Here is a 70639-nt window from a genome sequence, read left to right on the forward strand (position 1 = left end):
ATGATGCCTGCTAAGTACAAGTGGATTATACTCACTTCTATTTTTCTGTATTTTTTCTGTGCAAATTATGGTATGAGTGCTCTGCATGGTCCTTGATCGTGCATACTTGGAGTTACTTCAAAGTCGTAGTGAGCTTCCCAGACCAAGCTATCTCCAGACTTCATCTATCTTTATTATATCTTTATTTACTACGAAAGACCATGTTGTAGTCACCAGTTATTTCTTCTAGCATTAAAATCACTTTGTACTCGTAATACTAAGTCTTGAGAATGTTCTTTGTATTCCTCAGTTCCTCTGAATTTCTTGTAAACGTTTTTTTCCTTATTTCAAATATTATGTATTGTTTTGTTGGGTTGACTGTTATTGTTTAAGTTATTTTAAGTAAATGTATCAGACTTACCTACCATGCTTGGGATGCAATAGGTGCCATCATGGTATTTCGAATTTGGGCTACGACAATAAATGATGTACTTTTGTTAAATTAGTACCAAATTTATGATATTGGATAATATTGAAATTTGTACGTTACTACTATTATCATTTAAGTTCTTTAAGAATTGTATGCCGTTGTTAATTGATGTATTAAAGATAGTAGTGCTCCCATTGCTCTCATATTCTAAAGGGCAGTTTGGTACTAGTAGTGATACGTGATTCTAGTGGGAACTAGATAGGGGATTTTATCAAAGTTTCCATCATTTTACCAATACCCATATGGAACTTTTGGCACTTCTTAGGGGTCTCACCTTAGTCTATGACAAACACTTTTCCCCTATTGAAATTACCACAGATTCCCAACTAATTATCTTGATGTTACAACATGGTCACTTACTATATAACCCAATTCTTGATGCTTGTAGATCCCTGATACGAAGGATGGGTGCTCCTCCAGTTTGACATAGCTACATGGAGCAGAATAGGGTGGCGGATGCGTTGGCCAAGGCAGGAGTAAATAGTAACCACTTTGCTGATTATGTATTTTTTTATGCCCCCTTCTTTTGTAGCCCGTGAAGTTTGGGTTGATAAGATAGACACTTGCTATCGTAGGGTTGTTTTGTTACCAGTACCTTCCTCTGGGCATAGCCCATCTATTTTTGTACTTGAGCCAGACTAGGCTCATGAACTTATGTAATTATCTCTTTTAATGCATATCTTGTTGATAAAAAAAAGCATATTGGAAAATATAATGCATGCATTAGTTAATACGTACTACTAGTACCTTGTTTGGTTAGTCTATTTGCCTATGTATAACTAATGCTTGCATTAGCTATACACTCTATTGTATATTGAAGTGTGTATTAGTAATACACTCTATTTCCTATGTATTAGTGATACAAAGACTTTTAGCACACACATTAACTTATTAAATGACCTTAATACCTCTCAATTTTCCTCTAAAAATATTTCACAATTTCTTTTCCCGCCATTTTAATATTCAACAGTGAATCTTCTCTAAACATTTCACAATTTCGTTTCCCGCCATTTTAATTTACAACAATGAATAGTTGATTTAAATAACCGCAATATATTTTTGCTTTGCTTCGAGGGTCTTTAAAAAGATTAAATTTTTTTTTAGACTATTTCTTAATTTTACATCTTGTATTTTATTTTTTTATTTCGACTATGTTAATCCGTCGGCGTAATATTTCATGCGCAAAGACGAAGGTTTTATAATTAATCCTAAATCTCTATATACTAGTTCAACAATACTAATTATGTTTGAGATGACAAAAAAAACTTTGTTGCAAAAAAATGTTCAAAGTCAAAGAAGGATATTTTTGTAAACAAACATTTTTTTTTATGAAAATTATGTAGTAACTAGTAAGATATATTATTTCTTATACATCAAACCAAACAATGTATAAGAAACAATACATGCATAATTAATATAATCATAGCTAATACAAACATTACTAATGCAGGCATTACTAATACACTATATTCTGCATTGTTCTTATACACTATACCAAATAACCCCTAAGTCTTCATAAGAGTTTACGACCTTATTTGTTTGCACTTAATAGAGGTCTGAATCTTTTCATTAAGATTTTGGTTCTTAATAGGTCTGAATAGGTCTTAATCATTCATATATGAAACTAAGTCTTAATCATTAAGAGGTATTCTTGTGTTGGAAATATTCACCACCACTCTATCCATAATCATCAGTCACCACCACTAACTACTCTGTCACCACCACCATTTTCAACCACCACCTTGCCACCAACTACCACCACCAACCACCTCTACCATCATAATCACCATTCACAATTATAATTGCTACTAACCACTATTTTTAGCAGTTACCATATCTGCCACCTCTATTATTTATTTTAATTATATCCATCACTATCACCATCGTCAATGCCAACACCACCAAAACCACAGCCATCATCAACCACTATCGGCCAATCCCATCTACTAACTAACTCATCTTTTACAACTATCTCCACCACCAACTATCACTAACACATCATTTGTATCACACATTCTTTGATCACCACTACCATTATCATCGGTGTCGTCACATTTAACATCGCTTCAGCTACTATCATTGCTATAATTATCACTACCACCACCACTACCAATCGTCACCATCATAACACTCACTATAATACCAAACATCTCTATCATCACAACTATTACCACCAACATTACTAATCACTAACATCAATCATTACCACCACTACCACCATTACAAACCATCTCTATTATCACTAACAAATATAAATATTTTTTCAATCAAATAATAATTTTATTGTATTAAATCAAATATTTTTCTAATATATAATTATTTTTTATTTAAATTATATTTTTTATTATATATACAAATAAATAAATTTTGCATATTCAGATACTGAAAAATAAATAGTTTTAATCATTGAGATTTCAGATCTGAAGACAACATCTTAATTATTCAGATATACATTTAGATTCAGACGTCTGAATCTTAATAAAAACAAATGCAGCCTTAATCTTTATAATGTTTTTTTTTTTAGACAGCTTTTATAAAAAAATTTAAAAAGTCAAAATAATTGTAAGCTCAATTTATGCAAACTTAGGCCTCATTTGTTTGTACTTAATAAATGTCTGAATTTGAATGCAGACTTCAGATCATTAAATATATTTATTTTTTTATTAAAATTTTAATTCTAAATGAGTTTGAATAGGTCTTTTATCATTAAAATGAGCCTTACAGGTTGTGGAAAAAGAGAGAGAAAACGTACGATTTGGTGAGCAAACAGGGAAGCAGTTGCCGCATTTAAACGCAGCTAACATCTATAACCCCGACAAACTACAGTTACCACGTTTTGCTTATTGGCATCCATCACTCTCTCGGGTTACTCCTGTCACTCTCCAACTTGTTTTTTCCAAAATTTCGAAAATCCCCAAATATCTCTAGTGAAAATCATTTCCAGATTCAACCTCCGGCACCGGAAAACCGCTTCTCCGGCCGATTTCAAGATCGCGTCGGAATGAGTACCGGAGGAGAGCTTCTTCAAATCGAGCCTGTTGAGCTTCAGTTTCCCTGTAACTTTCTCTACTTTTTTTCTACTTTCTTCACTTCTCAGATCCGTTTTGCATTTCCTCTAAAAAAAAAAAAAAGAAAAAGCCGATCTGGTCTACTAAAGCTTCCGCTGTAAGTGAGATTCGGGAAGGGCCGACCACAAAGATCTATTATATGCGATTTTACCTTGCATTTCTACAAGAGGCTGTTTGCTCAACTTTGTCACCTCCGTGGTACACTTCCTCTGTTTTTAATTGATTTGTTTTTTGTTGTGTGCTGTTGGATAGTTGAATTGAAGAAGCAGATCTCATGCTCCATGCAGTTGACGAACAAGTCGGATGATTATGTTGCTTTCAAGGTAATTTAATAATTTTGAAGGTGTAGTTTGCTTTTTTCTCCGGAATTGTGAAGGCTGGAATTTTCTTTTTTAGGTGAAGACAACGAATCCAAAGAAGTATTGTGTAAGGCCCAACACTGGAATTGTCATGCCTCACTCTGCCAGCGATGTCACAGGTAGAGCACCATGCTTATTAGGGGCGTTTGGCCATGATTTTTTTTCCTACTTTTTTCCAGAATTGAAGAAAAACACTTTTGGCTATAAAATTCCGGAATTTGGAAAAGGCTTTAAAGTTGTTTTTACTTTTTGCACTCTAAATTACTCCAAAAAAGTTCAAAAAGAACTCCAATTTGTATTCGTCCCAACACAAGTCCAATTTTCAGATATCATTTTTCACTTTGAAAACCAAAACTACATTTTTCAAATATTCACAATTTTTCGTGTCCAAATGCGCCCGTACATACAATGTCGCAAATTAAGTTCATTAAACTATTCAACTTTTAAATTTGATGTGATGTTTTCTTTATCAAGCTTAGGTTTTAGCAATTATTTGTATAGTTTTCCCTCTATTATTTCTCTTTATATACAATGTCGTGAATTTAAGTTTATTGAACTATTCAACTTTTTTAATTGATTTGATGTTCTCTATCAAGCCTAGGTTTTAGCAATTATTTGAATGTTTTCCCTCTATTACAACAGCAACAAACCCAGTGTATTCCCATTGGGGTCTGGGGAGGGTAAATGCATGTGATCAATGTTTTCCCTCTATTATTACTAATAATTTAACATGTAAGTGAAGTTACTATAACTTCTTGTCATGTAATGGAGAAAGTAATTTCTTTTATCCTTTATGGTTCAGTTACAATGCAAGCGCAGAAAGAGGCTCCACCGGACATGCAATGCAAGGATAAATTCCTGCTTCAAAGTGTTGTTACAAGCCCAGGAGCTACTGCAAAGGACATTACTCCCGAGATGGTAAAAAATTAAGTTGTTGTAAGAATAATTAGTGGCCGTCTTCCATAACTAGCTTGGTTTATTATATGCACTTTTTGGTTTTAGTTCTATAAGGAGTCAGGGAATTATGTGGAGGACTGCAAGTTGAAAGTGGTTTATGTTCCACCTCAACTGCCTTCGCCTGTGAGGGAGGGATCTGAGGAAGGTTCCTCTCCTAGGGCTTCAGTATCCGAAAATGGAGTTGGGAAAACATCCGAGTTTAATAATGTGAGTTTTTAGATGCTTTGTCGTGGTGTGATTAAATGTATAATCTCTCCTTCGGGAAGCAGAACTGAAGTGAATGCAAAATTCCTGGTTACTTTGGCTACAGATTTCAAGGGCATATAACGAGCAACAAGACAGCTCGTCGGAGGTAATCTTCATGTTTAAGTACTTGTTTTGTAGTGTTAGTATCAATATTGTTACCATGTATGGACTTCAGTCTGAATGAGAAGTTCTGGCATAAAATACCATAGGATTTCAAATGTATTGGTCTTTCCATTTTTCCTTATTACTTATTGCTCCTGCATTCTTTAACATTGTTTGTTGGTTTAGTTATGTGAGGCATTGCTGTTTCTATTTCACTTTGTGCACTCATTGTGAAATTGTTGTTCATCTTAATGACTTGATTATCTTAGTTCTTCTGATGATGCCAATATTTGATCATGACCAATGCACTTTGTTCTATATGTTTCTTTGGCCTTTCGGTATTGTTGTTTAACCAAAAGGATGGTCCAAGCCTGGTCACTGAGCTACATTCTTGCCCGTTGCTCTCTCTTTCCATTTTGGCTAGTAGGATAATCTTTGTTGATTATGTTTAATTTGTCTTAGTTCGTCATTATGGTCAACTTTGTATAAGCATTTTTCTAATTCTTGATCTATTTAGAGGGACATCGTACTTCCCCTGGCATCCGCGAGAAATATCCCATTTTTAGTAGTTTGGTATAGGCCAGCACCCAAGGGTGTGGCCTAGTGGTTAATGAAGTGGGTTGAAAGCCTGAGGTCTCATGTTCAAATCCTAGCAAAGACAAAAAACACTAGATGATTCTTCTCATCTGTCTTAGCCTTGGTGGATAGAGTTACCTGAGTGGGAGGTGGCAGGTATCCCGTGGATATAGTTGAGGTGCGCAAAAGCTGACTTGGACACCATAGTTATTAAAAGAAGGTAGTTTGGTATAGGTCGTAGGCAAACCTCTCTGAGCCATATATGAAATTAATTCCTAGTCGAGGTGCGTGCAAGCTGGTCCAAACACACCAGGGTCATAAAAATAAAAAAGAAATTAATTCCTGGAGTAAATTACACTTGAGATTTCATGTCTTATTTTCGATATAGTCCGATGATTTGAGTTGCTAAGATGAACAACATGAACAACAAATACAACTATCATGAAATTAGGAAGGATGTGAGAAGTCCTAAGACTAATATTACTTGGAAACTAGAGGAAATGAGTTGCTTTATGAGTTAATGGATTGGTAAATGGAGAAAATTATGCTTATTACTGTACTCTTTTATTGAAGGTATAAATGAACCCTCGTCAGGTTGTCCATTTTGCTTATGCAATTGTTGAATTGAGGATCAAACAACATAATGAGTTTATGAATGGGGGATCTTCATGATTCCCGTATTCATGCTTTTGAGAATTATTAGCATCCATTGCTTTGCATTTCCCATTATTTTTGGACAAATTAAATTGACTTAAAAGCTTGACTGGTGAAAAAAAGAACCAGACCGACATGTATGTATACATACAGTAAAACACGACAGTTTTTTAGACATAATTTGGGTGGGGTGTGGGATTTTCACTGGATTTGGTGAACCTAACTTGCGTGCTTATAGCCAATAAGTATAGGTTGAGAGGTTATTTGGTTTGTTTGAGGGTTTGTGTTTATATATATATATATATATATATATTTATATTCAAGTAAAGTACTTGAATACTTTGCCGTTACACGAGATAACTTGCGAGAAAATGTTAAGTGCTTATAAAGAATTTAATTATTCTAGCTTTAGTTTAATAGCTTTTGTTAATTGTCAAGATATATACTTATAAATGTTTGATATACTTTTATTGGTTGTTCTAAGTGACTGTATCCATATTCCTATCTGTATCCCTAAATGCTGAGATTTAGGTGATGACAATCCAATTTCTCGATCCATATCCATGTGGGGTTCCACCCAAGTATCCGAGCAACATAGTATTTTTGTCTAGGTCTACTCACGATTTCTACTTAGAATGTAGTTTAAATTTGACTTATATAGAGGGTTTTTTTATGCTTAGTTTAAATTCTCGATCCTAATGTGTATGGTCACTTTTATCGGATGTTGAAATACTTGACTTTCCCTTTCCTTTCATGTTCACAAACCAAACCAAGGTTTATTAAGTTCACGTCTTTTCTGATCTGAGATGGTGTTTTATGGACATCTTTTTTTTGATAAATGAAGCAAATTATTGTTTAAGTTTCATATTAAATATTGTATTCTATGTTGAGTTTTACGAGTCCTTTATCTATTCTTTTAATTATTAAATTTTGGTAATCATATATTTGTGTAGGATTGTTGTTAGATTAATGAAAGGGTAATGATTACTACTGTGAGAAATAATGGAGAAAAATATTACTCCCTCCGTCCCATTTTATGTGTCATCATTTCCTTTTTTGTCTGTCCCAAAAAGAATGTCACCTTTCCTTATTTGGTAACTATTTAAAGACACAATTACACTTTTACCCTTATTGGTCCCACATATAAGGGCCCACTTAGTTAAAAATAATAATAGTACATTGTTTTAATGAAGGACAATTTGGTAAAAAGCATCAAGTCTTTACTTATTTCTTAAACTCCGTGCCCGGTCAAATGGGTACACATAAAATGGGACGAAGGGAGTATTATTGAATTGTTTAATTACATTATTACATTGAGGCCCTATTTATAGACACTACATTTCAATCCTTTTTCAAGTAGGATTCTATACGCTATTCTTATTCCTACTCATATTCTAACACTCCCCCTCAAGTTGGTGCATACAAGTCATATGTATCTAGCTTGTTACACATGTCATTAAGACGAGAATCGGTGAAGGACTTAGTGAAGATATCCGCAAGTTAATCACTTAACTTTACAAATTTGTAACAGTATCTCCTGAGAATATCTTTTCGAATATCTTTTCTCCGACAAAGTAACAATCAATCTTTATGTGATTAGTCCTCTCATGAAACATTGGATTTGATGCGATATGAAGGACTGCTTGATTATCACACACAAGTTCCACCTTATTAGTTTCTTCAAATTTCAGTTCTCTTAGTAACTGTTTGATCCAAACTAGCCCACAAGTTGCTACAACCATTGCTCGATATTCTGCTTTCGCACTAGATCGAGCAACCACACCCGGTTTCTTACTCTTCTAGGACACCAAATTACCTCCTACTAAAACATAATATCCGAATGTTGAACGTCTATCAAAGGGTGATCCTGTCCAATTAGCATCTGTATGTCCAATGATATGCTCATGACCTTGATCCCCGAAGAGTAGTTCTTTACCTGGGGATGACTTTATTTATTGCAAAATACGAAAAACTGCATCCCAATAACTATCACGGGGGAAGTCATAAACTGACTTACAACACTCACAGGAAAGGATATGTCAGGTCTAGTCACTGTGAGATAATTCAACTTTTTAACCAACTTTCTATACCTTCTAGGATCACTGAGTGGCTCCCTCTATTGTGGCAGAAATTTAGTATTCGAAATTCATAGGAGTGTCAATGGGTCTACACCCATCATTCCTGTCTCCTCAAAAATGTCTAAGGCATACTTGCGTTGAGAAATAACAATACCTGATCTGGACTGAGCAACCTCAATACCTAGAAAATATTTTGGTCTACTAGACTCCCCCCGCGCAACAAAACCAGCTGGTTGCTCCATATAGACTTCCTCAAGATCACTGTGTAGAAAAGCATTCTTAATGTCCAATTGATAAAGAGGCCAATGACGAACGACAACCATAGATAGAAAAAGACCAACATGCTAATTTAGCCATGAGAGAGTGTCACTATAATCAAGCCCAAATATCTATGTATATTCTTTGGTAACAAGACAATCCTTAAGCCGATCAACCTGACTATCTGAACCAACTTTGACTATATAAACCCAATGGCAACCAATAGTAGATTTACCTGCAGGAAGGAAACAAGCTCCCAAGTACCATTTATATGTAAAACAGACATCTCATCAATCATAGCCTGCTTCCATCCTGAATGGGAAAGTGCTTACACCTGTAGTCTTAGAAGTGGAGATAGAGGACAAAGATGATACAAAAGCATAATGGGGTGATGATATACGATGATCACTCAAGAAAGTATAATATGGGATAACATTAAGAAAGTATAATATGGGATAGCATTACGAGTGGATCTTATATCTTTTTGAAGTGCAACTGGTTGGCTAGGTGGAGGCAAGTCCGCAGTAGGGGTAGCTTCAGGCACATGACATGAATCAGCTGGGATTAATGTTGGATGGGGGCTGCGATGATAAGTCAAAAGTGGTGGCACTGTAGCTAGAGAAGTAAAAGTAATCGTAGATTTCTCAAAGGTTGGTGTGAGTAAGACTAGATTTATGGGTAAGATCTTGGAGACATCAAGATGATTAGAAAATGAATAGTAAGTTTGAGATTCAAAGAATGTGACATTGGCGAACTTAAGGTAGCGACCCAGATTAGGTGAATAACATCGATACCCTTTTTGAATTTGAGAGTAACCAATAAACACACATTTGAGAGCACAAGGGGCTAGTTAATAACAAAACATATGCTCCTAAAAACTCGAGGAGGGATAGAGTAGAGACGTGACTGAGGAAACAGTATGGAATGGGGAACCTGATTCTGCATCGAAGATGATGATATTCTATTAATGAGATCGCAAGAAGCGAGGACTGTATCGCCCCACAAACGCAGCGGAACATGATATTCAATGAGAAGTGCGACCAGTCTCAATGAGGTGCCTATTTTTCCTTTCTACTCTACCGTTTTGCTTGAGGGGTGTATGGGCATGATGTTAGTTGAATAATTCTTTGGTGAGTCATAAACTCCGAAAACTTATAGGAAAAGTATTCTAAGGCATTATCACTTTGAAAAGTATGAATAGAAATACCAAATTGATTTTGTATTTCAGCACAAAAACTTTTAAATGTAGAAAATAACTTAGAACGAACTTTCATTAAGAAATTCCAAATGCATCTTAAAAAATCATCAGTCACGAAATCATAAGGGTGAATCGACTCTACTAGGATCCCAAATATTAGAATGAACTAATGAGAAAATAGACTCTGAATGACTCAATAATGACTCAATACTATGTGAAATTGCAGCACGGGCTATGTTGCTCGGTCTCGGTGGTTATGCCGTCGAACCCATCTGGACGCGACATTGGTGCGGACGCCAATGTAGGATTCGTCTTCGATTTGGTCAAATGAATTCGAAGACGTTGACCAACATCAAGAAGAAAGTTGGCTTCATTGTCGAAAGGGAGAAATCAACGATTGTAATTGTTGTCGTTGTCCTCAGAATGGAGAAAATTGAGGGCCGTTATTGTTGTTGTCGAAGGAAGGGTTGTCATCATCGGAATTTCAATGTTTCCTTGGGGAAGAAAGCTTCGATGGGGAAGAAAACTTTGATGGGAAAAAAGAGAAAATGGTAAAATGCTCAGATCTATCGATTGTCGGTGTTGACTGTTGAGTGGTTGTATTTTTGAATAATTATATTTTTTAAAAATAAATTATACCAAAAAAGTAACCTAGTTCTTCTAGATCTATCGACTGTTTGATTGCCCAAATACTAATCCTAATTGATAAGAATTTACTTTTTTCCATATAAAAGAATACTACTACTAATTTAAAAAGTAAGTAAACAAAATTACCTTAAAAGTGGGAAAAGTAAAGAATATTTTTTTAAGAATAAAGTTTCCTTAGACACATAGGAAAAGGTTAATTGGAATAGTTGTTTAAATATAGGAAACGTCCAAAATTGTCTTTATAACTCTATATTTATAATATTTGTTTTTTTTAGCCGAATTCCCACACACGTATCAATAATTGGATTCGCACCACCAAATTTAAAATTTAATTTTGCGAATCCTCACCCTTCTCGGATACCCGCACCGGAGAACATGCAACTTATAGCACGGGTGTGTTTCGTATGTTGACACGACTCACAATCTCATGTAGATAAACTAGATAAACTAGGCTGGATAAACTCGGATGGCCCAAACATTTATGAATAAAGTATGGAGAGTCTGGAGCATGCTGTGAAGGAATTTGAAGAGTTAAGATGGTAAAGGCCTTGTGATTCATGTCTTGTGCCAATCGTTTGTCCCGTACTGCGGTCTTGCATTGTAAAAGAATCATAAAAAAAGTTGTACTACAATGAAGGGCATGTGTTAAACGACTAACAGATGCAAGATTAAACTGACAATCAGGGTCATAAAGAACAATCTAAAGTGACAAAGAGATTGTGAATAAACAATCTCAGACAAAAGTGATTTGTTATCAGAAATATGATCAAAAGCGCCTGAGTCCACAACCGATGATCCAAAGGTAGGAGATTGTGCAGTTGAGACTATTGGTAGAGATATATGCTTACTTGATATTAAAGATACTCTTTATATTCCTTGTCAGATAAATATCCCCATTGATCGCCTGTGGTGTTAGGTTAAGCAACATGAACATTTTTAGGTGGTCGATCATGCAAAGAATATCATATTTCAGGAGTATGTCCAAGCATATTACAATTACCATATTTAGGCCGAGAATAGCATATGTAACGAGTATGTCCAAGCCTTTTACAATAACTACACCTAGGTCGAGATCTTTCAAATCAACCTTTCCCTCATCGATTCTTCATGGGCTGTGACGTTTGATTTTCTGATCTCCTCATTAAGGGTTGAGATTTCATCATAGGACTTAATTAAGAAACAGATCTGTATGAACCAAATCAGGAAAAATATAGATGTGTATGTTTGATTTAACTGGAAACTGCATCGGGAAAAAGATAATCTCTCGGATATTAGATCTGATGCGCAGAAGTTGCTCGGAATCAGAAAATAATCGTATGAGCAGCCTCAGAATGAAGAGGTGAGGCTACTGGAAAAAAGAAACTATCGAAAAAGTTGTCGGAAAATGCTGCGCGCCGGCGCGTGGACTGACGCGTTCGCCGGAGAATACCTTCTGGTGTTGCGTGAGGGCGCTTGTGACACTTATGCTCGGCGAGTCTTACGGGGATTGCTCGTCGGGAAGTTCCAAACCAGATGGTGGTGTTGGTTTGTTTGAAATACACCAACAACAATGGCTTTTGTCATCGGAAAATGACACAGTGGCGCTAGAATGATATTTTTCTCACGAATGCCCTGATACCATGTGAGAAATAATAGGGAAAATATTATTCTTGAGTTGTGTAATTACATTTTTACATTGAGGCCCTGTTTATAGACACTAACATTCTAATCCTTTTTCAAGTAGGATTCTATATGCTATTCCTCCTATTCCTACTCATAGTCTAACAATCACATACGACGGAAAGAATTTCTCACTTGAGGATGTTTCTTTAGATTATTGTTCATCCATCTGGCAATTCTTCCTAATGATTTAGGTGTTTTTCCAGGAAAATTTCACTTTTTTCGGGGGTTGAACTCCGGAAAACACGTTTGACGCCTTGAAATTCTAGAAAATTTTGTTTTCACATTATTCACTGTTTCCAAAAAGTTTCAAAAATTCCAAAAACAATTAAAAGGTGTTTTCACTCCAAATTTCTCACAAAAATTCAAAAACAACTCTAATTTTATTAATGGCCGAACACAACGCTAATTTCCATATATCATTTTTCACTTTGAAAATAGAACTACTTTTTTTTCTTTTAATTTTCGCAACGAAACATGGCCAAACACCCATTTAACTTCTGGGAAATTTTCTTAAAAGATTGAACGAATTGAATTTGTAGTTCAGATAAATATAGTCGGTATTCTTTTTTTTTTTTTTTGGTTCTAAAGGTACAACAACAACTGCAACGTACCTAGTATAATCCCACAATACCACAAGTAGATTTTGGGGAGGGTAGAGTGTATGCAAGGCCTGTACCTCCTAGATATTAAGAGTAGACACTCTGCTCAAGTAACACACTTTAGTAGTTTGGCGATGCCATGGCAGGAAGTTTTGAATCATGAACACTGCTAGTTTCCATTATATAGGAATAGATTCGGTTTTGTATGTGCGGCTATTAGTTTTGTCTGTTTTTTCAAGGTTTTATTTGCCCGACTGGCTTGATCGTTCAGACAGAATGCTAATGGGAAAATCCATCTGACTTCACATATGCTGTGCCTGTTGCATTTCATAGAAGATTATGACTTCGATTTTAGTCTTCATTTGACGACACTTGGGGGTCGTTTGGTATGAGGGATGAGGGACAAAATGCAGGATTATTTTATCCCTCGTTTGGTTAGAGGTAATAGTTAGTCTCAGAATTACTTATCCCACCATTTATTCTATATTGATTGCATAAGTTATCCCATATATACAGTGGGATAACTAATCCATTGGATATCCCAATCCATGGGATAACTTTGTCTATCCCATCCCCATACCAAACAACCCTTACACTGGTCAGGGCATAATTGCCAAAAATACTGGAACATTGTTATCAGACAATTAAACAGTCTTTACCTCCTAACATTTCAGCCTTTGGAATCCCATTTAAATATGTATAATATGGTCATTGCAAATCTGGAATGTTGTTATTGTTGTTGGTCATTCCAAATCTGGATTATCAAAGTGATATTTAATTGAAATCTTGTTCAGTTATAATTAATGTCATTAGTTCAAATCTTTCATATCAAAGGGGCATTACAATGAGGTGGAGCCATAGAAGAACTTTAGTTAGAGGAAGGATGATAAACCTTTTGAGGTGGATTAGCTGCTATCAACTGCTCCATGAAAAGAGCCAATAGAGTATCTTTCTTGATTCTCAAATCTCATATAAATATTCTAATAGCTGATTAATGAACCTTCCATAATGAAGACTATCCTCGGCTATGAATTGTTGTAGGCTCATAGCTTCTTCCTACTATTTTCATTTCCGCTTGTTCATTTTACCCAATCAGTGAAATGGTTCTCCTGGCAAAGCGTGTTGATTTTAGACATGTCAAAGTAGTAATTAATATTGTGCGTGTGCAAGTTCCCCAGTGAGTTCACGCCCAGCTTCCGATTTGTCCCATGACTTTTTCCTTTGCCACTACTGGTGCATTTCTTTTTTATTTTATCTAAAATTGTTGTTATAAATTATATACTCCCACTTCTCTAAATTGTCTGTCCTACTTTCCATTTTAGCTTGTCCCGAAAAGTGTTCTCTGTCTCGAGAAGAAAGCTTTTCCTCTCAACTGTTTATGCATTTTAAGTATCTTTTCCTACTTAGTTTCTTTGAGATTCTACTAAATAACCAATTGACCGACTTTTATAGACAAAGAGGTCAAATTCTAAAAAGGTAACTCTATTTCCACCTTTGTATCCATTTTTATTAATTGAATAAAACTTCAGCCTTTTGTCTTAATAACTGTCTCAGATAAATGAAGACACTTAAACTGGGAGGGTAGAAGTAAGTCGTCGTTATAAGAAATAGACTACTTATAAAAGAAGAGAATTGAAAGGAGCAAACGTGGAGCAGAATGACACAGATGATTCAAATAGCCGAAGCGAAGTAGTTTAGGATTGAAACGTGATCTATAAGAAAAAGGAGAGAGAGAGAGATGTTCAAAGAAATAGATCCAGAAGAGAAAAGCCAATACAAACTATTCCCTCCAATCTCTTGTATTTGACGGCGTTGGATTTGAGGTGGCTCTATCCTAATGCTCATAAAGCAGATAGTGGTGAACATTTCTCCAACTCATTCTTCCTCCAAATATACCAAGACAATTGCAAAATGGAGCCTTTCATGTTGAAAGTTCTATGAAGCCCTTGTAGATCAAACTCTGTGATGCTTATGCATTAGTTGGCACTGCATTCCCTATTTATTCGTACTTATTAGAAAATCCCCATGGAATGAATTAGGAGTTAGGACATGATATTTTCATTCATGTTGCTTTGATCAATTCTTATACTTAAGAGCAATATATTAATAGTGCATTGTTTATTTGCTTCTATCATGAACTTGATTCAAATTAACATAGACTATTGACTCCATGTTTCATTGTTTTGTACAAAAGTCTGGCAAGTGTGTATCTACTGAGAATAAACTTACGCCATTTTTACACCAAGTTTGGATGATTTATGATTCCTTCAATTTTTTTTTCCGACTATATGTTACCCTTTGTTTTTGGGGTAAACTTTTGATTTTTAGCCATTTACTTAGAGCTTTCATGATCAATACCAATTGAGACATGGCTTATTATTATTTTTTGATAGGATAAGGTAAAATTCAATAATCGAGTACCAAGGACATACTCTAAAAAGTACAAAGATACAAACAAGAAAACGAACATATCTGTCAGAGTTACATAGATAGAATCCATACAACTGAGATACTGAGCCATGTCTTCTACCATACTATTGGACACCGAAAATATAAAATTTGTATACATCCGTTTTTGACAAAAAAGATGCTGTCCTTCAAAACATCTTTTATTTCTTTCCAGCCAAATGGTCCACAGGATGCACAAAGGGATGGTCTTCCAGATCTGCTTGCTTCCATCCTCTTCCTTCCTAACTTTTGAAACTGCTAACTACTCCAAACTCTTTATTGAGGGTCACCTACCGAACACCAAAAGACTCAGAGAAAGTGCCAATATTTCCCATGTCTGGGTGCGATGTTTAGTGGACTCCACAGAATTCTCACAATTAAAACATCTACTACACATGGCATAACCCTTTCTCTGTAAATTTTCCTGTGTTAAACAGACATTTTAAGGCAGCAGTCCAGCCAAAACACGCTACATTTGGGGGAGCTTTTGTCTTCCACAACGTTTTCCAAGATCACTCTGTATCCCAGTCAGCTTCATGTTTTTGAAGAAGACTATAGCAACTCTTCACTGAAAACTTACAATCTTTGTCTGCCAACCATATTTAAAATCCTCTCTTAACATCTATCATTACAGTTCCAACAAAATCCTCTCTTAACATCCATCATTACAGTTCCAACAATTGAAGAACTGACTGATATCCTCTTGTTCCGAATTGTTAAACTTTCTTTTGAAATCAATCTGCCAGATAGCTTCAGGAAAAGAATCAGCTAACAAGCTATGTTTGTTTATTGTCAAACTGTACAGCACAAGGAACGTATCTTTTAGAGTTCCAATCAGTCCAGAATCTGATTCTAGCACTGCACCAAGGTAAGGCCTAGTGGTCAACTATGTTGCTCGGATTCGACGGTTTTGCCGCCGAACCAGTCTCGACACAAGACTGAGGCGCGTGCGGGTGCTTCCGCCATCTCCGATTCGGTCAAACAATTTCAGAGACGTTGACCAAATTAAAGAAGAAATTTGACGGGAAACATCGAATAATTAACTGGCGACTTGCCTGAAAAATTTCCGACCAACGACCACCGGAACAAAGACGGCGCTGTCGATGTGCCACCGCCGTCGCCGAGAAACCGTCATCGTCGTCCCACCTCAATCGTTGTTGTCAATAATCCATTTCTTCCCACCTTAGTCGTCGGCGGCGTTGGCATGATTGTTCAGTTACGGCGTTGTATTTGTTTGTATTGTTATATATATATTAATATTAACAACGTATTGTTTTTTAATAAAAACAATCTGTGTATGCTTATGACAACAACATGTCGGCTTATTGTACTTTTTTATTTTAAATTTTTTGTGATTAAAAATAATGTATATTAATATATAATTATACGTAAGTTACCCTAACATTGAAAAAAGGAAAAAGTACTCTTAATTATACTTTATTTTTTATTAGTTTGAGTTACAATTTTGGAAAAAGTTTCTAATACTAATACTCTTCCTAATTGAAAAGTAAAACATGTGACAAAAGTAACTAAAAATAGTAAAGTAACTAATAAATGAATAAATTTGAATCCCGATGAGTCAAGGAAAAATAAATTGATTTAAAATTGGCAAAAGTCTAAATTTGTCTTCTTCAAAACATTATAAATAGAATATCTTTATAACTCTATATTTATAATTTGATTTTTTTTTAGCCGAATCCCAGCATTCTTATCTATACTCGGATTTGTAGCCCCGAATCTTAAAATTTATATTTTGACGAATCTGACTCTCGGATCCGCACCCGTCTCGGATACCCGCACCCGAGTCCGAGTAACTTAGGTGGTCAATGAAGTGGATTGAGAACATCAATCCATTCCTTAGTCTAAAATGCAATAACTTTAATAATTTCATTTTAAAGCAAGACCTCATACTATTGGTTCAATGGTTTCTTTATGTATATACTAGATAAGTAGCACGGGCCCAACATAAAAAGTATATATGTTTACTTCGAACGATAAAATTGAAGAATAAAAATTCAGGAAATTATTTTTCATGCGTTGGAAAGTGGTGGATGTTTCTAGAAATATTTTGGAGAAGAGAGGATATTTTTGAAGTGAGTTTAATGAGTACTGAAAAGATGATTTTACCCTTGGTCGTCCTTGAACTCATCTTTATATATCTATAAGAAAATAATTTGATTTTTCATTCAATGTCCATGATATTCAGCCACTACAACAACAACACAATATACCAGTATAGTCCCACAAAGTAGGACTTGGGAGTATAGAGTGTACGCAAACCTTACATCTACCTCGGATGTGAGATAGAGTTGTTTTCGATCAATTTTGACTCAAGGCAAAAACGGTCTGGAATGAAATTCAGCTATTGAAATAGAAAATCTGAAGAGAACTGAAAATAAATCTGGGCAATTTTTTTTTCACACTTAGGGGTCGTTTGGTTTGAAAACAAGTTATGATGAAATTAGTTATGTTGGGGATTAGTTATACTTAGATTAGTTATCCTGTTATTATTTTTTAGTGGTTGTTTGGTTTATGATACTAAAAATAATATACGTTGCACTCTTTCTAAGAATAAATAGATTGTTTGCAAAATACCCTTCATCTTATTTAGCTTAATTATTTTCCTTCATATTAAACCATACAAACGAAATTGAAAGTTACTAATTTTTTTTAATTAACTTTAGTAGTTTCTTTTTCTAAAAATACATGTTAAGAAATTTATGTTGATATTTCTTAAACGTGTATGAAGCTTTAATATTTCATGCTAAATTACTTATTTTGTCCTAAATTCTATAAAATGTTGATAATCCCATTTTTTGTTAAAAGAATTCATCATCAAAATATGTGAAAAAGAATTACTCTCGTTTTTCATTAGTTAGCATCATTAATATTTGAAGAGTTAAATTCTATTTTTGTAAAAAATTAATTTTTCAAACATTTTCAGCTATATATAAAAAATAATTTTTTATTTAATAATTAAGCATGTACAAAGTTAGAAAGAGATTGTCAAGATACTTTAATTACTTGTTCATGATAAATTTATTTGGAAAATAAAATTTTGAAGTAAGATTAATAAACATTGCTACAAAATAGAAAGACAATAAACCCTTGGATCAATTTTGAATTTGATTGTATAAATAGTTTTTATGGTGTCACTATCATTTTTCATGACTCATCACTTTTGTAGCATTTAATAAGTTCAAAAAATTGTTCAAATTTATCAGAATTGATGAAAATGTGTAGAGTAATTAAAATTTAAATTACAGATAAAATTGACAAAAAAATTGATGTGAGTACTACCAAAATGTCAAATTCTCTCTTGTATATAGTAATGATTGTGACACTATAAGGAAGTTAAAGATTTTTTGTTTTGAAAAATGTTGGATGTTTCTAGAAATATTTTGGAGAAGAGAGGATGTTTTTGAATTGAGTTTAATGAATGTTGAAAAGATGATTTTACCCTTGGTCGTCCTTGAACTCATCTTTCTATAATATCTATGTCCAAAGTATGAATTTGTTCAAATGAAAAATTAAAAATATTTATATTCTTGGAATAGTAGGGATCAATTTGGGAAAAACTAATGTCTTGATATTTCAAGAGACAAGTAAGAAAGTTAACTTATAGAGAAGATCACAGAACATAATAACCTAGGTAAAAATATAATGTGTTATAATGTATGCATTAAGATGTACGACGGTATACAAATAGCATGTTTGTAAGGTATTTTTATTTTATATCAAGAAGCTTGAAAAAAAAGAGTGAAGAAAGAGATATTTTCAAGTTAAAGATGTTTTGCCCTTGATAATGAGTATAATTACAAGTTTTCCCTTGGTCGTCCTCAACTCTCTTTTCTATATAGTAGAAATATATGTGTATATATATATATATATATATATATATATATATATAATTTTGGAATACTTCAATGACAAACATAGTAATGTCTTGACTCAAAACTCTACTGTAGAAACGAGAGACAATCTATGACGTATATGTAGTGTCGCGGAGACAAATTAAAACACATTCCTTTTAGCCCAATACTAACATACTTACATGAAAATCGTTATTAAGATATAAACTTTGTATAATTAGCACATTATAAATCTTTTAAGATCAAGAATCAAAAGAGTTGGACAAGTTTCCTATGTACGCGCCACTATCTAAGCCCTATAAAGGGTCAGTTAGCTCCACACGTATTTCTTTTACATCGAATTTAGGTCATCAACTATGCATATACTAGCTAATTAGCGTCATATATATTATATGTATTTGAGATATACTAATCGAGCTTCAAGCTGTTTGGTCTTCACTTCAGTAGTTGAGCTCCATCATATATGTAAGCCTCTGAAATTCATAAGGTCCCTCTCGCTTTCGTACATCAGTAGCCGAGGGTCTTAATATGTTCTTTCTTTTGCTTTATTATTATTTCTCTAAAATTAATATTAATACTTGATCTTCTCAAGTAATTATGAGGATAATAACTACTAATTGTTGTGAATAAGTAATCTGTATAAACCAATATTTTGCAGTCTGCATGACCAAAAGGCCAGTGGATCAGTCCATCATCCATCTTCTTGTAAACATTGCTCTTGATGAACGGATGATTCAGTAGCATCTTTGTATTCCATCTCCAATTATGATCCGTCTTCCTTCGCTACATTAGGTAGTCGTTTGGCCATGAAAATTTTCCACTTTTTTCTGGAGAATTATTTCACTTTAGTGAAAAAAGTAAAAACTCTACGTATTTGGAAAAGTGAAAACAACTTTAATTTATATTCATGGCCAACTCCAACTCCAACTCCAACTCCAACTTTGGAAAATTATGATTTTCATGGCCAGACGAGGGATAGATATATTATCCAGTATCTCCGGTTCTTCATGTGCAATCTTGAAATCTAATTCATTTCTATTTGACATTTCAACCATAGCCGTCTCCCGGTGTTCATCTTTACCACAATGCATCCAAGAGCCTAAATATCAACGACTTTACTGTGTATCCCAACAACAACAACAACAACAAACCCAGTGTAATCCCACAAAGTGGGGTCTGGGGCTACTGTGTATCCCACACACTAAAAATTTTGTAGATGCGTATAACAGTCTCTTTACGATGATAATGCTTCTTATTTTGGGTTGTCACCCAAATTAGCCAACTTTACATCCGCAATATAATATCATCCGTGAGAAGTTTTAGATCACGATGGATAACCCCTTTACGATAAACATGAGAAATCTCGTCTAAGATATGAAAAGCATACTACGTTGCCTTTGATTCTCCCAGCATTGTCTTTGACTTAGTATTAGACTTTGGATTAAATCATGTAAAGTCATACTGGTAGCATACTCGAGAAAGAGGTTAGAAGTGTGCTTACCGTTTTCGACGCTTACATCTTTATCGAAGCTCTTAACTATGTACATACTCTGACTCTCTCAAGGCATGCAATATTTGTCCTTCCGCTTGGAGCGAAGATGAATGTCCAACTTTCGCGGATTTCACAGCTGCAAATAATATAAACAATGAATAGTTTAGCGTTAATGGTGTGGCAAGAGATACCATTTTGTAAGAACTAGCGCCCAACACCTTAAGCTTTTTCTAGTACATACATTCTTGATTGATGAGTTTTTCTTAGCTACATTAAACCCTAGTTAGGTTTTTTAGGTTCGATCAATTAGTTTTCATGCCTAAATGGCTTTGGAATTTACAATGTGTGTGCGGTTGGTTTTCCTAATGTTATTCTACTTGGAAATGAGTTAAGTCTCAGCTCATAATCATAAGAAATTCGGTAGATTAAATTGAGATCTAAGTTATGTGCCTTTTACTATTATTTTCTTTATTTATATTAAATAATTAAACAATAACAACAACTATAGTCAATATATTCCCACAAAGTGAGGTCTAGGGAGGGTTAAGTGTATGTAGTCCATACCACTACCTCAGAGGTGAGATAGAGAGTATTTCTAATAGACCCCGGCTCACGACAAAAACAGGATAGAAAAGATACTTGATGAATAGATGCTCAAAATTAAGGTTAAAAATTTTAGTTAGAAAGCTCTCAGACACGTCTTTTGAGGTAACTTTTTAGAGGCCCCTTCTGGGCCTCTAGAATCCTTTTTTTCGGCGATATTCGATCGCCGGAACAACCCTTTATTCCTTTCCTTCCTTAATCGTCGTTATTTTTTCATAATCCTTTTATAGACAGGGGGGTGATAACATTTACTTTGCAGTGGGCTTCAAGTCATAAGATGTTACTAGTGTGGTTTCTAGAGCAGAAACATGGTATGAATGGGTTGAAAGAGGAAGCAATATGATAACAGGAATGAGTCGGTCAGAAGACTATGGAGTGGCTGGTTTACGCACTCAATGAGTCATCAAAAGGTCTTGGGAACTTAGTACGCAGGTGGAAGGTCCGTGATCACTACTTAGAGTTTTTCTGTTTAAGAAATCACAACAAATTTGGCCGCCATATTAGCATTATAAATATGCAGGGTAAGAGGAGAGGAGTTATCATCATCCCTGAATGGTCATTGAACTCTGGATGGATAGATATTGCAACCAACAACAACAATAACAAACCCAGTGTATTCCCACTTAGTGAGGTCTGGGGAGGGTAAGATGTACGCAGTCCATACTTCTACCTCTAAAGAAGTAGAAAGGCTGTTTTCGATAGACCCCCGGCTCGAGACACGGAATACTAAACAAATTCATAGTAAAGCATGGAACAAGATGGCATAACATAAATACGACACCCACAAGTAATAGTAAACAGTAAACAGAGAAAAGTAAACAGATTCGTAATAAAGCATGAAACAAGGTATCATAACAAGAATAATACCCCCACCAAGTAATTCCCTACACTAGCGACCCAAACTGACCCTAGCCTTCTACCCTAATTCGCGTCCTCCAGATCTTTCTATCTAGGGTCATGTCCTCAGTGAGCTGTAATTGCTCCATGTCCCACCTAATCACCTCTCCCCAGTACTTTTTCGGTCTACCCCTACCCCGCCTAAAACCATCCAAAGCTAGCCTCTCACACCTACGAACCGGGGCATCCATGCCCCTCCTCATCACGTTTCTGAACCATCTCAATTGAACTTCTCACATCTTATTCTCCACTGGAGTCACACCAACCTTCTCCCTGATAGTCTCATTCCGAACTCTATCCCCCCTAGTCAGCCCACACATCCAACGCAACATCCGCATTTCCGCCACCTTCATTTTTTGAATGTGGGAGTTCTTAACTGGCCAACACTCTGTGCTCCATACAACATGGCCGGACGGACTGCCACCCTGTAGAATTTGCCTTTAAGCTTGGGCGACACCTTCTTGTCACACAACACCCCCGAAGCGAGCTTCCACTTCATCCATCCCGCCCCAATACGGTGCGAGACATCCTCGTCAATCTCACAGTTACCCTGAATCACAGACCCGAGATATTTGAAACTATCCCTCTTACATACCACCTGTGATTCCAACTTTACTACCACCTCATTCTCCAGCCTCACGTCATTAAACTTGCATTCCAAATACTTTGTCTTGCTCCTACTCAACCTGAACCCTTTAGACTCAAAAGTTTGTCTCCACACCTCTAATTTATCATTCACACCCCCCGCGTCTCATCAATCAAAACTACATCATCTGCAAAAGGCATACACTAAGGCGCCGCGTCAACACATCCATCACCAAAGCAAACAAAAAGGGACTAAGAGTAGATCCCTGATGCAATCCTGTCAAGACAATGAAATGCTCTGAGTCTCCTCCCGCCGTCCTCACCTGAGTTTTAGCTCCCTCATACATGTCCTTAATTGCTCTGATATATGCCACCGGGACTCCACTCACCTCCAAGCATCTCCAAAGCACCTCTCTGGGGACTTTTAAGTATGCCTTCTCTAAGTCGATAAACACCATGTATAAGTCCTTCTTCCTTTCCTTATACTGTTCCACCAGCCTCCGTACCAGGTGAATTGCCTCCGTCGTCGAGCGGCCAGGCATAAATCCAAACTGGTTCTCCGAAATAGACACTATCCGTCTCAGCCTCACCTCGACCACTCTCTCCCAAATCTTCATAGAGTGACTCAATAACTTAATACCCCTATAGTTATTGCAACTCTGAATGTCACCCTTGTTCTTATAAAGAGGGATCATTGTACTCCACCTCCAAGCCTCGGGCATTTTCACTGTCTTGAAAATTCCGTTAAATAATTCAGTCAACCACCTTAAACCAGCCTCGCCAGAAAACTTCCAAAAATCCACAGGTATCTCATCATGCCCCATCGCCCTACCCTTCGCGTCCTGCGAACAGCCTCTCTAACCTCCTCTACCTTAAAACGTCTACAATAACTAAAATCCCGACACTCCTCTGAGTGCTCCAGCTCCCCTAACACAATGTCATTCAAGAGCCTATGAAAATACGACTGCCATCTATTCTTAATGTGGCCGTCCTCCACCAACACTGTACCGTCCTCCCCCTTAATGCACTTCACCTGTTCGAGGTCACGACCCTTCCTCTCCCTAGCCTTAAGCAAGTCTAAACAACTTTTTTTCCCGTCCTTTCTCCTGTAACCCCGCATACTAGTTCTCAAATGCTGCCGTCTTAGCCGCCGTAACTACTAAATTAGCCTCCTTCCTAGCTAACTTGTACTCTTTCCTGTTTACCCGCTTCTCTTCTTCGTCCTTACTCTCAACCAACTTAGCATACGCCCCTTTCTTGGTCTTCACTTTTTTCTTAACCTCTTCATTCCACCACCAATCCCCCCGATGATGCCCGGCCTGGCCCCTAGAAACACCCAACACGTCACTAGCATTCTCCCTGATGCACCTAGCCACCCTATCCCACATACTATCCACGTCTCTCCTACACTCCCACACCTCTATTCCCGCCAACTTCTCCCCTATCTCCCACTCATTCACTAGCGTCAAACCATCCCACTTAATTCTAGGTCTACACTCCTCACCCCTTCTCTTCCTATCCTTCTTTATACCCAAATCCATAACCAAGAGCCTATGCTGGGTCGAAAGTCTCACTCGGGATGACCTTACAGTCCTTACACAACACCCTATTCCCTTTCCTAAGCAAAAAAAAGTCAATTTGGGTCTTGGCTATTGCGCTTCGGAAGGTGATCAGGTGATCGTCCTTCTTCGGGAAGCCCGAGTTCACCACCACCAGCCCAAAGGACCTCGCAAAATCCAATAAAGTAGCCCCCTCTTCATTTCTTTCCCCAAAACCAAAACCACCATGCACATTATCAAAGCCTCCCGGTAACGCCCCGATGTGCCCATTGAAATCTCCTGCTACAACAATCTTCTCCGAGCTAGGCACGCTTCTCACCACCTCATCCAAAGCCTCCCAAAACCACATCTTCTCTTCCCCATCAAAGCCCACTTGCGGCGCATAAGCATATTGCAACCAAAATAATGATTTACATTAATGCTAAGTCCAGAAGGTAGTCAAAGTACTACACAAAGAAATAGAGGGGGGCTTATTACACTCAGACATTGTCAGTAACAATAAATGGGCTACAAGATAAATAAATGCTGCAAGGTTCCAACACAAAGGGAACTTACTAATTATTTCAGGTGCTGCAACAAGAATACAAAACGAGCTGCTAGCAAAAAGCGTGGTTGGAAGTTTCCCCGAGGAGAATCCAAATGTCACATTGTTGGAAATTCGCCAATGGGCTACGAACACTTGGAAGCACAACCATGGCATCAACATTTACGACATGGGGCAAAATCTGTTTCTCTTCGTGTTCCCGAACAAAACTAACGCAGATCACATTGTGAAATGTAATTGGTTCTGGAAATCTCACAAAATCAATCTATAGTGGTGGTCACCGACTTCAAACTCCATAGACGAAAGGCTGGACCAGGTCTTGATTAGAATAGTAGGATTACCCCTCCAATTGTGGTCTCAGAAAGTTTTACGCGAGGTTCAGTCCCAAAATCAGTAGAGTTGGTCCATGAAGGATTGACTTTCAAAGTCCAATTCTAGGTTGAGGCACCGACAAGAGTGATTTCTGATTAGCGTGAAGTACTTTCAAAGACCTGATAGTCTAAAGAAGAGACTGGATATTAATGGGATGGAGGACAACTAGGGTTTACAGAATTGTCAGGGCACGTGGATTCGTTTGCTGACTCAGCTATTTTGAATGTGCTTGCTATTCTAGCACGTGGGCCTGCATGTTAGGCTGAGTTTAATTTAATTGCCCTTCAAAAGAGAAGTAGGCCAACAAACAGGAGCAATAAATTGGGCCCAGACCTGCTTGCCCAATGCATGACTGGTGGGCCTGTTAATTTAAATACTTTTGCTCCTTTAATTGATCCTTTTGCAGCTGAACTGGAGGCAAATAATATAACCTATGCAAAGACACTTGACATTGAAAGAGGAAAAGAAACAGATCATGAATGCAACATGAGCGAAGAAGTTGTTGCCCAAGAATCATGTGATGAAGAAGCATCAAATAAGACATCAGGGAATCCTGAAACTCTATCTCTAGGGATCCCTGACATGCAAGAATTTATCCCACAATGAAGTGAAGGAAATAACTTGAGCTTAACACTAATGGAAGAGTCAGTACCACTTAATCAACATAACACAGAGGAAGGAGCAGACCCAGACTTTGATATTTCAATCTGGATTCGTCAGAACATCATCAAATTTGCCAAGGAATTCGGTGTAGACATCAAGGGGTGCAAGGAGGAAGCAACATTACTTTTTATGAAGATTGACAGCATGAGGCAAAACAACACCGACAAGGAAAAGAGAACTGTGAAATCAACTCCTGCAGTCAAAAGAACCAAAGAACTGAAGAGCCTGGAGTGTAGAAGCAATTTTAGAAGTAATGGTACAAGAAGCAAGGGGGGATACATGATATCAAGTGGTCAATGACTATCAATATTGTGTCATGGAACGTGAGGGGCCTAAACCAGACAAGTAAGAGGTGTACAATTAAGAACTTAATTCACAATTGGAGAGCTGATGTTTATTGCTTTTAAGAGACCAAAATTGAAGGAGATATAAGAACTTTGTGAAAGATTTGTGGGCTAACAGATGGGCAAAATTTGTCCAGCTTGGAGCTAGTGGAACTAGAGGAGGCATATTAATTTTGTGGGATGGGAAAACATGGACGGGAGAAGTAAGTAGTGTGGGAGCGTATTCTATATCTTGTAAGTTCACCGGAAAGGAGCAAGATTTTACTACTGGAAAGGAGCAAGATTTTACTTGGCTTCTCTCAGGCGTTTATGCCCCTAACAATAGAGTAGAAAGAGAAGTGTGGTGGGAAATTGAAGCAGCTAGAGGACTTTTTACTGGCCCTTGGCCCTTGGGTAGTCTGTGGAGATTTCAACACGGTTAGATTTCCTTCTGAAAAGAAGAATTGCTCTAGAATCACAAGGGCAATGACTGATTTTTTTGACTTTATTGAGGATATGAGTTTGTTGGACCCACATCTTGTAGGGGGCAGCTATACTTGGAGGAAAGGGAATAGACACGACATAACAGCCAGACTAGACAAATTTCTAGTATTTGATGAGTGGGACGAGGGGTTTAGAAACATCAAACAATCAATCCTTCACAAGGTTACTTCTGATCAGACACCTGTAAGTGGGAACTGGGAACCGGTAAGGTCGTATTTCAAATTCGAGAATTGGTGGTTGCATACAGAGGTTTTTTTTTTTTTTTTTGGATAGAATCAAAAAATAGTGGAAATCCTTTGCGTGTGGAGGAAGCCATACTACACTCTAGCTTTCAAGTTGAAAGCTCTAAAAGATAAATTGAGAGAGGAGCAAAACTGTCCTAGGAAATCTAGCAATGCAGAAACAAAGTATCCTCAGCCAGCTTGCAGAATTAGAAGAAATACAAGGCCAGAGACCTCTAAGTGAAGCAGAGATTTGTGAGAAATAATGGAGAAAAATATTATTGAATTGTTGTCTCTAAATTATTACATTGAGACCCTATTTATAGACACTACATGCCAATCCTATTCCTAAGAGGACATTACATTAAAATCCCTTTCCAAGTAGAATTCAATATGCTATTCCTATTCTTATTCTAACACTCCCCCTCAAGCTAGTGCATACAAGTCATATGTACTAAGCTTGTCACAAATGTAATTAATACGAGGACTGATGAGGGACTTCGTGAAGATATCTGCAAGTTGATCACTTGACTTCACAAATTTTGTAACAATATCTCCTGAGAGTATCTTTTCTCTGACAAAGTGACAATCAATCTCTATGTGCTTGGTCCTCTCATGGAACACTGGATTAGATGCAATATGAAGGGCTGCCTGATTATCACATACAAGTTTCATCTTACTAGTTTTTCCAAATTTTAATTCTCTCAGCAATTGCTTGATCCAAACCAGCTTGCAAGTTGCTGCAGCCATTGCTCGATACTCTGCTTCGGCACTGGATCGAGCAACCATACTCTGTTTCTTACTCTTTCAGGATACCAAATTACCTCCTACTAAAACACAATATCCAGATGTAGAATGTCTATCAGAGGTTGATCCTGCCCAATCAACATCTGTATATCCAATGATATGCTCATGGCCTCGATCCTCGAAGAGTAGTCCTTTACTTGGAGATGACTTTATATATTGCAAAATTCGAACAGCTGCATCCCAATGACTATCACAAGGGGAAGTCATAAACTGACTTACAACACTCGCAGGAAAAGATGTCAGGTCTAGTCACTGTGAGATAATTCAACTTTCCAACCAACCGCCTATACCTTCCAAGATCACTGAGTGACTCCCCCTGTCCTGGCAGTAATTTAACATTTGGATCCATAAGAGTGTCAATGGGTCGACATCCCATCATTCCTGTTTCGTCAAGAATATCTAAAGCATACTTGAGTTGAGAAATAACAATACCTGAGCTGGATTGAGCAACCTCAATCCCTAGAAAGTATTTCAATCTGCCAAGGTCTTTAGTCTGAAAATGCTGAAAGAGATGTTGCTTCAATTAAGTGATACCATCTTGATCATTGCCGGTAATAGCAATATCGTCAACATAAACCACCAAATAAATACACAAATTTGGTTCAGAATGATAAAACACTGAATGATCAGCTTCACTACGAATCATGCCAAACTCCTGAATAACTGTGCTAAACTTTCCGAACTAGGCTCGAGAGGATTGTTTCAAACCATAGAGTGACTTACGCAATCGACATACAAGGTTACTAGACTCCCCCGAGCAACAAAATCAGGTGGTTGCTCCATATAAACTTCTTCCTCAAGATCACCATGCAGAAAAGCATTCTTAATGTCCAATTGATAAAGAGGCCAATGACTAACGGCAATCATAGAGAGAAAAAGACAGACTAATGCTATTTTAGCCACGGGAGAGAAAGTGTCACCATAATCAAGCCCAAATATCTGTATATATCCTTTGGCAACAAGGCGAGCCTTCAGCCGATCAACCTGACCATCTGGACCAATTTTAATTGTATAAATCCAACGACAACCAACAGTAGATTTACCTGCAGGAAGGGAAACAAGCTTCCAAGTACCACTCGTATGTAAAGCAGACATCTCATCAATCTTAGCCTGTTTTCATCCTGAATGGTAAAGTGCTTCACCTGTAGTCTTAGGAATGAAAATAGAGGACAAAGATAATACAAAAGCATAATGAGGTGATGACAAACAATGATAACTCAAGAAAGTATAGTGTGGGTTAGCATTAAGAGTGGATCTTATACCTTTTTGAAGTGCAACTGATTGACTAGGAAGAGGCAGGTCCACAGTAGGGGAAGCGTCAGTCGCAGGACATGAATCATCTGGGACTGATACTGGACGTGGGCGCCGGTGATAAGTCAAAAGTGGTGGCACTGTGGCTGGAGATGGAGAAGTAACCGTAGATTCCTCAAAGATTAGTGTGGGTAAGACTGGAGGTATGGGTAAAACCTCAGAGATATTAAGATGATCAGAAGATGTATAGTAAGGTTGAGATTCAAAAAATGTGACATCAACGGACATAAGGTAGCGACCCAGATCAGGTTAATAGCATCGATACCCTTTTTGAACTCGAGAGTAACCAAGAAAGACACATTTGAGAGCACGAGGGGGTAATTTGTCTTTTCCTGGGACTAAGTTATGAACAACACATCTGCTCCCAAAAACACGAGGTGGGATAGAGTAGAGATGTGACTGAGGAAATAGTATGGAACGGGGAACCTTAGTCTGGATCGAAGATGATGGCATTTTGTTAATGAGATAGCAAGATGCGAGGACCGCATCGCCCCAAAAACGCAGTGGAACATGGGATTCAATGAGAAGAGTGCGAGCAGTCTCAATGAGATGTGTATTTTTTCTTTCTGCTATATCGTTCTGCTGAGGGGTGTATGGACATGATGTTTGGTGAATGATTCCTTGATGAGTCATAAACTCTTGAAACTGGGAGGATAAGTATTCTAAGGCATTATCACTACGAAAAGCACGAATAGAAACATCAAATTGATTTTGTATTTAAGCACAACAACTTTTGAATATAGAGAATAACTCGGAACGATCTTTCATTTAGTAAACCCAAGTACATCTTGAAAAATCATCGATGAAAGTAACAAAGTAACGAAATCCTAATGGTGAACTGACTCTACTAGGACCCCAAATATCGGAATGAACTAATGAGAAAATAGACTCTGAGCGACTCTCAATACTACGTGAAAATGTAGCACGGGTGTGTTTCCCAAGTTGACACGACTTAATCTAATGTGGATAGACTAGACAAACTAGGCACTATCTTTTGTAGCTTGGATAGACTAGGATGTCCCAAACGTTTGTGAATAAGGTTGGGAGGATCTGTAATGGAGCATCCTGTGAAGGAATTTGAAGCGGTAAGATGGTAAAGGCCTTGTGATTCATGTCCTATGCCAATTGTCTATCCCGTTTTGCGGTCCTGCATTAGAAAAGAATCATAAAAAAAAGTTAGACTACAATCAAGGGCATGTGTCAAACGACTAATAAATGCAAGATTAGAAGGACAACCAGGGACATAAAGAACAAAGTCTAGAGTGACAGAAGATAGGGGTTTGGCTTGTCCAACTCCTTTTGGCTCTGTTCGAATTCCATTAGCTAAAGTAATAGCTGGAAAAGATTGTGAATAAACAATATCAGACAAACGTGATTTATCACCAGAAATATGATCAGAAGCACCTGAGTCCACAACCCATGATCCAAAGTTAGGAGATTCTGCAGTTGAGGCTATTGGTAGAAATATATGCTTACTTGCCTGATACTGAAGATACTCATTATATTCCTTGTCAGATAAATACACCCGTTGATCACCTTTGGTGTTAGACTGAGCAATATGAGCATTTTTAGTTGGTCGACCATGCAAAGAATAGCATATTCCACGAGTATGTCTAAGCCTATTACAATAACTACACTTAGGTCTAGAATAACATACGCCACGAGTGTGTCCAAGCCTTTTACAATAACTACACCTAGGACGAGATCTTCCAAATCGATCTTCCCCTCGTCGATTCTTCATGGACTGTGACGTTTGATTTTCTGATCTTCTCATTTAAGGGCTCAGATTTAATCATAGGACTTGAATTTCTAATTTCAATATTTTTTGAGCAAAAAAAAAAATATCATGCCCAAAAGATATCTTGGGAATTTGACTTGAAAATCCCAAGAACCGGATCTGAATTTCTGAAAAAAAAATCCCCGAAAAAAAATTGATGTTGCCGAAATTAGGGTTTCGACGGTCAGAATCTCAAAATAATTGTTGGAATCTGGAAAGGAGCAAGTGGTCGGAGTCAGAATAGACCGGCGACCCCAACCAAAAAAGAAACAACTCAAAAATCGACCGGAGACGGGCTCATGCGCCGGCGCGTGACGCAGATCTCGCCAGAATTTTTGGATTTCGGCTGACGTGTGGCGGCGCATGGAGGGTAATTTTTCGGCGGTTTTCATCGGGTTTTTGTCGCTTGATCTTTTCGATCCTTTTGGTGGTGTTGTATTTTTCACTCAACCCACAAAATAAAAATTGACCCGAATTAGTCATCGGAATTGACGTACGGTGACTGAGTTATCTTGTCTGATATTTCTAACCTGCTTTGATACCATGTGAGTAATAATGGAGAAAAATATTATTGAATTGTTGTCTCTAAATTATTACATTGAGACCCTATTTATAGATACTACATTCCAATCCTATTCCTAATAGGACACTACATTACAATCCATTTCCAAGTATAATTCAATATGCTATTCCTATTCTTTTCTAACAAGATTCATGTGAAAGCTGGACTCCTAATTGAGTTGAAAATATAGCCACGCACGAGGAGATAACATGGAGGCAAAGATCAAGAGTTAATTGGTTAAAATAGGGAGACAACAAAACCAAGTTCTTCCACAGAACTGCTAACTCACATAGAAGATATAACAACATTGATGAGCTAAATGTGGGTGAAGAAGCTGTTAGAAATCCTGAAGCTATAAAAAGGGAAGTTGTCGACTTTTACCAGAAATTATATTTAGAGATTTAGAGACTGAGGTATGGAGACCTTCTGGTGGTTGCAGGGAAGGCAATAAATCTCTGAGGAAGATAATCTATTGTTGCAGGAAGACTTTAGCATCCAGGAGATTTGGGAATGCGTGAAACTATGTGCTGGAGACAAAGCTCTTGGGCCGGGTGGATACACCATGACATTTTATGTCCACTGTTGGGAGGTAGTAAGTGAGAAGGTAGTTGCTGCAATTCAAAATTTCCACGAGAGATGTGTTTTTGAATAGAGTTTCAACTCTACTTATGTGACTTTAATCCCCCCAAAAAATGGGTGCAAAAGAGTTAACAAATTTCAGGCCCATTAGCCTAATTGGTAGTGTGTATAAAATCATTTCTAAGTTGCTAATAGAAAGACTCAAAAAAGTGATGCACAAGTTGTTGGATACTCAACAGCTAGCATTCATCAAAGGAAGGAAGACAAATAATGGATGCCATCCTTATGGCAAATGAGTGTGCGGACTCAAGAATGAGAAGTAATGTTCCAGGCATCATTCTCCTCTGCAATGTACCAAAATCTTATGACCATCTTAATTGGAATTTCCTGCTGAAGACCCTATCAAAAAGGGGTTTTGGTGGTAGATGGTTAAGATGGGTGAAATTTTATATAAGCACTGTGAAATTTTCTATGTTAATTAATGGTTCTCCTACTGGATTTTTCTCTTCCCAGAGAGGTTTAAGACAAAAGACAAGGGGACCCTTTGTCCCGTTTCTTATTCATCATTGCGATGGAGGGGCTGAATGATATGCTGAAAATTGCCCAAGAAAAATCCTGGCTGAAAGGTTTCAAAGTTGCAAATAGATTGGGGATTGACATGGAGATCACTCACTTGCAGTATGCCGATGATACACTGATTTTCTATGATGCTAATAGAGAGCAACTTATGATGCTCCGGATCATTTTTGTCCTCTTTGCGACAATTTCAAGATTACACATTAATTGGAATAAAATCTTCTTGTAACCCGTTAATGAAGTGACTGACCTATCTTCTTTGGCTAGGACCCTCGGGGGTAGGATTGGTGAACTACCAACTATATACTTGGGTATGCCACTGGGAGCCAAAAGTAGGTCCACAGATATATATGGAATGGGGTGGTGGAGAAATGCGAAAGAAGAATTGGGAACTGGAAAAACCAATACCTCTCTTTGAGGGGAAGACTAACACTTATTAACAGTGTTTTGGATTCCATGCCTACTTACATGATGTCTCCTTTCCCTACTCCTAATGGTGTTATTTAGAGACTCGATGCTCTAAGAAGAGTTTTCTCTGGGAAGGAAATAGTGAAACCAAAAAAATTCACTTGGTCAAGTGTGTGACACTTTGATCAGTAGTAAACATGCTGGCGGACTAGGGATAAGGAATTTAAAAACCCAAAACCAATGCCTTATGATGAAATGGCTTTGGAGATTTGCATCCGGTGAGCAGGCTTTATGGAAGGAGATAATCAAACTGAAGTATGAAATGGATGGTCACTAGCACTTACGGAGTCGGCCTTTGGAGAGCTATTAGGAACTTATGGCCAAAATTAAGAGAAAACTGCAGTATAAAGATGGAAAATGGCATCAAGGTTTTCTTTAGGGACAATAGATGGCTGGAGCAACGCACATTAAAAGATATATTTTCTGATATTTACATCCTCAACCATCAACAAAATGCCACTGTCGCAGAGGTCCGTTCAAACCAGCGATGGAATTTGAACTTTAGAAGACCATTAAATGATTGGGAGATTCAAAGTTTAGTAGAGTTTCTTACAATTTTGGAGTAATTCAAAGGAACAACTACTTCACAAGATAGTTTGATTTGGCGGAATCACAACCAAGGCAGATTCAATACTAAGGAGGCCTATATGAAGTTCAATACTTTCAACAATCAAGTTGGTAGCTGGCCCTCGAAACTAATTTGAAAAGTAAAAATCCCCCTTAAAGTTTCATGTTTTACTTGGTTATTGGCTAAATAGACAATGCTACCAAGGAAAATCTAATGAAAAGAGGGTTTCAATCCGAATCCAATATGTTTCTTCCTATGCGAAGAAGTGGAGAAACAGTCACTCATCTCTTTCTACACTGTAGGATCACTTGCTATTTGTGGAAAATCTTTATCAACATGAAGGGACTGAACTGGGTGATGCCAAAGAGGATAGTACAGACTCTGAAAATCTGGAGCAGCTATGCTAGTTTCTCTGGTCATAAAGAAAGATGGAAAACCGTACCTGCATGCATTTGGTGGTCCGTGTGGAAAGAAAGAAATTTCAGATGCTTCAAGAACAAGTGCAACAACATTCGGAAGATGAAGATGAATTGCATAGTTTTATTTCATTTTTGGTGTAAACAGGAGTACATGGAAGATCTAGAATCAGTTATGGATGTTTTAGGCTCATTATAAGTTTTTGCTATAGGGTTGAAGGTCTTTCTGTTACTCTCCTACAATTGTAATTATGGAAACCTGTAACATGTGGCAGGTTTGACTGTTTTGGAATAGAAAACAAATTGTTACCTTCTCAAAAAAGATTCTTGATGATATTATTATTTGTTTTAAATAATAAGTGTAAAAATTATTGAAAATCTTACCTGTAATAACCTTTAGTGATACTTGATGATATAAATTTTTTCCAGTAGTGAATACTTGTTGAATTATGACATGACAATGGATTTAACTCATTCCCAAATAGAATAACATAAGGAAAACAAACTGAACTAATTCAATATCTATACATTATTAATATCTAATGTAAGAAGCCATTTAGGCATCAAAACCTACTCACCAAACCTAGCTAGGGTTCCAGCTTAGCTAAGAAAAAACTCATCCACTAAGAAAGTATAGTATGTACTGGGAAAACCTTAAAAGTGTTGGGCTCTGGTTCTTACGATATGGTGTCTCTTGCTATGCCGTTAATGAAATACTGTCCCAGTTTACATTATTTGGAGTCAGAAGTTACTCATTTATTTTCGCTCTGAAAGGAAGGACAAATATTGATTGCGTTGAGAGGTTTGGAATACGTAGTTGAGTGCTTCTGGAAGATGTTGGAGTCGAAAATGGAAAGCACACTTACAACCTCATGCTCAAGTATGCTGCGGGTGGAACTTTGCATGAGTTTATTCAGAAATATAATAATTTGAAGATGATGCTTGGAGAATTGGAGGCTGTATAATATGCTTTTCAGATCCTAGCAAGGATTCTCATGTTCATCGCAGAGGGTGTTATACCTACAGTTATATCCTCCATAGGTGTAGTAGATGGTGGTGCGTAGGCGTCGTCCTGTGACCGAAATATTTATGATCAGGTCTAGCTCTTTTAATTCTTAATTATATTTAAAAAGATTTATACCTGTTGAGTTAGTTCTACATAGCTAGTTACTGAAGATATATCCTAATGTATCTTATGTTATTCTTGATCTAAGAAGGGATGCATTTTGTCTCCAATGTATAGTGTGACTTTCTTAAAATTTTTGTTTATTGGGTAGTATATAGTTTTCTAGTCATTTGGTATTTTAAGAAAAGGACTCATATATGCATTTAGTAGTAAATTTTAATTTGCGCTTTAGTTTTCCCTTGAATCAATTTACTTATTTAATTCTCAGGCAGTGAGCTCCATGCTAAGACTGGCAACGGAATCGGAAAATTCCGTTCTGGTCCGTCAACTCTGTTTCCGGTTTGGTTCCGGTACCGGTAACACAACGGTACCGGTATATCGGTACCCAATGGTCCGGAATACGGTACCGGTGCGAAACCTCAAAAAATGCCGGTATTTTCAGTACCGGTTCCGGTTGACCGATTCCGGTCCGTCGACTACAATAGCCACTTATTTGCTTTCCATTATCAGTGATCATTCTTCTAACATATTTATGTTAGTTTCTGTCCACAATGACTATTAATGGTGTTAGAATAATTTTTGCCTTTTTTTTTTTTTTTTTTAATTAGGTTGGTATAAGATTCGACTGGCAACGACTCTTTTGGCCGTTGCAAATGTAGCCCTTGCCACAAAACACCCCCCTCTCCCAATTACCCCACACCACCCTTTAAAATTTTCACTATAAATATCCTCCATTTCAATTCTTTTTCCACACAAATATTCTCAATTCTCATATTCTCTCTTAATATTCTCACATTCTCTCTAAATATTTATAATTATTATATTAGTTGGAGTTGAAGATTTTTTTGAAGATATTACAAGTTTCAATTATCATCTTTTAATTTCGACATTTGGTATACGTCTGCTTTTACGCAGACGTTTGGTATATTAATTTTTTAATTTATAATATTTGTAGTGCTTGTTTTAATATTTTAATTTTAATTATGGATTCCGGAAAAAATAGTAGTGGTAAAAAACCGATCTTTGGTAAGGTTTTTCGTAGAAATAAAAAAAGTAAGGCTACTACTAGTTCATTACCGCTTGGATTTAATGAAACTTCTTTGTCACAGCCTAATGATTTCGACGTTGGTATCGGTATGGAATTAGATCATGAGACCCTAAGTAGGCGTTATGATAATTTTGAGGAAGACTTACCGGAAGAAGATGATATAGAAGAACAAGAGTTAGGTGATACCCCTACCCCTACTAGTCCGGTTACGGAATTATCGAAACATGGTGAAGAACTTCCCCTTTACCGGAATTTACTAGGGCCAAAGATACCGAACGTACTAAAAGGTCTTTAATTTGGAAATTTATGGAGCATGATAGGGTAAAAAGTACTGCTACTTGCAATAAATGCAAGTATGTTTTTAAACATTTGATCGGGGGGAAAAAATGGCGGGACAGGGTTGCTAAGTTCGCATTTGATGAAATGTAATAAAAAATTTATTCGTCTAAAAAATGAGGCTAAGGCAAAAAAGATGGTACACCATTTGTGCATGAATCTGTAGGAGGTAATATGGTTCAAACACGTTTAGACATGTTTAAACCGGCTGGCCCAAGTTCATCATCGACCTATAGTGAAGATGTAGATAGAGAAGAACTAGCGAAAATGGTTGCTGCTATGGGTTTGTCTTTTAGTTTTCCTTCGCACCCCGGTTTTATTCATTATATTCAACGAGTATATAATCCCTCTTTTAAAGGTTTTTCACGAAATACAATTAAAAATGATATTTTTAAATTTCAAGCTGAACATTGTCATTTTCTTCGTTGCTTATTTGACAAATTTGATGGTAGAATATCTGTTACTTCTGATATGGGTCGTAGTGTCGTCGGTAATGATTATTTTACTCTCACGGCTCATTGGATTGATCACGATTGGAACATGCAAAAAAGAATTATTGCTTATAAATATGTTGACGAGTCTAAAACCGGTATGTATATAGCTAGTACAATAACGTAGAGCATGAAATATTTTAGATTTATTGGTAAACCTATGGCATGCACATTAGATAATGCTTCTAATAATTTGAAAGCTATTGACGAGTTAAAAACTAGATTATGGCCTATGGATGAAGATCATTTTCATGTTAGATGTACGACACATATTTTAAATTTAATAGTACATGATGGTGTTTATTTGTTTGGATATTTGTTTGGAAATGGTTGTTGTAAAGTTCGAATTGCTTGTAGTTATATTTTCAAAAATAAAAGAAGGAAAGTAATCAATGATTATAAATATAAATGTAAACAATGTGAGCTTCCATATAGAAAAGTTCCAAAAGAAATTCCTATTAGATTGAATTCTTTGTTTCAAACTCTTAAAGTTGCTTTTATATATCGTAAACCTATACAATTAGTTTATAATTCTTATAATGAGGATGTTAATTTAATACTAGATGAAGATGATTGGACTGAAGTAGAAGAACTTTGTAAATTTTTGAAAACTTTTCACCAAGCTACGTCCTAGGACTGTGTGCATAAGTATCTTTGGTATGTGAGTGTATGTTGCTACTAGGTGGGTGTCCTATTCCCTTTTTCCTAGTTCCTATTTTCTCTTTTAGTGTTGCCCTTATTTCTCTTATTTTTCGTATTTCGCTGATTTTCATTTTTATTGTTTTCTATTCCTTATTTCTGTTATGTCATCCAACTCCTCGTTTACTAAGCATTATCTTGAGCCGGGGGTCTATCGGAAATAATCTCTCTACTTCTTCGAGGTAGCGGTATGGTCTGCGTACATCTTACCCTCCCCAGACCTCGCTTTGTGGGAATACACTGAGTTTGTTGTTGTTTTCATCAAGCTACGAACACAATATCTGGTAAATATACTCCAACTATTTCTTCTGATTTAGTAACTATTACTGCTATTTCTAGAGTACTTGCTGAATATAAAAAATTATGCCCTTACAAAGAGGCAATTGAAGCTATGTTTGATAAATTTTAAAAATATTATTTTTCTATTCCACAAATTTTTTTGACAACTAATTTATTCAACCCTTTTTATAAAGAACATGGTACAGTGATGCTGGTTAAAAAATTATACAACAATTTAGAAATTGGACCTCATGAAACCCCATCAGTTGACACTCGTTGTGCTAGCATAGTACCTAAAGCTAGGAGTTTATATAACTTGTATCAAGTTGTGGAACAAAATATTGGGCCGATCGAACCTCCTACTTCTAGACGTAGATATGATGATTTAGATGACGAGATGGGCGAAGAACTTGGTCTTCAATGTTGTAGGAGTAATGATTTTGATTCATCTCTTTCGCAGGATCGGGAAAGTATTAGAGATGAAACTGGAAAACAACTTTTATCATGGTGGAAGACCCCCGTATCAGACAATTTTCAAAACTTTCAAGGATGGTTCGAGATTTGCTATCAACTCAAGCTTCTTCAGTTGCTTCGGAGTAAGCTTTTAGCGCAGGAAGATTTATTATAGGAGATCATCGATATTCGTTAGCAAGGGATAGTTTGGAGATTTTGGTATTATTTAGAGGTTTAGAGATTGGATCAATGCCGAACGAAGAAATTTTGGGCTCCCCAAATTACCATCCCATGTTGAAGACGAAATAGATGAAATTTTTGAAGAAAATAGTGATGATGGAATGGAAGCAATGGAGCAACAAGGAAAAAGACCAATTTCGGAAGATTTATCCGCTGCAGAAATAGAAAGTTACGCCAAAAATATTATAGACAATTTAGATATTAATATGATTCTACAATAGAGATCTAATTCAAACAGAACCCTTCCTGGAAGGTGGCTGCGTAGATTAGATTTTCTTTTAATATCTTTGTAATAAATGTGCAGCGTATGAAATTTGAATAAATATAACGGCTATTCGCCTAATTTTATTTTAAAATTTGTCTTTTGTTTGTTGCAATTATGAAAAATAAATAAATTAATACAAAACTTTATAAAGTTAGGAAATTTTTTAACTTTATAACTTAAAATTATATAAATATAATTTAACTTCTTGAACTTATTAAAAATATTCTATTAACTTAAACTTAAGGATATATTAAACCCTGTTATATTTATTAACTTAATTAAGTTAAAATTTTAAACTTTTTAAGATGTATTAAAACTTAAACTTATTAAAAAAAAGTTAGTAAATTATATAAGTTAATATATATATATATATATATATAAAACTTATATAAATTATTAAGTTAATATATAAATTAATATATATATAAGTTAAGGCCCTTAAGTTAATATATATATAATTTAAATTAATTTTTTTTAAAAAACTGTACCAGTACGACGTCTCTTCCGGTAATGTTCCGGTGTCGCTCTGGTCCAATCCGGTTCCACACCGGTAGCCAACGAACTGCTGCGAACAGGGGGGAAATTCCGGTATTCTGGTTCCGGTAACACCGGTTCCGGCGTCACAAATCGATAAGGAAGTTCCGGTTCCGGTCCGTTGCCAGTCTTAATGTTAAGTCTTCCCATTATTTTCTTCGACTTATGTCTGAATGAAGATTCTCATAGAAATAAGTTGTTCTCGTTGTGTTGTTCTGTTTCTAATTGAATATTGGCTTTTTGGTGCAGTTTTGAGGTATATGGGGGGTACAGGTCTAGTGATAATATATCCTATGTGGTCTGGAATTTTTAGCCTAGACCACAATTAACTAGTTTAGATGCTATTAGAATGAGCTCCTTCAATCTTTGAGTGCTCTTAGAATTCATGAGTGGAATCATTTGGTTCAATGCTCCATTTATATAGTAAAGTCTTACTTTCTTGTAACTGTCTGTATAGGTTTTATATATCAAGATGGAGGATATGTCAACTGGTGATTGTTTCTCCTGATGAATCTTTGATGTTATACCTACAGTTATTTTCTTTTCTTCATCAACTGGTGATTGTTTATCCCTTCGGGATGTACTTCCAGTATTTCCTACATCACTATTGTTGTGTTACTACTTATCTTTTTGAGTATTTGTTTCGTTATGAAGGTGGTCCTGATATGTAAAGTTCATCAATTTGGCCAAAACCTTTTGATATGTTTTGTTCTCCATTCTTCCATTATATTGTTAAGGTATTATGAATGAAGGCTGAGGGTTCTGTCTTGTTTGCAGACGAAGGCACTAATTTCGAAGCTGACAGCGGAGAAAATTTCTGTTATGCAGCAAAACAGCAAGCTTCAGCAAGAATTGGTAACGGTTCTTATGTACTTCTCAAAATATTATGTACTTCTCACCACTCCTTACGTACTTCTCAAAATATGATGTGACTGTTTCACATGATCATTCATTTCTTTCTAAAGTTAAAGACTTGGATTGTACTGGGGAAAATTGCAGAACTAAATTGCACAATGATAAAATTTAAAACACAGAACTGATCAGAAAAATAACTAAATATAAGACATTAGAAAAGGGGGACAGAAACTGCATTTACTGGTTGGTTTGCACGGAAAGTTTGTCTGGCTTTGGGACTTGGGGATAATACAATTTTTTTTTTTTTTAAAACTCCAGGAAAACCGCAGCTGCTACACCCTCTGCCCTTCGGGTGAGCACTCTGTGGTGAGCACTGTGTGCGCACTGGGTAAACCCCTCACTGTGCAATAGCTCGCAAACCACACAGGAGATGTAAACCGCACTAGGTAAACCCCTTGGAACGAGCTCGATTGAGAAGGCATTAGGGGTGTATCGAACCTGCGACCTCCACTATAGAAAGTCCCCCTCAAACCAACTCAACCACATCCCCTTGGGGCAGGGATAATACAATTGTTCTGTGAAATATGCCTTTTTCTGTAAATGTTGTCAGAGTATTGTAAGTACCTAAATGGCATTTCTGCCATCTTGTTGACATTGATGTCATTTTTCTTGGACAAGCCTCCTGCCTCTTGGCTTTTCCCTTTTCAATTTGAACGAATTGTTCTCTATTGATATCCATTTCTTCATGAATTGCAGTCCACTCAACATGTGATTTCATTGCTTGAGGTGGTGGAAAGTGATCAAGCATTAGGAACAAAGGGCCATGAGCCTGATATGCTTTGACAAATGCGATATTAAACTTGACGAAATATAGATGTGAGGCTTTTACACGGACCTGGCCTTATAGGCCGTTAACGTGCAATGGCTCATATAGCACACTAAATTTGTGTGCTATGCGAAGCAAATTACGGCCCCATGCCCCCCCTCACATTTTTTTTAGAAAACCATCTGGATTCTCTCAAAAAAGAAAATTTAAGAAATAAATACCTCAATTGATTTCAATTGCATTGTAGGTTGATTTTTTTTTCTTTCTAAAATTCGAGCCTAGAATCTTGATCTTTGCGCGAATACCTAGAATCTTGATTTGGGGAGTTTTTTTTTTCAATTTTCGGCCCGAAATGTGTTCGGGCCCACCTCGAGAACCGTGGGTTAACACCCACCGATTTAGCTCAAAAATGGCCTGTTCGCGCTGATTCATCCGTTTGACCACCCAAATGGCCCCATTAACTAGGGCCGCTCCATAGCCCACCTGGGGGCCGCTGGTCGATTTTCGGCCCAAAACGTGCCCGGTAATATAGCAGTAAATTAGTTGGTTCTCAATAATACTTTGAACTAGGGTCGGTCGATGATGTTGCGTAGTACATATAGATTGGTATGCATGTTTGTTTGTCATTTAGGTTCCCGACTCCATTGAAATGAATGGCACATAAAGAGGGGCCTTTGCCTGCTCTGGCTGTGCAAGACGCTAAAATATCACCTTCTGAATTTTGTCTTTGAACATCATGTGCTTTATCCCTGTGCAGGAGCTCTTGAGAAAGGAACGTAACAGAAGTCGTGGTGGTATCCCAACTATATATGTTCTTATCATTGCATTGCTGGGAATCCTTCTGGGTTATCTTTTCCAAAAGACATAATCTTTAGACGTTCTTGCTCTATTCTCAATGCTCCAGCTGTTTGAAAAATTCAGAACCAAACCATAAGTCCATTAGTTCTCTGGTTGACTCAAATGTGCGCAAGTCAGTTTCATTTGTTTTGTAATAGCCTTGAGCTTGAAGAGCAATCATCATATGACTAACTTGGTTTGGCATCCACCTTTTTGGCAGCTCGAGAAGACAACATTAGTTTATTTATCAAGTGTCTTTCTTAAGTTTGGAATGCAACCAAATGTTGGACTATACTTATTTGAGTGATCTTATTGGCATGAAGGTGTTTACTTGTATTCATTTCAACTATCTTGCATGGTCACCTTTTGAAATCTTTAATTTTTTTATTTTTTTGGGAGATTTCATCTTGTCTGCCTCCTAACTGTATGAAAATAATCCCGGTATTGAAGTGGATATTACTAGAAGTAGGAAATTGTATGCCATAGACCCAAATATGAGCGACTTTAGATATTTGACCCCAATAAGAAATGTCTTTGAAGAATAACCTTCCTTACTTATTAATATACTATAAGTATCATTTTGCCCCTCTACACCTCAAATATATTTTTAAACTTTCCATACTCATTTATCTCTCAAATTTTATTTCTTATTATTTTCACTTTTTTATTTTTCCTTTACTTTTATTATTCTACTTTTTTTTTTCACTTTTTGTTTTTTCCTTTAAATTTATTATTCTATTTTTTATTATTTTCACTTTTTATTTTCATGTTTTAATTTATTTGTCTCAACCTTTATTTTTTTCTCTTTTTTCTCAACCATTATCTATTTCTTCAATTTTCCTCTTTTTAAAATTTATTTCTCTTTAACCTTTATTTTGGATTTTTATTATTTCTCTCTTTTTTTCTTCTTCTTCTTCTTCAGATTTTTCTCAAATACTCTTCTCGTTGTTCATCTTATTTTCTCATTTTCTCAAATACTCTTTCTATTGCTCCTCTTTCTCTTCAACAGACTTCTCTCAAATCTTCAAACTCGATAAACATAAAAAAATGGATGTTGCTTCTGATGAAGAAATAGAGCGTCTCTCAGTGTGGATGTCGCTTCCAATTCTTCAGAACTTTTGCCTTCTAACTTAATTGACATCATTGTTGATGTAAGTTTCTACAAAATTTAGTTTATCATTTACATGTATTTTACATCAATGTTTGAAGAATTCTCTGTCAGCCTATCTTCCTTTAAATATGTTTATTGTGAGCTAATTCTTGCCTCTAGGGCAAGAATTATAGAGGGTCTATCAAATCATTACAGAACAAAGTAGTGTCGACACTTATCCATAGGGGCTAGTTGTTTCTTTGTTGGATAAGTCTTGCCTCTAGGGCAAGAGTTATTGAGCATCTGTTTAATTACTAGACAATGTGGCAGGATCAATTCTTGTCCATGAGGCATTACTTGTTTCTATAGGGGCCCAGTCTTTGCGTCTATGTTAAGATTTATAGATTAGTAATATTAGCATAGTGTACATGCATTGCACTTGTGCCTCACGTCAATCAATAAAACTACACAAATCATAAAAATTTACAGTTGACTTTAAAATAAATATTGTACTCATTTGCGTGCATAATATAATTTGACAAAAAGCAAGTGATTGAATATTCAAATTTTCTCTTGGGAATCCTATACTAATGTATTTAGTATCGCACGCCAGTAACATAATCTCTTTTAGAACAATTAATTACATACAATAATAAAATTGATATTTTTTTCGGACAAAGCTAAAGATTTCGAAACAACATATACAATTTATATAGAATCTACGACATCCTAAACTTATTGTCGAGCAAGGTATCTTTCACTTCTTTCTTTCTATTAAGCACAAATAAGGAGGAAGAAACTAAGATTGTGAAATAAGAAAATATGTGTGGAGTAGGAATTATAAGAGTCTAATTGTAAGTTGAAATAGTAACTTACTTGTTCATCTATGATGAGCCCTTTACTGATAATCTTTGGACCTGCATCTTTCATATGTTTTTTGGGTGTCTCAAGAGTAACATATTTTAGTTTTCAAAAGCTTTAGACAATGAACAAACACTTGTGAGATGATTTTTCTATTTTTCTTTTACCATATATTGTATGACTTATCATTACTGACCAACCCTATCATGCACATAAAGGAGTTGATTTTTCATCATTTCTTACACATATTAGAGAATAGATATTGAACACAAATAGATACAAAACATTAAGAAGGAGCTTTAATCATACTTCCTATTCACAAAAAGAAAAATGTACAATTAATTAAACATGATACACTACTACACAAACAAAACACAAAATAGATGTAACAAAGAAGAAATAACCCTAAGTTTCTAGTAAAGTTTGATCAAACTATTATCTATAGAATTATAGAAATTCTTTTTTTATATAAGGTAAAATTCTAACTGATTTAGAAGTATTAAATATTATAATTTTTTATCTAAATTATACAACTAAATCTAAAAAAATTTAAAATTAAATTAATTGCAAAATTATTTCACCAAAAATTAAAGGAAACATTTTTACCTTTTTTAACACATATTTTTAACAATACAAAACCATAGACAAATAAAACCAACGTTTTAACTTTTTAGCATTGATTTTCTTAACAATGCCAAAAATATAAAAAACAAAAACAATCCCTTTTTATCAACCAAAAATAAATAATCGAATTACCTAACATAAAAAATGAAATTGGAGAAGTATTCTAACCAAATACAAAATATACCGAGGTAACCTTGTCCCTATCTAATTCGTCTTCTATATATTTAAGGGTGTTTTTTAATTATGGAAATTAATTCTCCTAATATCTTTTACCATATAATTTCTTCTACCATATAATATATTTTAGGATTCTTATTTTATTATTAATTAAAAAATATAATAAGAAAATAAAAAATGATGATTTTGTCTATTACAGAGAGTTTTAATGAAGGGCAAAAAGTTCAATTCACTTTTCTAAGGGTCTTTACATTTTTAATATATTATAGATATAGATTATGTACAAGTGATGAATGTTGAAGTCAAATATGTCAATAATTGAATTTTTTCTGTTAAGTTTGTTTAACACTTTAATGAAACCACTTTGCTCTAATTTTTTAAACTGAAATAACTTGAGACTTAGCTTATAATGAGGTACGATTAGGATTATTTTTTAGATAAGGTTCAAAGTGTTTGCGTTAGGCCAGTGACAGCTTGTTTGCCTGTTTTGTGCATGGTTTTATGTGTGTCTCAAATACTGTGCTGACAAAGGTGTTAATATGTTACTTTATTTATTTTTTTCTTTTTTTTTTTTGGTCAGAAATCATCTCTATAAGATTCTTGCTTGACTATTTGTGCTTTTTGGTCGTTTCCTTCAGCCAATGTGCTTATAAGCCTCTAGCTTCATGTTTACATTGTCAATGAGCTAACTAGTTGGATTGATTCCATTTATTACTTAATTTACATATAATAAGTACTTAATAGTAGGCTCTCGATTTGCCATTTTATGATTATTGCTTAGCTTTTAGGAGAGAGCTGGCTTTGCACATAACTTCTGCAGCTTACCTTCATGGCTCAACTTTGTCTCCAGTGCTTGCTGAAGTTGATGGACCCTGGTGATGGGTTGAACTTGCACACACCTTGACTAATATTCCTTATCTGTGGGGTACGTTCCAACAACAAGTACCAGATAACTCTATCCACCAAGGTTAGAATAGATAGGAAGAAATCACCTAGTATTTTTGTCTTTACTGAATTTTGGACATGAGACCTCGTAGTTCTCAAACACTTTATTGACCACTTGCCACAGTCCCACAACCTTACTCTTGGGTGCAACAAGGAAATGCTTGCTCTTGTAATTATTATTCTTTTGATATTTATGTTTGAATAACCAAAAAATTCCATAGGTTGATAATCCACATAATGCAATGACTCTTGAAGGAGTGTGTTTAGTTTGATTTACAGACTTGAATCTGGAGAACGTCTAGCTTTAGAAGGCTAAAAACAGAACATTTAGTTGTTCACCCCGTTATCGTTAAAATCTTTTCAAAAGAAAATTTTATGATTTTATTGAGTGTATTAAACATGTTTTTCTGTTTTGGTTTAATTTATGTTCAGTTGTTGATTAGTTAAACTATGTTGAATTGCTTCTATGAATGATACTATGTTAAGGCTTCATTTACATTGCGTAAGCGTGCAGAACTAGAAAAGTGAATAAAGAAGTTAGGACCTTCTTTTAGTAGAAGAAGTTGATTTTGTTCATTTGTGTGTGATAAAAAGCGATTAGAAAAAGGAACACCGTGAATTGTTGCTTGTACTTATCTCCAACTTTGCAGGACCTGTAATGAGAAATAAAAAGTGGAATCACTGAAAGCTTATTGAGTTAAGGTCTTAATTTTCAGAAAAAGTGAGAAGATCATGTAATTGGGCAAACTATTTGTATTTAATGTATATATTTGTATTTTTTGGTCCTTTTCTCCGCCATTGTGCTTATAAGCCTCCAGCTTCATGTTCTTTATATTTTCAATGTGCTAACTAGTTGAATTGGTTCCAGTTATTACTAAATTTACATACATATAATAAGCACTTAATAATAGGTTGTTGATTTGCCACTTTGTGATTATTGCTTAGCTTTTAGGAGAGAGCTGGCTTTGTGCACATCTTCTCCAGCTTACCCTCAATGGCTCAACTTGTTCTCCAGTGCTTGCTGAAGTAGGCAGGAAAGTTGGGCACTTAATAATGGCTCATAGACTTGTTTCTACTCTTGTCTCTAGAGTAAGAGTTATAGATCATCTGCCAAATCAATAGTGTCAACTTTTGCCCATGGGGCACAACTTGTTCCTTTGTGATCTAAAAGTCTTGCCTCTTGAGCAAGAGTTATAGATCATTTACTAAACCAATAAAGACTATGCTAGAGTCAAATCTTGCCCAAGGGGCATAAGTTTTATCTGGGTGCACTTTGTGTCACTCTCTTTTCTTTAATATTGAATATATCTTTATTATTTTACTGTTTAAATCATAATTCAATGTTGAGTTTCTAACTTACTTTAGTAATCTTTCTTTTTCTTTTGCAATTTTTATGCAGAGAGTGACACTTCTATTAAGACTCATCTTGATATTTCTTTAGATGAGATTATGAGCCGTATTACGGTAGATTTCACATTAGATTTATTACTCACTAGAAACAACATCATTATATCAATAATTGTGTTGATTGTGTTGTTGACATTATTAATTTTTTTTATATAGTCTCTAGAATCCAAGTGTGATTCTATTGTGGAGCTAATTCAGGGATTACATAAACCATGTGATGGATGAGGAGTTGGCATTACAAATTTCAAGGGGGTGAGTGAAATGCAGGAACAAAATGTGCCTATTCTTGAAGATGAAGTCAAGTTTGAAACCAGTTCCCAGATTTATGCCAAGCTTCAAAGCAGCGAAATTGATCTTTTAATACCTCTTAATGACTTGCTTTCTAGGAAAATAAAGCGGTGCGAAGTATCAGATGAAGATTATGGTCCTAGTTTTACTTTAATAATTTCAACGTCTCCCGATGTTCCTGATCATATTTCTATAAAAGATGAATTTGTACTGCTGAAGACGTGAAAAATTCTTAGGAGGATTTCAGTTTGTCTTTTGTTTCTTTATGATATTTAAAGATGGTCACTCAAGTTGTAATTGACAGTGTTTACTTTTAACTAATTTTGCCACAGTTTTTGCTTATCCTTTTGTAAATTGTTGCATTATTTTTTCTTGTTCATCAAGTTTTCATAGAGTACAAACTATGCTAGTGTCAACTCTTGCCCACAGGACACAACTTGTTCTTTTGTAATTTAAAAGTCTTGCCTCTAGGGCAAGAGTTATAGATCATTTGTCAAATCATTCTAGACTTAAGCCAAAGTCAACTCTTGCCCATGGGGCACAACTTGTTCTTTTGTGATTTAAAAGTGTTGCCTCTAGGGCAAGAGTCAACACAACTTGTTCTTTTGTGATTTAAAAGTCTTGACTCTAGGGCAAGAGTTATAAATCATCTGTCAAATCATTACAGACGTAAGGCAAAGTCAACTCTTGCCCATGAGACACAACTTGTTCTTTTGTGATTTAAAAGTCTTGACTCTAGGGCAAGAGTTATAGGTTATCTGTCAAATCATTACAGACTTAAGGCAAAGTCAACTCTTGCTCATGGGGCACAACTTGTTCTTTTGTGATTTAAAAGTCTTGCCTCTAGTGCAAGAGTTATAGGTCATCTGTCAAATCATTACAGACTTAAGGCAAAGTCAACTCTTGCCAATGGGGCACAACTTTTATCTGGGTGGACTCTGTGTTAGACATTATAAAACTAGACATCGTAAGTTATACATTGTAAAATTATGTCGATACAAACTAATAATGTCTACTCTTAACCGCGTGGCATAACTTATTTTGTTGGGTCTAAGTTTGCCTCTTGCAGAACATTAGCTAATATAATACAAATTAATAGTGTTAAGGTTGCCTATGAGGCACAATTTAAGATATATTATTTTATTAAATATCAATTATTTTTAAATGACATAATTTATTTGCACCAAGTTTAAGTTAAAAATACATTTTTGTATAAAAAAAAGTTAATAATACATTTACTCTCTGCACAAAGCTAAAGGCCGGACAAATTTCATCTTAAAGCTCGAAAGCGTCGGATTAATATAGTACATTTTATACAAAAAAAATAAAGTTAAAAATATATTTACTCTTTGCAAAGCTTGAGCTTTGGATTTACAACAAATTTCATAAAGCTACAAAAAAAATTCATTTCAAAGCATGAGCTTTCATAAAGCTACAAAAAAATTTCATCTCAAAGCTTGAGTTTCGGATTTCTCTCCTCCCCTTTGGTGAAATTGCATTCTACCTTTAGAGTTTTTGATTTTGCCCTTCATCTCTCTACACTTTAGGTATTTTTCTCTCATTTTTATCTTAATCTTTTTGCATGCATTTGAAGTATTTGTTACCTAGCAATTTTTTTGAGCTGACAATCACTTTTCTCTTCTGTGAATCATATTCTATAATGCATAGATTAATTTATAAACTCTATTTTTTTTTATCTACACCACCTTGATGAAAATGCATTTTGGTTGATTTCTCTACTTACTGATCTCATTATTGTCCAGTCATTAGGTCATTTAGGTTTGGATTTTGGGATGTTTTGTGTAGCCATTTTTGTTCAATAAATTTTATTTTGCAGCTTGATTCTTATTTTGTTGTTAATTTTTAATTCGAAAGTCATTTTTATCTTTGTAACTCTGTAGAAGCATGTCTATGAAGACAAATCGTGCTGAGTACTTTATTGATTCTAATGATTGGTTCAAATCAGACTCCCGTTGGAGAGGGGATTCAAATTATCATACAACTATAATGAGCTTTTTGGATGACAATCAGTCGTCATTGTTAGAGAAGAGTGTTTAAGAATTTGATAAAATTAGGTAATCTAAATCCATCAGGTATGCTTTTGCATTGCATGCTTTTATTGGAAGTAGGATGTAACAAGAAGAATTCGATGACATTTTATGTCCAGGAAAGTTACATTGAGTTTACACTTGATGTATTTGGTCTTATTACTAGACCGTCGACTAAAAGTTCAAGTAATGTATTATCATTAATTAGGAAAAAAAGAGGTGGTAGTCGTTTGTTGAACACTTACTTTGATGGTGTTGATAAATTAAAAATGGAGGACTTAAAATTTTTTATGGAAAAGGTGAAATGCAAAATGATTTAGATGTTGTCATGCTAGCTAAAATATATATTTTAGGACGGGTGTTATTGGGGGGAGGCCTACCAAGGTCATCTATGCTAATCTTATTATGATATTGGAGGATGCAGATTTGTGTAGAGAGTATAGATGGGGTGAATTATCTTTTGATGAAACTATAAGTTCAGTGAAAAGCTCACTAACACCAACAAAAACCATCGTCGGATCATCATACAACCTTATTGGTTTTCCATATGCATTTATGGTATGGACATGGGATATTTTTCCCAAATACAGAGAAAAAAATGTTCAGATAGTCTCTGAAGAAAAATATCCTTTAATGTTGTATTATGTGGCATGTATTACTCCACAGTACACAACAGTAGTCAAGTTTTTTAAGTCAAAGAAGTCAAAATCTTCGATAAGTATGTACACGTATTTTATTTTTATTTTTTATATGTTTAATTAGTGTGTGTATTGTAATTTCTGTTAATTTTTTTTGGTTAATAGAAAGGTGTAGTTGAGGCATTCTCATTAGAGCATGATCTGCAAAGTAATAATGACAGTGAATACAAGCGATTTAGTGTGTTAAATCAGAAACTTGATGTATGCATTAGTTCTTTTCGGCTAATCCCTCTTATAAACTTCTCTGTTAAATAAATTATTTTTAATTTTATTGTGTATGCAGAAAATTCAAAGCACATGCTCGAAGAAGTTTAAGAAGATTCTTGATGAGAACAAATTTTTGAAGTCTAAGTTATCTGAAATCAAAACATTACTGTTGGGAAAGCTTAAAGCAGATGGAGATATTCTATCCGATAAACAACCGGATAATTTTCAAGGTGAACCAAGTCATGATTCAATGGTTGATGATCAATCTGATGATCCTCGAAGACCTACAGAAAATGAGAGATTTGTAAGTAAATAGTTTCTTGCCTTGTCTTTTTATGTTTTTGTGGGAGTTGGAGAACATGCTATAATTGTGGTGAAGAGGGTCACACTATATCTAACTATACTTCAGCTAGATTTAATAAACCATTTTTTATTTGTGGGAGTTTTGAAATAATGCTAACCAGTGTGCAAAGATTAGTGAAGAAAATTGCTTACTTTTCAATTGGTAGAGTTGACCTTATACTGCTTGTTCTATCTTGCTTATTAGTCTTATAAACATCTATTAAATTGGTCAAGGAGAATCTATCATACTTTTGTTATATTATCACCTGTAAAAGATATTCAGCATACCTTCTCAATCTGTTCTCCAATAGTTAAATCCTCCCACAAGATTTTGTAATCCAAGGAGTCAGTATCCATGTCCAACTTACTTATAGCAGTACTGCTAGTTCTTCCATAGCTACTAGAGAAACAACATAAAAAAGAGGACTATTACTTTGTGATGATAATTTTATAGAATGCATGTCTTAAGTTGCAAGTTATCAAATGCCATCCAGTTTAAGGAAATTATTTCCTATGTTGTTGTTCTATTGTAATCCAACTAATTCCAGAGAATTATGAGAATTATTTGAAGACCCAATGTTCGAGGATTTTAAAAAGTTATCAACCATGAATACAAGAGAAATCCGCTACAAAGTTTTAAACCATATTAATGATATTATTCACTCAATGGGCCGAGACATTAATAGAATATGTTAAACCATATTCAACAGCAAGAGAAGCTAAAGATGTTCATTATGAAAGAAATATCATTTTTAGTGAAGAATATTTGTTATTGCATAATAAATTAAATATTGAACAAAAAAATCTTATGATATAATTCTTGATAGATTATACTCCAGTAAGCCAAGAGAATTCTTTATTGATGGTCCCGGTAGAACTGATAAAAGCTTTCTGTATCATTTTTATTAGCTGCAGTGAGACACAAAGGATTAATAGCTTTAGCAACTGCAAGTTCTGGGGTTGCAACTTTGCTTCTTTTTGGAGGTCAAACTACTCATTCACGATTTAAAATTCTATTGATATTGATGAAAATTTTATTTGTAATGTCAGTAAACAAAATTCATTGGCATCTATAATACGAGATGCAACTACTTGTATGGGATGAAGTTCAATGGCAAAAAAAAAAAGTTGTTGAAGCATTTGATTTGCTTTAAACAGATCTGATGGAAATAAATATATTTTTCGATGGCAAACTAGTAGTTTTTAGTGGTTACTTTAGACAAACTCTCCCGATTGTTCATAGTAAAAAAAGGAAGATTTTATTTGTGAAAGTTTGTTATGCTCTGAAATTTAGAATCAACTTGAAAAATTACACTTACGGAGAATATGCTTTTCAAAAAGGATCCTACATTTTGTGAATATTTAATGAGAATTGGTGATGGAAAAGAGAAAAAAATGATCATGAAAAAATTGAAATTCCGCTCTCTCATTATTCCTTTTGCTTCTAAAAAGAAATCCTTAAATCAACTCTTTAGATTTAGTTATCCTGAATTGTACACATGTCATTCAAATTTTTCCTTTGTTACTTCACGTGCTATTTTAACAACAAAAAATAATTTTATTAATAAAATAAATAATATGTTGATCTCCCAATTTTCAAATGCTGAAAATGTTTACATTGGTATAGATGAGATTATTGATCCAAAAGATCAAAGTGAATATGAAGATTTCTTGTACATTTTAAATCTTGTTGGTTTACCTTCATACAAATTAATTTTGAAGAAAAATTATCCGATTACATTATTAAGAAATTTGAATCCTTGTGATGATTTATGTAATGGGACACTATTAATATGCAATGATTTTAAAACTCATGTCATTAGTGCAATAATATCTAGTGGTGATTTTCAAGATACACATGAATTTATTCCATGAATACCGCTTGTGACATCAGAAGATGAGAGATTGCCTCTTTCTTTTAAAATGACTCAATTTTGAGTACGATTATATTTTGCTATGACTATAAATAAAGCTCAAGGACAAACTTTAGATTTTGTTGATATATATTTGCGTGAGCCTGTGTTCTCTCATGGTCAATTATATGTTTACTTTATTAAGAGTCAAATTTTTTGACAATGTTATAATTTTAGTTGAACCATCTACCGTTGACAACAATGATGATCACTCTACATATAATGTTGTCTATGATGAAATTATTGAAAATGCTTTCTCTTGAACTTACGCTATTATTTTCAATGGTAAATTTAATATACAACTTGCCTATTCTCTTATTTTATATTATGTTCATCATGTTTTTATATTAAATGTTACTGTTATAACACATCATTTAAATATTTAACATTCTATAATCATAGATTGCTTGAACATGACTGAAATATTTGTCATCAATATGATCACACCTGAGATACAAGATTGGACGTGTAAAGTTCAAGTGATTGACAAATGTCGACCAAGGGATAACAAATACGGAATTAGATAGTATCAACTCTTGATACTTCAAGATGAAGAGATATGTATTCTCTCTATACTGACGACCTTTTATTATTCCTGTGGTATCATCATAAACTCATCGGATTCGACTTGGATTTCAATAAAATTTGTCAATTTCGTATATACTTTTTGTATAATATGGCTTATTGCTAATCTTCTTTTAGCTTAATTCCGTAATAGTGATCGACTGAATAATATTATCTCTTTAATTCTATTGCCTTCTTTGTATCTCTGAACTTTTTTGTGTTTTAATTTATTTTCTATCGGTTAAGCATGGCATTGAAACATTTAACTTTAGTCGACAGTAGATTCTTAGTAAAACACTTAATAGTTCTCCTAATCACTTTTGGTTTCACCATTTTCTTTGTGTTACTTTTGGAGCCAACAAATTCATCTTTTACTAAAAATCTGAAGCTCTGGCTAGAAGTTTTATTCTTTGGTTACATGGATTAGGTGATTCTGATCCTATCTATCGAACTATAATCAGATTATCACTTCATACCATCAGTTCTTTGAGTAATCTAGGTAAATGTATTTATAATCTACCCTTTTCCGTAATGTTTTACTGTTGGTGATATTTGACTCCTTGCTTATGTCGAAACAAATTTTTATAATAAATGCTACAAGAATGCTATAATTAACAAGGTGTACGTTGATCTATTTCATTTTATATGTATGATAGAACCACTTTGATTCTTTAAACTTGACGAAAACTGCTTTTGCTCCCTTTACACCTGAAAACTGCTTTTTCTCCAGTTTCATCTTACTCCAGCTACTTTTTTGATGGAAATAAAATATTATTTGGTTATACTTTAAAGAAATCACTAGCTCTCTAAAGATCTTGTATTTCTCATGTTCCATTAGCTTAGAAGTTAACTATTACTTATATGAGAAATAACTCCTCCAATATTGATCTATCATATTTTAAAAGAATAACTTAATTGATCAAATAATGTAATTGCAGTACCAATATTATGTAGGCTCAGTAGGGTACAATCAAATCTAATTTTTGCCGAAGAACTTTTTTGATCCTTAAAGCATCTATGAGATCTTTTTTTCCAAATACAACAACGTAATGCATGCTAAAATGTTGTTTTGACTTCTGTATCTTCCTTAAGTTCTAGATTAGTTCCCTTTGTTCAAGCCAAAAGAAATTTAGCAATTCTTAGCGTTCCCGATTTCACACCCAAAAGTTGATACGCATCTAAAATACCTGTAGGTGGCAGCACAACGTAGAAAAAATTAGTTGTTGGATTCAATTTCTTATCCACACAAAAGAACATCTAAATGTATTCCCCTTCTCTATATATTGTCTTGAGTCAAGCAAATTTCTCTGGTTACCAGCCACACAAAACACATAACTTTAATTGGAGCTTTAGTTATTCATCTTTTTTTATCTTAGTTATTCTTATCTGCTTCCGAGGTCAAAGACTGTTCTGATTAGTTATCTATAACTTTGATAAGACTCATTTTACTTTTGCCTTTGACGGATGCTTTGTTTTAGTAATCTATATGTTCATTAGATAATTTTTGTAATTAGAAGGCTGCCTATTATATGTATTTGGTAGGTTTTCCTGTGAGATTTAAGATGGAGAAAGCGATTGCAACACTTGGCCCTTGCCACTAACCCGCAAACTACTATCAGTGAAGTTTTTGGCTTCTGAAAGAAAAACAAGCATACAAACTATCTAATTTGGTTTTAGAACATTGTTAGTGCTGCTACTGTTGAGGCTTAATGAACATTTGGCAAATTCATATCTCCCATTATAATAGAATCGCATGGACACTCAAATCAGTCCAACCCAAAAGAACAATCTTAGAAGTTCTACCATATTCAAAAAATTTGAATATAGGTGTATGTTACTGGTTGTGTACTGTTTTTGTTTCTGGTGTGATCACTATGAAATTGACATTTTTTGGCAAAATGATATGTTCAAATTGAATAAAGATTCCAGTTTTGGTCTGCTTTGTGATGGTGTTTGCATGTTGCTGGTTGTATGTTGTATTTGTTACTATTAGTTTGGGTTTGAGCAATGTGGAATTGGCATTTTTGGGTCAAATGGTGTCCGTTTAATTGTATAAAGATTACATTTTTGGTTTGCTCCTTGATGGGGTTTGTATGTTATTGGTTGTGTTGTGTATTTGTTTCTATTGGTTCTGATGTGATTACTTCAGAATTGGTATGTTTGGGCCAAAATGGTATGTTGAAACTGTATAAAGATTCCATTTTTGATCTATGTTACTGGTTGCAGATTGTATTTGTTTCTATTAGTAGTGTGTGATCAGTGTGGAATTGAAATTTTTGGGTCAAATGGTGTTTTGTTAATTGCATAAAGATTCCATTTTTAGCCTACCACTTAGTGAGGTTTGGGCATATGAAGAGTTGTGTAGGTTTCCCTGTTTGGATATTTTAGAAGTTGGGTATAGTGGGTATGAGGAAAGGTAAAGATAGGTCAAAAATGTATTGGGGAGAGGTAGATATAGGTCGAAGACGTATTGGGAGAGGTAGAGGTAGGCCGAAGGAATGTTGGACGATGTACTTAGATAAGGAAGTGTTCGAGTACCTATCTCCATTCATATTCCCAACCCATGATGTCCCTTTGCCATCCCATCCAACGATGATCCACTCTTCTTACAAGCTGCTATGAATGTTTATACCACTGTTGGTTCAGTAAGGGTTAAGATTAACATGTTCTTCCCAAGTGTGATGACTTTTAATTACTATGTAATTGGTAGCACGTAGTCCACTCTTTGTTTATTACTATAACATTATGAATCTGGACTTTGTTTTATGAGTGTATTTTGGAGATTAGGCTTTTTTTGCATGGTTGAAATAGTTGATTAGGTCTTGGGAGTTTTGGAATTTGAGAGATGATCCATCTACTATTATTCCATTGTTGAACCATCAGATTTCTAGACTGGTTCAAGAGTGAGAATGCAATTGTCACGACCCAAACTAGGGGCTGACTGTGATGGGTATCTCAAGTCCCACATAGACCGGAGATCACCCCTTGTACCTAATCGTACCAACCACAACACACTCCAATGTCAGATGTATTCCGAACATATAACAAGATAGCGTGAAACAAACTTAAGGAAACTCAAATCAAGTCTGTAGCCACCGACCAACGATTGGTCAAACGACCGGCAGACACCGCCCAATAACCACAGTAGTACAAACAAAGCCTTCTAAACAATGAACTAAAATTGAATATCAATAAAGTAGTCTAAACAAAGCCTTCTAAACAATGAATCAAAACTGAATATCAATAAAGTGTCGAACATGCCCCCAATTATAGCCAAAATAAATTCAAAAAGTCTGAGACATAAGAGAATGAAAAACATAAAATGTAGACTTCCGTTGTATGAAAGCTCACCACTTCAATGTCAACTCACGAGCTGATCTCGAATTCTAATCATTGAGCAGGAGGAGTAGAAGTATGGCCAATTATTGCATCGCGTTGAGATACAACGTTCGAAGACGATTAGCGAGGTGAACGCTAACATGTAACTCGCGGATAAGGATAATATAATGATATAATCAAAAGTTTCAACTCATTCAAAACTAATGCACATAATCAAAGGCATATACATATATATACTTCACATATCGGGATAAGGAACAAGGCTTAACATGTATTTTAAAATTTTAGTCTAGATTGTGTAGCTCAATTGTCATAACATGTATCCACGGGGTATAAGGGCCCCAGTGCGTGCAACCGCACGAACTAGAGAATAATCTCATATATATGCACATGGGAGACTCAAACCTCCCAACATATACTAGGGTGACTTAAGAACTCGATCGTGTAATAATTTATGGGGGAGTCGAACCTCCCTAATCATCAAAAAGTAATAAGGGGGACTCGAACCTCCCTAGTCACTTTGACCCCTGCATTGATAAATTCGATTTTCAGTATCGGTCACTCGGACCTCCACTTTCATGACTCAGCTACACAACCCTTATTAGATCCCAACTAAAACAAGTATCACACATTCCCATTCACTGAACCACATTCCCCATTAAGGCATACATTGTTGGTATCGTCATACCAACTATACTTGCAAGGTAATAACAACATGACAAAATAATTTCTATTAACTTGGGGAAAACAACTCCCTTTGTTCATTAATAAAAGGTAGGGGATCACCGGCTCCCATTGTTTATTAAATCAGGCCATTGTGTTTCAAATACCTCTTTATATCATGCAATAGTTCAAGACTAGTTCAATTTTACAAATTTCCACATTTCTCATAATTAAAAACCAATTTCACATTATGGGGTTGGGATCATAACCACTTCAAAAGTCACAAGTTTGGAAAAATCACAATTCCTTAGTTCATTCACAATACCCATGCACCCACAAGTTCAAAACCATAATTAAAGCATAAAAATCATATATAAACCATGAGAAACATTGTTCAGTTTATAAACATTCAAAACTCCCAGCCTTTGTTTCAAAACCATCACAAACATCTCATGACCAATACTTTAAAACATATGCTTTTAACAGATTAACAATGAGGGAAGAGTAACATGCCTTAAACATCAAGAAATTTGGAGAGAAATCGACCCTTGAGCCTTTAGATGACCAACTTGATGAAACCCTAGCTACACTTGCTTAAGGGAATTTAGATAGCCTTTTGGAGTGTTTGAGAAGTTACTTAGATTGTTTCTGAGTGCTAATTACACCCTAAAGGGGTTATAAGATGTGGGTTTTAATTTGGGTATGAGGAAAAATGTCTAGAATACCCTCAACTTAAAAGCTGAAAAAATGTCGCCCTTCACTACGGGTCAACCCTTGACTCGTAGCCACTCCTTACGACTCGTCACCACGAGTCATAACCAAGGCAGTTCCACTAAGGAATCCTACACTGTTGACCTTACGACTCAGCCTCAGGAATCATAATAGGACCCTATGACTCGTAGAGTCCAGTCGTAGTCAACACAGAACCCAAATAGGGACTTACACTAGACACCCTACGATGACACCAAATGACTCGTAACATATCCTTACGGATCTTAGTGAGCCACTCATACTCTGAACAGAATCTAGCCACAAACTTACTAGTTTGGTTACGACTCATCCCAATGACTTTTCAGGACACCCTATGACTCATAAGGTCCAGTCGTAACCAGGGCAATGAGTACAAATTCCTGGAAATTTCCAAAGACCAAAAACTCGGGGCGTTACATACCCCTCTTAGGATAATTTACCCTCAAATGATAGGACAAGGCCATTATTATCACGATTAGACATTACATACCTCTACTCTTGCCTTTAACAAAGACAGAAAATAAAGATGCCAAGAAAATTGTTCTTTCCTTTAACAAAGTCAGAAAACAAAGATGTTAAGTAATACACATACCTTAACCACAATTATTCAGAATGGAAAGTAAGAATGGATACTTGGACTTCATGTCCTCTTCTGCTTCCCATGTAGCTTCCTCAACCTCTTGGTTCCTCCATAGAACCTTTACCAAAGCCACGTTCTTTGTTCGTAACCGACAAACTTGACAATCCAAAATCTCAATCAAGACTTTCTCATAGGATAAATAATCTAAAATACCCATCTTTTCCAAAGGAACAACTGTCAAAGGATCACCCACGTACTTGCTCAACATCAAAACATGAAACACCAGGTGAATGGAGCTCAAACTAGAAGGCAACTCCAATTCATAGGTAACATTACCAACCCTGTTCAACACCAAGTATGAACCAAAATAATAGGGATTGAGCTTTCCCTTCTTACCAAACTGCATCACTCTCTTTATGGGAGACACCTTTAAGAATACCCAATCACCAACACTAAATTCCAACTCCCTTTACTTTACATTCGCATAGGAATTTTGGCGACTTTGGGCGGCCTTAAGTCTATCCCGAATTACCTTCACCTTCTCCATAGCTTGGTGAACCAAATCAGGGCCAAACAACTTATTTTCACCACCCTGAAACCACCCAATAGGAGACCTACACCTCCTACCAATAAGGCCTCAAACGGAGCCATACCAATGCTAGAGTGATAACTGTTATTATTAACAAATTCTATGAGAGGCAGATGGTCAACCTAACTACCACTAAAATCAAACACATAAGCCCGAAGCATGTCTTCCAAGACCTGAATTGTCCATTTTACTTGCCCATCCGTCTGCAGGTGAAAGGTGGTACTAAGGTTTACCTTAGTCTCCACACCTAACTGGAACGACCTCCAAAAGTGAGAAAAGAACTAAGTATCCCGATCAGATATGATGGAAACTAGATTACCATGCAATTTTATGATCTCCTTAGTGAACAACTTGGCATAATCTTCAGAAGAGAAATTTGTTATCGTTGGCAAGAAGTGAGCAAACTTAGTCATCCTATCCATGATGACCCAAATTGAATCAAATTTCTGGTGAGATCGTGGAAGATCGATAATAAAATCTATATAATTATATCCTATTTTCATATCGATAACTCAATCTATTGAGTCAACCCACCGGGCCTCAAGTTCTCTACCTTCACTTGTTGACACACAATGCACTTAGCCACAAAATCGGCCATATTCCGCTTCATATTATTCAACCAATAAATCTCTCTAAGATCATGATACATCTTCATCGAACGAGTATGAATAGTATATCACAACTCATGAGTTTCAACAAAAATTCTTCTTTATAACCCACCAATATCGGGAACACACAACCTGCTTTGGTACCTCAAGATACCATTACCACCAATATCGAAAACCATCACTTTCTGCCTACATACATCATTTTTGATTTGCATTAGAATAGGATCCAACACTTGCTTCTCCTTTACTTCAGCACCAAGAGATGACTTCGCTACCTCTCGAACAATCACACCACCATCCTCGATAAACTCTAAGATTAGCAAATGGTGAATATCCTTTGCAAAATCCAGCTTCTCCTCATCCACATAAGATAAGATACCCATGGACAACCTGCTAAGAGCATCAATAACCCCATTAGCTTTACCTGGATGATAGGAAAGACTCATGTCATAGTCCTTTAGAAACTCAAGCCGCCTCATTTGCCTGAGATTCAATTTTTTCTGGGTGAACACGTATTACAGGATCTTATGATTAGAATAAATATCAACATAGACCCTATACAAATAGTGCCACCAGATCTTTAATACAAACACCAGAACTAATAATTCAAAATCATGAGTTAGATAATTCTTCTCATGAACTTTCAACTGCCTAGAAGCATAAGTAACCACCTTGCCATAATGCATCAAAACATAACCCAATCCCACCCTAGACGCATCACAACAGACGACAAAACCATTCGTACCATCAGGTAGAGTCAACACTGAAGCTGAAGTTAACTTATCTTTCAACTTCTCGAAACTACCCTCACAAGCATCAAACCATAAGAATTTCACCTTCTTCTGAGTCAACTTAGTCAATGGGGCCACAATAGAGGAGAAACTCTCCGTAAACCTTCTATTATTACTGGCTAAACCCAAGAAACTCCAAATATCAAATAGAGTCGTGGGTCTCAGCCACTTCTTAACCACTGCAACCTTTTATAGATCCACCATGATCCCTTCACTAGAAACAACATGACCCATATAAGTGATAATATTTAACCAGAAGTCATACTTAGAGAACTTTGCATACAAATGATATCTTTCAGGGTCTATAACACAAGACGGAGGTGATCGGCATGATCTTCCTCACTCTTGGAATATACCAAAATATCATCAATAAAGACAATCATGAACAAATCTAAGAACTAACGAAAAACCCAATTCCATAAATGCTGCTATGGCATTGGTCAAACTAAAGGATATCACCAAAAATAAAAAATGACCATACCGCATTTGAAAGCCAGTCTTAGGGATATCCACTTCACTAATCTTCAACTGATGGTACACAGACCAAAGATCAATCTTAGAAAAGAACTTAGCACCATGAAGCTGATCAAAGAGATCGTCAATCCTCAGAAGTAGATACTTATTCTTCATAATCACCTTATTTAGTTGGCGGTCGTCAATACACATTCGAAGAAAACTATCTTTCTTACGCATGAAGATAATAGGATCACCCCACAGAGACACACTAGGGAGAATAAAACCCTTATCAAGAGGATCTTTCAACTGCTTCTTGAGTTCTTTCAACTCAGCCAGAGCCATCCTTTAATAAGGGATAAAAATAAGATGAGTGCCCGAAAGAAGATCGATCCCAAAGTTAATTTCCCTATCGAGAGGAATACCAGGAAGATCATTAGGAAACACCTCAAAAAATTCATAGACCATAGGGACAGTCTTTAAAGAAGGAGCTTCGACTCTAGAATCCATACTATGCATAAAGTGATAGAGATATTCTTTGGAGACTAATATCTAGGCTCTAAGATACAAGATGAACCTTTCCTTAGGCACTAAGGAACTACCTTCCCATTCAATTATCGACTTATTTGATAAATGAAAATTGACCCTTTGGATTTGGCAATCAACATAAGCATAGTACAAATACAACCAATCTATCCCAAAAATCACATCAAAGTCCAACATGTCCAACTCTACTAGATCCATCAAGGTCTCCATACCATGAACTGATATCAAATAACCCATATAGACCCTTCTAGCCACAACGAAGTCACCCACCAGGGTTGACATAGAGAAAGGGTCCAAAATGCACTTTGGATCAAAGCCAAAATAAATAGCCACATAAAGGGTCATATAAGAGAGAGTATACTCAAGATCAAGTAGAAAATATACATCACGACAAAAGAGTTTAAGCGTATCAGTAACAACATCAAGGGATGCCTCAAAATCCTGGCGAGTGACGAGAGCATATACACAATTTTGACCAGTGCCGGACCCAGAAATAGAAGTAGCAACCTTTGGTGCAGAAGAGGATGAAGTAGCAACAAAAATCTTATTCTCCATAGAAGTAACCTTAGAATGACAATCCGTCTTCAGATGACCAGTTTGATCATATTTAAAGCACTTATTCCACTATTTATCGCAAAAACCATACCTGACTACAAAATCTACAAAGAGGATATGATGAAGCTAACTGAGCCTCAATAGCCTTCAAATAGGATCTTGGTATTCTATACCCACCATTATACATAGAATGACGGTCACTCAATGACTTCAGATAAGGAGCACTAGTTGTATAGTAGGAACCAAAATTGCCCCTACTTCCCAAAATTGCCCCTACTTCTTCTTAGACCACTTCCCACTATATCTACCACTTTATTGCTGACCTTTACCCTGATCCGAATAGTGATACTTATGATTCTACCTTTCACTCATCTCTACTTTCTTTTTCTATTTTTTCTCCACTTGTTGCATATACACCACACGTTTAGAGATGTCTATATCCTTGTTCAATATGAAAGCCTTGCTCTCCAAGATCAACTCACGGGACAACCCCAAAGTAAACTTTCTTATTTTAGCCCTCATGCTAGACACCGATTCAGGAGCATAATGCAACACTGATGAAACTTCAAGGCATACTCCTTTACTGATATCCTGCCTTGTTTTAGATTCATAAATTCCACAGCCTTTGCCTCTCTCAACTCCTGAGAAAAGAAATGGTCAAGGAAAGTACTAGAAAAATTATCCCATAAAGCAGACTTCATATCATCACCCCTAGACTTGTCCCACTCCTAATACCATTGGTACGCCGCATCCTTCAATTGATAAGGAGCAAACTCAACACCCTCCATATTAGTAGCATGTATCACATATAAGATCTTTTCCATCTCATCAATAAAGTATTACGTATCCTTATCAACTTTAGAACTAATGAAAATAAGAGGACTCAACATCATGAATTGTCCAACCCTAGTGTCCTTAGATGATGGAACAACCGAAGCAACACGTTCAGTCTAGGAGGCCACCAATTGGGTGAGCAAATGAATCGACTGGCAAAACTCAGCATTAGACATATCAGCTCAAGGTGCCTGAGGAGGGTTAGGGGAGCCGGTGGATCTCTTTAGGGTAATCAGAAGCAGCACCCTAGACTAGGTCTAAAATCTTAGAGTTGGATAAGCTCCTTTCATGTTGTCCTCAAATAGGATAGAAGAGTTTTTGTGAACATCAGATCTTCTAGGAGGCATAATCTAAAAAAAAATACACGATAATTAGAGAAAATTCAATACCTTAGACTCTATAGCTTAAAATAGAACAATAAGAAAGGAAAATTTTCCAAAATACCTCATAGCCTTTCCCTTTAAGTATGGAGTGCTACACACCCATAAACGAGATTCTATTTGATATGACTTTGTTAGATACCCAATAACATCAAACCTAGGCTCTGATACCATCGTTGTCATAACCCAAACCATGCCTGGCCTTGATGGGTATCTTAAGTCCCATGTAGACCAAAGATTACCCCTTGCACCTAACCAGACCAACCACAACACACCCTAACGTCGGATAAATTTCAAACATATAACAAAACAATGTGCAACAAACATAAGGAGATTTAAATCAAGTCAGCCAACTAACCGAACGACACGGCCCTATAACTACTATAGTCCAAATAAAGCCTTCTAAACAATGAACTAAAATTGAATATAAAAAAGTATCAGGACATACCCCCAATTATAGATAAAACAAATCCAAATAGTCTAAGATATAGGAGAACTAAAAAAATGAAATATATTTAATGTCAACTCATAAGTTGATCCTAAATCCTAATCACTGAGCAGGAAAAGTAGAAGTATGGCTAATTTCTGCATCGCATGGGGATATAGTGTTTGAAGACAGTTAGTAGGGTGGATGCTAGCATGTAACTCAGGGATAAGAATAACATAATGACATGATCAATAGTTTAAAATAATTCAAAATCAATGCACATAATCAAATGTATACACATATAAATACTTCACATGCCTGGATAAGGAACAAGGCTTAACATACATTTTAAAACTTTATCTTGGATTGTGTAGATCAACCTTTATAACATATACCCAAGGGCTATATAGGCCCCAATTCTGACTCCCTGGTCGGGCCCCAGTGCGTGTAGCTGCATGAACCATAGAATAATCTCATATATATAGATATGGGGGACTCAAACCTCCCAACGTATAATAAGGTGACTTAAGCACCCGATCGTGTAATAGTTTATGAGGACTCGAACCTCCCCAATCACGAAATAATAAGAAATGGGACTCAAACCTCCTTGGTCACTTTAACCCTCTTTTCGACAAATGTTGTTTCTAGTATCGGCCACTCAGACCTCCACTTTTATGACTCAGCTATACAACCCTTATTAGAGCCAATTAAAACAAGTATCACATATTCCCATTCATTGAACCATAGTCCACATTAAGGCATAGATTGTTGGTATCATCATACAACTACATATATAAAGTAATAACAACATGACAAAATAATTTCCATTAACTTGGGTTAAAAAACTCCCTTTGTTCATTAAATTAGGTTATTGTGTTTCAAATACCTCTTTATATCATGCAATAGTCAAGACTAGTTTAATTTTAGAAATTCCCACATTTCTCATAATTAAAAACTAATTTCACATTATGGGGTTGGGGTTATAACTACTTTAAGAGCCACAAGTTTGGGAAAATCATAATTCTCTAGTTCATTCACCATACCCATGCATCCAAAAGTTCAAAACCATAGTTAAATTATGAAAATTATATATAAACCATGAGAAACATTATTCAATTCATAAATATTCAAAACCCCCAACCTTTGTTTCAAAACCATCACAAACATCCCATGAACAATTCTTTAAAACATATGCTATTTATAAAATAACAATGAGGGAAGAGTAACATCCCTTAAACACCAAGAAATTTGGAGAGAAATTGACCTTTGAGCCCTTAGATAACCAACTTGATAAAATCGTAGCTTGACTTGCTTGAGGCAATTTAGAGAGCCTTTTGGAGTGTTTGAAAAGCTACTTAGATTATTTCTGAGTGCCTATGACACCCTAAAGGGGTCATATGACTTGGGTTTCAATTTGGGTAAAAAGGGAAATATCTAGAATGCCCTCAACTTAAAAGCTGAATAAGTGTTGCCCTTGACTATGGGTCAACCCTTGGCTCATATCCACTCCTTAAAACTCATCACCATGAGTTGAGAACAAGGTAGTACTACTAATTTACCCTATACTATTGACTTACGACTCATCCATAAGAATTATAAAGGGACCTATAACTCATAGGGTCCAGTCATAGTCAACATAGAACCAAAATTGGGACTTATACTGGACACACTATGATTACACCAAATGACTCATACATATCCTATGAATCTTAGCGATCCACTCATACTTAGAGTATAATCTAGCCATAAACTTACTGGTTTGGTTACTACTCATCCAACGACTCGTCAGGACACCCTACGACTCATAGGGTCCAATCGTAACTCGGGTAGTGAGTACAATACCCCAGGAAGTTTCCATGGACCCAAAACCTGGGACATTACAGTAACTAATGATAATTGAAAAACTAATTCTAATATCCCATATTTGTATTGCTTTAGTGAATGTGTCATATATATTTTTTTCCAATGTACTTTTAAAGACTTAAGAGTATGTGATGCCCTATGTTTTTAGGCTCTAGACCCCTCAAAATATATGCCACTAAGTTAGCTTTCTAATGCCTTAAGTCTCACCTTAATCCGATATTATGGCAAAAAATTATGCAATTTTTCCTCAGGCATTAGTCAACTGCCAGTGGCTACGACTCACGTGATGACCTGTAACCTAATGTTATGAGTTATTACGAGTAGTAGTATTCACAGTTTAAAGGACATTTATCTTTAGCCTAGTGGCAACAACTTTACCTCATGGCTCATAATTTGTAGCTACGAATTATTAAGAGGGACTCATAGTTACCACCGTGTTCAACAAAGAATCCATTTTAGTGGTTATGAGTCCAAAAACTAACTCATAGTTAGACATTATGAGTCGTTGTGTAGATTTATGACCTGACTTATAAAAGATCCAAAAGCTAAACCTCAGACTACGACTCCATCTAATGACTCATAGTCAGTCGTAAGGAGTCGTTAGGAGAAAGTTGTAGCCACAATAAATAATACCCAAGATCTCAGGACCTCAAGATACGACTCAAAAATCGTGATGAGTCATAGGGTGAATCGTAATGATTGGAATCAGAATTCCTGCATATTTTAAAAGGGTTTTTTTTGGGTAAATTCCCATCCTTATAGCCTCTACACCCACATCGTTTAAGCTCACCAAAGGGTGATATAAAAGGCCAAAATTCCCTAAATCCATAATTCAACCATATTTCCACTTTGAGAAAACAAAATGGGCAATTTTCTCTTCTGTTAAAAGGCAACTAGGCTTCTTCAAGCTCAAGTTCAATTCCATGAAATTCCCCAAGGATTTTGCCATAAGGTATGTGGGATATTCATCATTGGGCCCCTTTCACCCATTGAGTCCTAAGAAATTCCCAAAATTTACAAATACAAACCCCTTTTCCCCTTTTATAGAGTTTCAAGTTAAATATGAATTTTATCATCTCTTTCTCTTAGTTGTTTGGATTATGTACCATTAAAATACGTTCCTTCATGAGAATTATGTTTCCATACGTTTGATAGTCTTTATTGTCTATATCAAAATTAGTTATTGACATGTTGAGTATATGATTTTTCGTACTATAGTCAATTTTACTACTTTCATGATCAATTGCATTAGTCTATACTGGTGGGTTATGAACACTCGATACCAAGGTTTTAAACATGTATCAATTTACAAGTTCATGATTCTTTTAGTTTATGTATACAGTATTAATTTCAAATCACTGTGACTTGAGCTTATCTGTTATTAGTTTATGTTTTAGCTATACTTCAGAGTCTTTCAGTTGGGAGTAACACTTAGCATCGAGCAAATGCAGGGATGACCGCTCCCCCGTCAGTTAGGCATGAGTTGTTAATAGCAGTCCCTAAGTTCCAGAACTACGTTACTAGTGTAGGTTATTAGGGGTCACCCATCAATTTAGGCTTGACACCCCAGTCCTTCAGTACATTAGATTAGTGGATCCACGTCATCCAATGTTGGTACCCTTGGCAAGGTATCGACACCATTCCAACTAGGGTTATATGTTGGATCTCAATTAGCTCAGATTGAGGTATGTCGATTGTAGTTATCTCCCACAGTCCTCAGTTCAGTTATCCAGACTATGTTTAGTTCAGGTTTGCATGAACAAGTGTTCAGTACCTCAGTCATCCAGTTATTCAGATTATTTTAGTACATATTTATACTTGGTCTAGCATTCGATTTTCATGTTCATGCATTTATGATCGGTATATTTATATATTTAGATACTCACTTTATGTTTATCTTGTGCTTCAGTTCAAATATACATGACTTTGTATTTAGTTATTTAGTTTTATACATTACATGTTTATGCTTGGTCATTGAATTAGTTCACATCCCAAAATTTCAGATCCAGTATTCATACATGACCCTCAATAGAGTTTTACGGTATATTCAATTTCAACTTGAGACTACATAAAGTATTTTTGTATCTACTACTTCCCAGTTACGGAGATGTTTTTGTTTATGATTTAGAAATTTCTCCATGCCTTATAATTTTATGTAAAAACATGTTCTAAATGTATATTTCAACAAATAGCTTATGTCTTCAGTCTTAAAGCATATTTTAAGTATTTTCATGACTAGTGCATATCTCACATACTAGGACATTTAAAGTACTGACCACATAAATGTTTATGTGACTACATTATTTCATTATGTAGGTATCAGATATAGCCCACACATTAGGGTCAGACAGTTCGTAGCTTCCGGCCAGCACGTGTGAGTTCTCTTATTTCGAGGGCTCAAGTCAGTTGTAGTTCTCTTATTGTATTTTCTTATTTGTATGTATTAATTTGGGAGAGTTAGGGTTATGTACTGACTACCTTTGGTCAGTATAGTAAAGACTTCATAGATAGTCAGTTAAAGCTATTGTATGTAGTTTTAGTTCTTCATTCTTTCAGATTTCAGTGTTGTAAACTTTGAACAATAATGTTTTGAATTATATTATGCCATGATTATGCTCTCGCTCAGCAAATTTAGCTTATATATATATTTTAAATCAGTTGCTCAAGCATCATACCAGTATATGGGTTAGCGTACCGTGTTACAACTAGGGGTAGTCTCGGATTGTGACAGAGTATTTATTAAGATTGAATTGTTATGTGACATAATAAATGTATACCAAATTATTATGGATTGTTGACAAATCAATGTGAACAAAAAACATGATACCTTACAATATGTTGTCTTTCCCAAGGAATCCCATCAAAATACCTTTTTCTAATGTTGATTTTATTGTCTTCGTATTAAAAATTTAATCAAGTTTATAGAAGATGCACATACAGAATATTAGGAAGAAGATTGTGTTTTGATAAGAAATTTTTGTGAACAGAGTTCCAAGAATTCAATGGAACAATATCCAGAGAAAATAGTAATTAAAAATAAGGATTGAAGCTGAAAAATGAAACTCATCAGGAAATTTTAGTAGCTTAATTGGTTGACTATATGAACTTTTAACTTATTGATGAGTGTTCCCTATTTCCCCTTCTCCTACCCTGATTTTTTCTTGAAAACACAAAAGAGAAGAAAATGAAACTCATCATCTTCGGATGATACAGAATTGTTGCAAAAAAAGATGGATGAAGAAGGTGTATTAAACAAGCGTTTGTAGGTTTTCACCTGCTAAATTATCCAATTAAGACATCACAACTTATAACTTGAGTAGATTTATTTAATAACAAAAACAAATAGAAAATAGGTCTTGATTAAAAGTCAATATTTTCTCTATAAGAATAAACAACTCTTCCCCAACTTTATATAGGTGAGCAGTGACAGAAACTTAATTTTCAAGACTTACTATTTATCATTTTTATTTTTAAATTTAACTACTACTGATATTAGCAGTTTTACAATAACTTGCTTACCAACTTTACACTTCAACAGAACAAATAAAAAAGAAAAACTCTTCATTTTTTTGTTTTTGTTGAACTGCTAATTCTTTGAAACACCCCAGATTTAAGTCCTTGAAAATTTTGTGAGCTTTGAGCTCACTGCGCTGGTTACGATCGAACCCTATGAGTCATAGGATGTCCTGATGAGTCATTGGGACAACTTGTAACCAAAACAGTAAGTTTGTAACTTGATTCTACTTTGAGTACGAGCGACTCACTAAGAGCCATAAGGATATGTTACAAGTCATTAGGTGTAATCATAGGGTGTCCACCTTAAGTCCTAATTTGGGTGCTGTGTTGACTACGACTGGACACTACGAGTCGCTGGGTCCTATTACGATTCATGTGGTTGATTCATAAGGTCCATTGACACCCAATTTTGGCTCGCCTTTTTTTCGTTAATTATTTTTTCGGTGCTTCTTGCCCTAAATAATTTTTTTAAAATAAAATAAGAAATAAAACTCATGCTTTTATTCCTCTTTCTACAAATTTTGGAAAGAGTAAAAGAAAAGAGAAGAGTTTATTTTTTTATCATATTATAAAAATATTTAAATATTTTAACATCAAAATCACAAAAAATACCTTTTGATAATTGCATTCACATTCTTTCTAATTTTTTTTGGCGATATTGTGACCATATATATGTATATTTTTGTTATATAAAATAAATATTTTATATCTTATTATATTCTTGTTTTTCACATATATTTTATATTCTTATTTTTTATAAACACACATATATATGTATATTTTGTTGATATTAAATCGCAAAAATATTTAATTGGACGCTTATGCAGATTACGTCTGTAATTTATATATGTTAAATTAAAAATAATTTTAGGATAGCAGGGTGCGTCGATAATATTAATTTCAATAGAAAAAGAGTGTCTGGCCAACAATAATCTAATTTTAATTTTAATTTTTATCCAAATCCCAACTCTTATCATAAATTTTCAGCTAAGAGGTCCAAAATCTAGTCTAACCAACACAAATTAATTTGATCGTTAATTACTTCCTAATTTGAGGATCCCAAAATTTTCAATTATTTCTACATATATAATTTATTTCATTTATTTATTATTTATTTATTTTTTTCTTTTCTTCTATACCTAAATTAAATCTAATCCGTCCGATCTAAAGACCAGACGGATAAAAATAGTCTTTTAAATCAACTTTTCATATATTTATTTTCATAATATATATGTATATTCTTTTTATTATTTTTCTTTTAAATAAGATTAGCCATCCTAACCTACTAAATCTATTATATCTATTAAATCCGCGCACCCCCCTATAAATGGTATCAGAGCACAGCAAATTAAAAAGTACGGAAGAGATATATATGTTAGAGTTAGAGTTTAGAGTTAAAATATACATGTTAGAATTAAAATTAGATTTAGAGTTAAAAACTAGCCTACTTAATTACATTAATATCTAGTATTGAATCAAAATTAATAACACATTTAAAATCTAGAAGAATGAAACATATACCACCTAATTATGATAAAATTAGATTTAGGTATCCACCGAGATATTATAAA

General features: G+C 35.4%; 1 protein-coding gene across 2 annotated transcripts; it reads left to right on the forward strand.

Moving 5' to 3' along the window:
* Positions 1 to 3182: 3182 nt before the first annotated feature.
* Positions 3183 to 42356, forward strand: LOC107845589 (vesicle-associated protein 1-2). 2 transcript variants are annotated; one of them, XM_016690003.2, is made up of 9 exons: positions 3188 to 3525; positions 3790 to 3860; positions 3934 to 4015; positions 4699 to 4814; positions 4899 to 5060; positions 5164 to 5205; positions 38461 to 38596; positions 40270 to 40347; positions 41931 to 42356. In XM_016690003.2, the coding sequence occupies exons 1-9, from the start codon at positions 3471 to 3473 to the stop codon at positions 41951 to 41953; spliced, it is 765 nt and encodes a 254-aa protein (XP_016545489.2). In that variant the 5' UTR covers positions 3188 to 3470; the 3' UTR covers positions 41954 to 42356. The 2 variants fall into 2 exon arrangements, with proteins under 2 accessions (XP_016545490.2, XP_016545489.2); XM_016690004.2 differs by lacking the exon at positions 38461 to 38596 and having other exon boundaries at positions 3183 to 3525.
* The last annotated feature ends 28283 nt before the right edge of the window (positions 42357 to 70639 follow it).

Source organism: Capsicum annuum, chromosome 10 (genome assembly GCF_002878395.1).
Source record: "Capsicum annuum cultivar UCD-10X-F1 chromosome 10, UCD10Xv1.1, whole genome shotgun sequence".
Taxonomy (NCBI): Eukaryota; Viridiplantae; Streptophyta; class Magnoliopsida; order Solanales; family Solanaceae; genus Capsicum; species Capsicum annuum.

Coding starts and splice junctions, on each gene's coding strand:
- LOC107845589 (XM_016690003.2), top strand. CDS start 3,471: ATGAGTACCGGAGGAGAGCTTCTTCAAATCGAGCCTGTTGAGCTTCAG. Junction 3,526..3,789: donor TGTTGAGCTTCAGTTTCCCT/GTAACTTTCTCT, acceptor GCTGTTGGATAG/TTGAATTGAAGAAGCAGATC. Junction 5,206..38,460: donor AACAAGACAGCTCGTCGGAG/GTAATCTTCATG, acceptor TCTCTTTCGCAG/GATCGGGAAAGTATTAGAGA.